Below are 60,381 nucleotides of genomic sequence, written 5' to 3' on the forward strand. Positions count from 1 at the left end.
CCCACAACCCCACTGAGAATTCAAGGCTGTCAGCCAAACCAACCAGGTGGATTTGAACCCACGGGTGCTGCGAAATGTCCGTCGGGCAGCTCTGGGAGTCCCCGTGGACTGGAGCAGCGGGTGGAGCCTGCACTCTCAGAAATCTCACCCTGTGTTTACTTTGCCCTTCCTTATTGCACCGGGCCACGAGCTGCACCTAGCTGCTGGCTGGCTGAGCTCCTCAGGCCTGCAGAACACTGCTTTGGCACAGGTGGCAGAGAAATGCATGGCTACAAATCACAGCCATAAACAGAGACAGGATTTGTATTTAATTTTTTAATAAATACACTTTACATTAAAGAAAAAGGCCTTCAATTTGTAGTTTCCACACAGAGGGCAAGAGGGGGGGGGGGCAGGGGAGGAAAAAAAAAAAAATTAAAAAACTTGAACCACAAAGGTCGGGGGGGAGAAAGAGGGCTCAAACTTCAATCCCAGATCCCCATGTTTTCAGGAATACCAGGCTCTGACTAGCCAAGCCAGGATTTCAGCCTCCCGCTATAGCTGGTATCACAGCGAGAATCTCTGCTTTAAACAGCCTGTACTTTCAGTTACCAAACACCCCCAGGGCTCTTCCCAGGCCCACTAGCAAGTACTAACACCTCTTGCTTTTTTTTTTTTTAAAAATAAAATCATATTTAAAATAAAAATATTCTCACTCCTCAACAATATTAGAAACCATGATCCTCTTATTTCACTTAGTAGTTGCATAAAAATGCCGCCTCTTTTAATTTTAAACAATTTTTCTCCCCCGGACCTACCCCATGGTAACAAGGTACTACAGGAATACAAAGTTCATCCCCTCTTTACTAGAACACCTGCCTTTTTTTTTTTTTCTTTTTTCATTTTATATAAAACTATTTCTGTTCTTTAGGAAAGAACTTTATACAAAGAAAATATATTGTGAAATATCTTCAGAAGTTTCCTTGAAGAGGAGAGTCATCTCAGCCTAAAATAAAAAATAAAAAAAAAGGCAGAGAGAAAAGAGGCCTAATCCCAGGTCTCTTTATTGTAGAGCCTCGGACTTAGCCCCGAGCCTCAAACTGACTCAAACCAACACAGCGGATGGGCTGGAGTTCCTCAGGTTTTCCCAGGAGAAAAAGGGTTGGGGTGCTCAGAATCCGTTTCCAATTTGGTCTCTGGTCTTCTGCTGGGAAGGGAGCGTCTCCTCCTGGCAGTCACTCCTCACTCATTCAGAGACAGGATTATGTCATCCTCCAAGTCAGAGTTATCTGAGCTGTCGGCTGAAAAGGAGACATGTAGGTTACGTTTGGTTTGTGGAAGAACACAGCTGGCAGGGCTACTGGGCAAGGCAGCGCATTCATAGTTACAAGAGAAGGCCACCACCTGCTTGAGACCAGCAACTCCCCAGCAGTGATGGAGGCAGCTAGCACCATTAGTGCATTTCAGATCAATCAAAAGCAGTTAGCAAACCTGAACCTGAGCTTTCCATCCCTGGTTAAAACAGAGGGTCAAGAGGAGAGCAGCTTTAGCAAGTGCAGTTTCTATTAGCTGTCAGTTTTCTCCCCCATGATGAGATGGGGAGGAGGACACCAGCAGTAAGGTACCTGCACATGAGCTGCCTGCACAACCTGCTGTGCACATCTAAGCGCAAGAGCTCGTCATGCTGGGGGCTGGGCAGATCTGGCAGTCATTCCTCACAGCTGTTATTTGAAAGCAAGCTTGACAGTTCCACCAACCTGATGTGGTGAAATATGACCGCTCTACAATGTGCACAGGGCTAATTCATTACACAGTGAGTTAGACCCAGACTTTCTCAGTACGAGGTTCTTACTGTCCCCTCACTCCCCTCTACACAGCACAGCAGGAGACCTCCCTACTGAGGGGAAGGAATCCATACGTTCACAGCTAGAACCTTCCTCTAGCAACCCAAAGGTTTCTGTAATAAATTTAACTACATTGGCACTCTAAGGTGATCTGAAAAATTGTACTTTTCCTAGTTTTCTTCATTGTGATACAGAATAAAGACACGAAAGGATTTGCTAGAAGCAGTCACACACACACTTGCTTTTTATCTTAAAACATAAGATCTCTCCTCCCTCAGTTGTGCAGGAGGGAAGTGGTAGCAGCTCTGGCAGCAAGAGGTCTCCTGCCTTACCTTAAAGGTCACGTTGGCTCTTTTTCTTATGTGAATTCATTGGATGCTGCAGTTAACTAGTGTTAAAAATAGTTTAAAAAAAACAAAACAAAACAAACACCAAGACTTCCTCTTAGCCATCTCTGTTACACAGGATCTCTAAAATGCCTGTCAAGGTAAGCAAGGCCTTCTGGAGGGTTCACCCCTTCTCAGATACTTTCCTTAGGGAAAAAAAAACCAAAACAAAACACAGGCAAGCAGCAGAGGGCACAAACTTTCCCCCAACCCTTCTCCCTGAGGATCAGCCAGCTGCCCTTCCACTGTGATCAGCAAGGGATGCTCCAGTCTCACCATCCATCCTACTGAGCCCAGGCTGAGGGGTCCTCAGTGCTCCCAGCACAGCTACAGCCATGTCAGGGGAATTGCAAAACACCAGCCAGTGCTGCAGCAGCTACACTCATGCAGTAAGAGGGAAAGAAGCACAAGCGACATAACAATCCAGAAACTCTGAAGAAGAGAAGCTGAAAAAGTTGTTGTTGTTGTGTTTGGGTTGTTTTTTTTTTTTAAACACCAGAGGAAAGCTTTGAAAAGGAATCTCCTAACTCTTTATTACCCAGTTCACCACACAACCTTCCAATTTAGAGTTCCACGTGTATAAGTAAGACTGACTGCAGTTAACTGCTTGGTAGAAGTGTGTAGACCTGCCTGGAAGTTGCCACTTTTGATTACAAAAGAAAACAGGAAACAAGTCAGCCATGCTGCTGGTGATATTCCAGATATTTCTTCCACCCTATGTCACATGGGCTTTTCAAAAAGGACACCCCACTGGCCCAGAAACAAGCTCTTGAAAGATCTGCACAACGCATAAACTGCTTTGGACAAGACAAACAGATCTATTTTCCCCAAGGTGGTGACAAAGGAGGAGGAAAACAAATTTATACTTAAAAGTTGCTTCATGGATTATTCCTGAAAAGGAAATAAAGCCTCTTCTAAAGCACCAGGAACAAAAGCCACTCACTCCCCTGTTTCAACTGTTCTTTGAATTATTTTTTGAAGCACGCCCATTGCATGTTACAGAGGTTCCTCCAAAATACAGCAAGAGTCTGCAGTAGGAAGCACTCTGAATACATCACCATGCCTCAGATCTGTACTTTGCAACAGTGTCAGTGCCCTTGCGACTTTTAAATCTGGAACACAGCATAAGAAAAGGAGAGGAAAATTTTAATTGTTCTTGATGGGAGAGAAACAAAAGCAAGACAGATGAAGTCCCAGAGCAGCAGCCACAGAACCCCGCTCATCAAACCCTGTGCAAGGACCATGCATACATCAGCCTGGCAGAGCTGCACTCCCTGCTTTAAGTTCCAAAAAATGCTGCTAAGCAACTTAACTGCCACAGGATGGGCTGGCTGCTGCTCCACAGCAATTCCAGATCAAAGTTCTGATCAAGTGGGTCTGTCCATAAACAGTGTACAGGTGTGGCCATTCCATGATACATAGTGCTCTGCAGAGCACACTGGAAATAACTGTCAAGTAGCACCTAGTTTTGTTACATGAATAGTTATTGAAATGGCCTGAACTTCCCTTCCATTCTGTCCCTTGGACAATTCAAGTTACAACACTCTGGGTGCTCTCTTAATAGCTTCTGGCCCTGCACCCCCTGAGGAAACAGAAGTAGAGCTGTATCAAGAAGGTCCTGCCAGCTACTGGAACAGGCAGCAGTTATCCACAATCTAAAAACGTTGAACTGTAACATGCTATCAATGAATCTGAGCTATGTAAAGTAAAGGTCTATATGGCCATACATTGTATACCTACTACATTCAAGAGAACAGCAGACTGACCCCACAGGGTAACTCTGGCAATCTGACATGGCCACATCCTTAAAAATGACTGAGCTACATTCTAATAGAGAAGAGGGACATGAATGAGCCTGCCAGCCACTTCAGTGCCAACACTGAGGCCTGGCATGCTTAATCTTCCAACACATTGGCAGAGAAGACTGATTCCCACCTCAGCTCTCAATCTCCTATCACTGCAGGACTTCAAACACCTTGCACACTACAATTACTCATCCTTAACAATCTTTTAACTTAAGGTAACTGCATTATCCCTATTTTACAGCTTGGAATTAAAAAGAACTAAGTGGTTTGGTCGCACATACTCAAAAAATTGTGCTGCAAAAAAAGGGAACAGAATCTGGTGTCACAAATCCCAAGCCTGATGCTATCCCACTTGTCTTCTTTCTTGCGAAGCTTTTTCCAAAGGGAATTCCTACATAAAACGTTCAGATCTTTCTTTCTTATACACATACATACACAGAGACACACACTCTGTTAATTTTTCAAATCTCTGCATCTGTGGAATGCCAGAAAAAGAGAACAATTTAAATTTTATCCCAAAACTTATGTTCACATCAGAACAGTCTAAAAAAGGAAGTCAAGTCAGAAATGCCATGTTGGTTTTGCACTTAAGCAATTACAAAAGAGAAAGAATAGTACCAAAGACCAAAGATGCTTCTCTGTCCTTACAGGTGCAAATGAGGCAGAGAAGACAGGTGAGGTAACAATTCAACCAGGGTCCCCTTGGAGGGCAGGACAGGCAAGCAATCAGACAAGGCTTCTTCACGTGGAGTTTCTTGGCCTGCCAAGTTCTCACACATGCACCTGGGAGCACGTGAAAAAAGCAGATACCTTCCTTTCCAGAACTCACAGTTGTTCTTTCAGATATGAGCTGTTTTTACCGACAGATTACTTTGAGAGGCCACAGGTGAACAAGCATGGTGATTCGTGTCTTTCACACCAGCAAGGGGGAAGTCATCTAAGTCATTTCAGAGAAGACTTAGATATTGCATATTTGTCAGGATATTAAACAGAGGACACAGTCACCTGTGGTCACCAAGCTGGGCACACACTTACTGTCTCCAAGAATCAGCTCGACTTCCTCATCTGCATCAGAATCTTCATCTTCACCCTCATCTCCCTCTTCCAGGAGGTTGGCAAGCTCCTCATCATCGGAGGGAGAAAAGTCATTTTCTCCATCCTCACCAGCATTCTCATTGTTCTCATCCTCCTCCAGCTCAGCTTCCAGCAGCTGGTCCGTATCTAGTTCATCAAGGTCATCTGTATCATCATCGTCTTCATCATCATCTTCTTCCTCTTGCTCTTCTTCCTCCTATAAAGACAGCAAAAATAGACCATTGCAGACATTAAAACAAATGTAAAATGCAGTTAAGAATAATTGAAGAAAACATACCTATAAGTTTTCACTTCTCCCCATATCCAGACATCACACATCATAAACACTTCCCCACCACCCATATAAACATTTTTTCTCCACAACTACAGAACACGACACATGTTAGATCATTTGCAGGTCTGCAAAGTCTTATCTGCAAAATGCTGGTGCAACACAGGTACCACTGGCTCAAGCTCCTCTCCAATACATGTCACCACAATGCACTCTTCAGAGGGACATGCAATAAGACCTGTTAATCCATGGCTTTGTTGCTAGTCTTGTACAAACTGCTTTAGTTTCAACTGAACCAAAACCTCTACTTTGCATCAAACAGCATGCATGTTCAGTCTCTCAGTCATTCCTGATTTAGATAAGGTGTAAAATGTAGGGAAAGATACAATTAGCCTAAACCAATCCCTGAATCACTCAGCTTCAGGTGACAGAACTGTTTAAAGCAGCTCAGAGGTCTCATCTTTAGCATTTACCTGCAGATCAAGATCTTTCTCTATCAAACCATAGGAATTTGCATTCAATAAAGCAACTGAATTCCTCACTGTACAGATCAAATCCAGAAATCTGTGTCTAGCAGATAAAACTGAGTGGGAAGAAGCTGTTACAGTCCTATCATTCTTCCAGACAAACGAGAGACCAAAAGTGCCATCATAAACCAAACTCTAGGAAGCCTCCAAGACTCAAAGAAAGGGTTCAATATACCTGCACATCTCCTCAAAGTCACACCCTTTTTCTCTAACAGAATGCTCTCATGTGGCAGGAAGGCAGTTCTCAAGTCATTCAGTCTTAATTGCCCCTTTGTTTCAGGAGGGAACACATTTTGCAAAATTATGAAGCAGTTAAGGTAGACATTTAACAACCCACTTCAAGGGTTAGTTTGGTCCTCAAGCTCTCCACACTCACACTGTGCTATTTAGACTGCTGCATTTTCAGATCTAAAAGGACAGGAAAAAGACCTTACTGTCATCTCTCCAACCCACTTTTTCTTCAGTCAGTGCTATAAAAAAAAAATCCACCACACCCACACAAATCCAGCATCTGCCATAGGCAAAAGAAACAAGGAATGCCAAAAAACCTGGGCAAATTTTATTGTTTCTTCACTTGCAAAAGGCATCCAAGTCTCCTCTACTGGCCGGGAGTGCTGTGTTATTTAAATGGAGATTACAGTATAAAAGCCTTGGTTTGCTACATAGTTTTCTTTCTGAAAGAGCTTATATTAAGTATAAAAGTAAAACAACTTGTATTAAAGCCTATGCTTATTTTAGGCAATTGCAAACTTTACTTTGAGTCAACAAGTCCTCAAATAAATGGGCATTGGTTTTTGAATCGTATACACAGTGGGAGAGGAAGTATCTTGCAGTTCACAGTTTTAAAGTGCAGTATGCAATATTGAGCATAATTCTCCATAAAATATAGTGGAGTATAAAAACTTTTGCCTTAATAACCTTAACTTTTGTTCTATGCAGTATCTGCAGAGAGACCAATGTCTTAAACTTTATTACTCTATTCAATTTTTAGTCGTTTTTTCAGTTCTGAAAAGGCAGGAGAGTTTATTTTCCTTTCTCAGTCTCTAAACAACTCTGAAGCTGGAAAGGAGATCAATTTTAAAAGCTTGGAAGAATTAAGCCAAGTTTTTCAGTGTCTGGAGTTAGAGACACAACTGTAGACCCTAGGGGAAAAGTGTATTGTCTATGGGATTCATTTAGAGTCCGTGTAGCTGAAACCTAAAGGACTCTGAAATGAGTTAGGTACCCTCTTAGTTTCCACATCTGTGGAATTTCTGAAAGCATTTTCTTTCCTAAATATCTAGCCCACAATGACTTAAAAGAAAGTGTCAGAACTACTGAATTTGATTATGTTTCTTATTTAATGTATTTATTGGAAATTGAAATATTATTTTATCAATATTTTCATTCAAGCTTAAGGCAAGGCATATATAGCAACATCATCCTTCAAATATGGAATGAATGAAATATAGTTGCATAAAGCTAAAGATTTTTTTCTGGCTAACAAGAATAAGTGCCAAATTATACAGAAAGGGTGTATATTTAGCTGCAAATTAACTTTGAAGGATTATACCAACCAGTGAGGAAAAAATCCTTTGTGAAAATACAAATAGCAACAGAAGACTAGAGAACTGAAATCAATGTTTCCACCTTTCCACTTTAACTTACTTAATCTGAAGTAGGTGATTAAAATTAGGGCACACATTAAAAAACACCTAAGAACAGTAAGGTGAGATGTAAATTATACCTGCCCTTGGTAAACCAGAAAATAGTGTGAAAACCACGCTACAAGTCACACGTGCATGTGACAGAGAGAGCATGACATACGCACAGTGCACGTCCTTACTGAGCTGAATGAGTGACACAAAACACAGTTCAAGAGGAATGATCTTAAGTAGTGTAAAACCTGTACCTTGTCGTGTTTTAAAGAACACAAACAGCAACCTGGAAAATGCGGTGCTTCTGCTTAAGAAACAGGCAATTTCATTTTGCACCAGCTTCTGAACAATCTCCAAGCACAAACCTTTGCAGGCACATTGCAATACTCTAGTCTAGAAACACAAGGCGAGATATACATGGCGAGATCTGTCTTGGGAAAGCACACTGAGCTTCTGCACCCAGAACCAATCTGTGAGACGTATAGCTGAGAAAGGCTCCACCTGGTATTTCCTCAGCTCTAACACCATCATATGTAAGTGATATCCAGTCTGTTAATGGATATCTAGGCTGTATCCTCATCAGATACCACAACTGTCTCACATAAGGGATCCATATACAGATAAAAATATGGCATGCATTCCCAATGACTCATGCAAGCATACTGAGTAAGAGCAGTGAAAAAAATCCTTGTTCAATGTCACAAGGGAAGACAGGTAGAACAGTTATTCCAAACCATATCTGGATTTGTAAAGGAAAAACCTGCAAAAGCAAGCTCCTACCTACTCATCAGTAGTTCCCAAGAGCTTTGGGCAATGACACAGGTGCTGCTAGAAAAAAGAACCAGCACACACATCTATGCAAAACAAGCATGCACCTGTGCTTATCTTCCTTATTGCAGTAAACTGATCCACAGAACCCATGGACCAAAACACTCCATATGACTTAAATATCAAGGAACTGGTTTAGCCATCATTAAGTCCTTTAGATGCCTATTCTTCTATTTGGGTTGTTCTCTGTAAAAGCTGCTTAGATCAGAACTTGGAACTGTTTATGGAGCCCTCATATTCCTCCTCTGCTTCCTTAGAGAATATTCTCCTCCCTCTCCAACAGAAGCCACTTCACAGCTGCCAGTTACCTTTACAGAAGGCACCAGGGTAGTATGGGTAGTATTCATAGAAACATACAATACCAGGTTGGAAGGGACCATCTGGTCCAACCTTTCCGGCAAAGGCACAGTCTAGACAAGATGGCCCAGCACCCTGTCCAGCTGAATCTTAAAAGTGTGCAATGTTGGGGAATCCACCACTTCCCCAGGGAGATGACAGGCCACCTGACCAGGAAGACCAAGTAGATGAGGCCCTCTATAGACAGACAGGAGCAGCCTCACGTTCACAAGCCCTGGTCCTCACGGGGGACTTCAACCACCCCAATATCTGCTGGAGGCACAATGCAGCAGTGCATAAACAATCCAGGAGGTTCCTGGAATGTGTTGATAAATTTCTTCTCCAAGTGACAGAAGAGCCAACATGGAGAGGTGCTATGCTGGACCTTGTTCTCACCAGCAAGGAGGGGCTGGTGGGGAATGTAAAGCTTAAGGGCAGCCTTGGCTGCAGTGACCATGAATGGTGGAGTTAAAGATCCTTCGGGCAGCAATAAGGGCACACAGCAAGCTCACTACCCTGGACCAGGAGAGAAGAATTTGGACTCTTCAGGGATCTGCTTGGCACAGGATAAAGCACTGGAGGGGAGAGGGGCCCAAGCAAGCTGGTTAATATTCAAGTATCACCTCCTCCAAGCTCAGGAGCAAAGCGTCCCAACAAAGAAGAAGTCAGATAAGAACACCAGGAGGCCTGCATGGATAAACAAGGAGCTCCTGGACAAGCTCAAACACAAAAAGGAAGCCTACAGATGGTAAAATCAAGGAATACAGAGAAACTCTCCAAACAGCCAGGGATCAGGTTAGGAAGGTCAAAGCCCTGATTCACCAGCAAGAGCTCCAGCTACACCATCCAAGACAGAGGCAAAGGCAGGGACTGGGAGAATGAAGAACCGCCCACTGTAGGAGAAGATCAGGTTCATGACCATCTAAGGAACCTGGAAGTGCACAAGTCCATGGGACCTGATGAGATGCATCCATGGGTCCTGAGGGAACTGGTGGATGAAGTGGCTAAGCCACCATCCATCATATTGGAGAAGTCACAGCAGTCTGGTGAAGTTCCCACTGACTGGAAAAGTGGAAACATAACTCCCATTTTTAAAAAGGGAAAAAAGGAAGACCCGGGGAACTACAGGCTAGTCAGTCTCACCTCTGTGCCCAGCAAGATCATGGAGCAGATCCTCCTAGAAACTCTGCTAGGGCACATGGAAAATAAGGAGGTGATTGGTGACAGCCAACGTGGCTTCACTAAGGGCAAATCATGCCTGACAAATTTGGTGGCCTTCTACAACAGGGTTATAGCATTGGTAGAGCTCATCTACCTGGATTTGTGAAAAACATCTGACACTGTCCCACACAACACCATTGTCTCTAAATTGGAGAGATGTGGATTTGATGGATGGACCACTTAGTGGATAAGGAATTGACTGGATAGTCGCAGTCAAAGAGTTGCAGTCAACGGCTCGATGTCCAATTGAAGAGCGGTGACAAGTGATGTTCCTCATGGGTCAGGGTTGGGACTGGCGCTGTTTAACATCTTTGTTGGTGACATGGCCAGTGGGACTGAGCACACCCTCAGCAAGTTCGCCAACGACACCAAGCTGTGTGGTGCGGGCGACACGCTGGAGGGAAGGGATGTGCCATCCAGAGGGACCTGGACAGGCTGGAGACGTGGGACCATGTGAACCTCATGGAGTTCAGCAAGGCCAAGCGCAAGGTCCTGCCCATGGGTCGGGGCAATCCCAAGCACAAATCCAGGCTGGGCGAGGAGTGGATTGAGAGCAGCCATGAGGAGGAGGACTTGGGGGTAATAGTGGATGGAAAACTGACCATGAGCCAGAAATGTGCACTCACAGCCCAGAAAGCCAACCGTGTCCTGGGCTGCATCAAGAGAAATGTGGCCACTCTCATAAGACCTCATCTGCAGTGCTGTGTCCAGCTCCAGGACCCCAGCATAAGAACATAAACTGCCTGAGCGGGTCCAGAGGAAGCCACGAAGATGATCAGGGAGCTGGAGCACCTCCCTTGTGGGGACAGGCTGAGACAGTTGGGCTTGTTCAGCCTGGAGAAGGGAAGGGTCTGGGGAGGGACTCTTTATCAGGGAGTATAGTGATAAGGGGTAACAGTTTTAAACTGAAAGAGGGTAGATTTAGATTAGATATAAGGAAGAAGTTCTTTCCTGTGAGGGTGGTGAGACACTGGCACAGGTTGCCCAGAGCAGCTGTGGCTGCCCCCTCCCTGGAAGGGTTCAAGGCCAGGTTGGACGGGGCTTTGGGCAACCTGGGCTGGTGGAAGGTGTCCCTGCCCATGGCAGGGGGGTGGGACTAGATGAGCTTTAAGGTCCCTTCCAACCCAAACCATTCTATGATTATTCCAGTGGCTGATTTTTCACAATGAGAAGAATTTTCCTCTTGTGTACAACTGGAATCTCCCCAATATCAATCCCTGGGGTACACCACTTGTGACTTGTGTAGAATCAGAAACTGACCATCTCATAACCTTCTCTCTGTAAAACATTTTACCTCACTATCATCACTCTGACTCACTGCCTGATATTTCTGTGTGCCTGCTCTACAGACAGGTGCATTATTATTACAATACAGTCAGACCAAACCTCTATCTTCCTATATAATTCCTGTAAGATTACAAATAATCCCAGCCTGAGGCTATGATGGAGGAAAAAAAGAAAAAAAAAAATCTAATGCTCCCTTTTAAATAGAGTAGGCAACATTCAGAGGGACACAATGGAGCCCAGCTTCTGAATTAAGGATGTCACACTGCTACTCATTTTAGTTACACAGCGATTCAGGTATATTAATTGCTTGTAGATACCTAGATTTAGGATTCATTTAAGGGAGCTTTACCTTGATAGATGCCAAGAATAGAACAGTTTGAAGTAGAGTATCCATTGACCCCTAATGAGACTTAAATTTGTAATTTTATGTTATATAGATATGTATAAATTTTATTATGTAATATATTACAGTGAACACAAATATTAGGGGTTTTCTGTGCTATCTTTGCAATACTGTACCAGTGTTACTTTTCATCTCTGGCATACACAGATGTCACTACATAACAGCTGCAATGCAGATACCATTATAGTATCAACATACTTGGATGACCAACTCTTTCTGCTCTTCAAAAACACAGCATTGCAATTATAATAAAGGAATTTTAATCTAGAAAACACCCACCCTGTTTCATACACAAAATGGCTTCCTGGCCCCAGTTCTCTGCATAAATACTTACAGTGCTGATTCACCCCAGTTAAAGCAACAAGGCTGCAAAAATAAGGCAATGAACAAAGACAAAGCTGACAATTTGAAGTGAATAAGAGAACAAAAAAAAACCCTGGTTATAATTATAAAGGGATAGCAAAGAGGGAGGCTGCAACTTCAGTGTGGAATAGCTATCCACAGATGTAAGTAGGATGTCCACACTGCGACAGGCCCCAATTTAACTTGGAAATTGTCTGACTCACCTAAAGAGTTAATTTGATGCAACTAATACAGGCTGAAAAAGACTATCTATACAAAGGGATTATAACAGTTTAACTCAAAAAGTCTTTAAGAGTTTAAGTCAGTAATGTATAGTATCATCAGTCATACACTTCAGATAATTGTACAGAATGCAGCAACTATCAATTCTTCTAGGATAAGATTGCAAAATGGGACAACTAATTTAAGTGTGCATCTTAGAGAAACCTCCCAGCACTCACTAACTCACCAAAATTCACTAATTCACTTACACAGTAGAATATAAATAGCTTCAACACACAGTCTATGACCCTGAAACTACTTTGAGGATGATTAAGAGAGTTTTCAACATGCCTGCATACAGGCAGATTTACAAAGATGTAGTGGTACTAGAAAAGCTGGACATTAACTTACAGAATCAGAAAAGTTGAGTACATAGCAAAGGATTATCTCAAGATCATCTCAAAGCAAATTACTAGCAACTTAAACTCAACTACCAGTTTGCAATCTTACGTAAAGATTCAGAAAGCCAAGTAGATTCGGTTCAATTAATTTATCATTTATAACTACAAAGGAAAAACTAAACAACATCCCGTACAGGAATGGCATATATAGGGGTGGGAACACTGTAACAAAAGAAATGCTTGACCTAATTCTTCATGTTGCCAGTATTTACAGCCAGTTTAGAGCTTAGTAAATACCCTTTGCTCTTGTTCAAGCGTTTTGCATTTTCTTCCATATTGTTCTTTGATGCATGTTTGTACGCAGTTCATAGACTTTCATCATCAGACTTTCTTACTGTTCCCCTTTACCCATTCATTTTGCACATACAAAATTCACAAAATTTGTCTTTTTGGATAGTACAGGTTATTGATACTTAATATATTCACTGGTGTTCATCTCAAAAAACATTCAAAGGCTCAGGAAAACCCCAGTCTTCAACTTACTCAAACTCTGGTGCGAAATACAAATTAACTAGGCAGAACTTTGATTTTAACATATTTCTGCACTGTATTTTAACATTAAATCACTATATGTACAAAGTGCTTTCAGGAAGTATGGCTTACAGCACTGTAGATCTGCAGTATATAAAAATAATCAGCTTGTTTTATAAGCACTCTTAAGTCTTTTTATAGAGTTTTCTTACATTTCTTGAATCCAAAAATTTTTTATGAACAGATGAACAGAATTTGAGACTTCTCAACTGCAGATTACATAATCTTTCAAATTTACACTAGGCTGGCTGTTAGCTGCCAAGATCCCACAGGTCTTTTTCAATCGTTGATACTAGGTTTGGAAATCTTAACTCAGTTTTGAGATTTACACATCACTGATTTTTTGCTTATTTGACATGATTTCAGCTGTTACAAAAAGCTTCATCGTTTCATCTAACAACCCATTCACTTTTTCTTCCTCTACCAGGAGTTGATTCACAGTCCAAAACAAGTATTTACGTCAATAGTTCTCTGCCCAACTTCCTCTGTTACTGCTCAATGAACTGTTCAGCTGTCATCATCTCACAGCTGCTGCCTCCCCAGCCCCATGCTCACCTCCTATCATCACTTCCAAGTCCACACCTCTCACCTGCAGATGCTTTCCAGCAACAGTCCTTTCCTCTGAAAACACAATCTCTGATACACCTCAGTTTGCATTATGCTATATGGTATTAGTCTACTCTAATTTATTCTTATTTTCATCTTTGAGGCTGCCTTTTCTCTTCCTGCAAAACAGTTGCTCAAACGTCAGTGAAGCTTTTCCCTTTTTCAAATCTTTCGGCTCCTCTTTAATTCACTACTGGCTATTTGTAGCTAAATCTAATCATCTGCTGGTAAGCATCTGCTTCTATAAACAGTTTATTTTCTCTAGCTTTTTTTTTTTTAAAAAAAAAAAAGAAATTCATGTTTCCCAGAGTCTCATTAATTTTGTCAATTTATCTGCTCTTGCAAGAAACCATCTACTAGTTTACTTCTCCCTCTCTTTACCCTTGTCCCACAAGTTTCTCCTAGAGAAAAGCAAGCTCATTTTTAGCAATCTGGTCTCTTCCAAATTATCAGTATTATTTTAATTACTACCTATTTCCAGCATGGGAAGGGGCTTTGCTTTCATAAAAAAAGAACATATGACCAAATACAAGTTCACTGAAGAATGTTTCACCCCAGAGGAGTAAGTCTCTCCTTGTTTTAGTAATTTATCTTTCTCCACAGACAATCCCCTTGTCATATCTTCTGACAATTGTTCTCTTTGCTTCCAAAGCATCTGTGTAGCATATTGGTACTTTCTGATCCTTTGCTATGCAATTCTCAGGAGTGACAAAGCCACAATGTCTGGTTTTCAGTCACTTAAGAGTTTCTATCCAATTCCTCCCCCCACACCCTTCTTAGCACTCCCTGAACAATGGGCAGTGGAAAAAGCTTAAATATAGCCAACAGTCCTTCTAGGGGGTCAAGCATGTAAGGAATTTTACAGCCTAGATTACCTAGTCTCCATCCGTCCCCTCAGCTAGCAAATCCAAATTTACCTCCTATTATCATATTAAATTCATTCTAACTATTCATCTCCTTCACACTACAGGGCTGCACCTACTTTTACCTTCTTGGCTACTTCAGTGTTAGAATTTCTTCTTAACAGCCATTAATGAGGTCACAGAGCTAAAAAAATGTAGAAGCCTGGGAATGCGCAGAAGTTACTAAACGTAACAAGCAAGGAATCTTACCATAGGTTCCTATGCAGGTGTAGGTATGTGCGGATTTAATACAGGAAACAGCACACAGCATACAGTATGTCACAGAGGCAAAACATGGAGTGAAGAAATAAAAAAGCAGTTATTCTCTTAGACTATGTAAAGTAGGTTTAGCTTGTCTAAACTTACCTGTGATGAATGAAAAAGCATCCATGACAGATAAACAAAAGCTTTAAAGTAACTTGGCCTCTGCTGGACTGGCATGTGCAGTTGGGACTCTTTTGACCAATACTCTGGTTTTGCCTATGAAATGTTTTCTTAACGTGACTGTATGTACTTAATAATAATCAATCTAACTCCAAAGTCACTGTCCTCTTTGAGGCATGTGCAAGTCATCATTTCGCAGTTGATATATTCCTTAATGCTGGGGATAAATGTGTTCCAATGTGACTACTACATTTTCTGTGCTATAGGGCTCAGAAATAATATAAGGAGTCCAGAACTAGGTCCAATTTCTGAATCTGCTTCTCTTCCTCTCACTGATTCACACTCTCACAAAAATATGCCCATTACTTAGCTGCATGACAGAAAGCCATAGTGTGTAAAGGAATTTCAAAATTTGGCAGGTAAATGAACTCTCCCTCTATGGATGAGAATTTGTTCCTTTATTTTCTCAAGCTTCTGACTGATATTTCTCATCACAGCTGAGGCAGCTTTTATTTTCTTGGATCCCAACTACTCTGGGAATTCTAGAAAGATGTGTTAGGTGAGAGGAAGTCAATCTTTGATTTCTGTCACTGAACGGGCAGAATATGCTTCTGTCTCTGCTGAAGCTGTTTTACTCCACAATACTAGGTCTGGCCTTCTTAAAACTCCAATTACTTTTCCCTTTCCAAGAATTTCCTCTGTTTGCACTAACTGACAGCTAGTGAAACTAGATTCTGAAACAGCAGAATAGGCTGAAGCAGTCACAGTTATTTGCTACTATCTAAAAATGTGTTAAGTACAGGTACTGGGAAAACATGGGGTTTCTTGTTTTGTTTAAAATACCTGTTTTGGACGATGCCTGTTCAAAAGATGTGTCTGTTAGGTAAACAGGTCTTTGATGGAAACCACTCTTTACTTAGCCTCCCCAGCTGCAACTAAGTTCAAAGATTCCTACTGAGGTGTACAATAAACACATGTATATTATTATCAGCTGAGACATTTGTCTGAAAATACTTGTTCTCAGCTTTATGCTGTAAACCATTTTATCTCAAGCAAGATTTCAAAACCATATCTTCAAATGTTACAGGAACAGCTCCTGAAAAATTAAGTGTCCCTGATGACATACATTATTCTAGGCAGCTTGTAGTGACAAAGCACCACCATAGTCTGATGGTTCTTAAATACAGTGCCAATATGGATTACGGTTTGTGAGTTTTTTCCCCAGCAAATAAGTATCTATGCGAAAACAAACCTGTATCAAACCAACAGCAATAAAGTACAGTGGCATTGCTGTTGCATGCAGATAGGGGAAAGTCCTAAAATAAAAGTAGAAACTGGGATCACAAAGACTACATAGAAAGCTGAGGAAAAACATTCTCCATCCTGGCTAAACCACGTTAGAATAGCGATTGTCTTTCGAGTCTTTATTGCCTTATCTCCAAAGCTTTCATTTCACATCACCTAGAATTTTCTAAACCAATGCAAAAAGACAAATTACACACCTACCATCACCATTTCGATAGCCCAGAAGCACTGCAGGATAATTAACAGTTCTTCAGTTCTGGCAAAAGAAGTAGAACAGACTTTATAGGACAGGGACAGCTAGGTGAAGCAATCTGCTGCTGAAGCCATAAATCTCTCTGAACATGACAATAACTGAGAATACTACTCAAGCCTCACAGATGCAGTATCATCTATATGTATCATAGAGAGAAAAATAGGCCTTAAGGAACTAATATGGAAAGAAAAACTAAAATAAAGAGGTAAAAAAATGCACCGACTGGAAATCCTGTAACACGCTCAGATCATCACGTCATCCAGACTTAAGTTTCACAGTTTTGAGTCTACTCTGTGGTCAGCCAGCTCCCTTGGTTTTAGCCTTTCTGATCACTTCATATTTCTGAAGTCTTCTTTCCTGGCCTGTAGCAACTGCCATGTGCCATTTCTAGATCAGATGAACACGTTCACTTTCCTTTGCACCAATTCCTCTGAAATTCCTGGCCTTCCTCACTACAGAAGACAGCAGATTACTGAGGGAAACAGGATACTAATCAGCCAAGAAAGGGAAATAAATAAGAATTAAGCAAGCTAACGACCAAAAGATGGTCCAGCATCTGTACCAGTGGCTCAGATATCCATCTTGCTAAGTGTAACTCTGAAGGAGTGTATCAAAACAGCGGCAAATACAGGAAGGAGGAGGAGGACCTTGCTGCAGGACTGGAGAACAGGAAACTCTGCTTATTGCCCCACAGACTGAACATAGTTTTGCAAATGCTTGTGAGTGAGACTGTCAGTCACTGATGGACCTGTTTAGATACTCACCCAGCAGTGAAATAATAAACAGAACTCATGGAAGTTCAAGGAGTAAAGCATCCAAAAAAAAAAAGCTCACAAACTGGCTCTTCCTAAGTTACATCTTCACTTTCCCTCAGTTCTCATAGTAAGTACAGGTCACAGAGTGTCAATATCCATTTAGCATTTGCTTTGTTTAACAAGGCTTGATAACTCTGGATTACTGGCCATAACTAAAAAAAGGCAGCTTTCCAGAGATGCTGTATGAAAGTGTAGTATAACAGCCAAGGAAGAACCCAGCTACAGTGGTGCTGTTCTCAAGTATTTAAAACAAAACCATAAACATTTACTGCAGCAGCACCATGCACAAACCTGCTAAGTCAGCCTGATCATTTAATCTGAGGGTAATTTATATAACAGATCAGTTGATTCTACAAGGTTTGGTTTGAGAAAGGGGGAGTAATATAGTTGTCTTGTTTCTTCACTTAAATAAGAGAAGGAATTGAAAGATATCTATAGGCCAAATACCCCTGCTATGTTCATTTTACGGACTCTCAGTCTTTTGCTTTTCAAAAAACTGTCACAGAGCTATCAGTTGACACTTGTCAAAATTGACATCATGAGGTGTCAAATTTTAAAGTAAAAAGTGTCAGGCAGATATTTTTCTCCACAGTTCTTGTCTCAAGCACAATTTTTAAGCAATTTTATTCTGCATCACATGACTTCCAAGCAAAGCTTGCCCATTAAACATGCTTCTATTTGAGTATTTATTACTGTCTGTATAGGCAAAAAACTGTACTCGTGGACCCATGCACATATATACAAAAAAAATATATATATGCATAAAGTCAAGGTGTGGAGATACAGGGCCGAACAGATTAAATATTTGCTCTAAAAATCTTGAACAAAGACATACCAGATTAATGTTGATTCACATGGTTTTCCCCCCCACACCACTTTCATGAAAAAGATCAGAAAGCATTTTTTTAGCCAGAAGGTGTTTTAGAATATCTGTGAGAAGTCCCAACAAGTCTGAAAGTTTATTTCCAATTTTTCAAAGCCTAAATCACAGAAACTAACTAGGCAAGTAGTAAACACCTAGGTATCTGTGAGCGTATGTAGACACAGAAAACTCCTGTTTATCAGGAAACAAATTACTCTTGTTGGCCTTAACAGACAAGTGTGCCAGAGAGATTCTGTCTTTATTCTGGAAAACCTCTACTCCTTCTAGCTCAATGCTGGATGTCTCTATGGAGACAAAAGCTATATTTTGTAAGCCTGAGACTAGAACAAACCCAGAGGAACAGCAATGAACAGCTGCGGGACAGAGCAAGCGGTTTAGTTTATGCTTTGCTAAATATATATAGATTGAATGAATTTGGGTTCATAAGTGTTGTTTATATTAAAACCAAATCTCTCTTACTAAGGCAACTTGACTGTAAACACCCCTAGAAATTAGTGTCTAGGAAACATCTATACACCCCAGAAATGAAGACCATAAAACCCAGCAATCATGCAGTATCAACTAGTCACTCTTGGCTTGCAAATTGATCCCAGAGCAGCTTTGTTTGTAGACCCCAGAAGCTTTACAGAAAAGCTTTTAGCATACTTGAATTCTGCCCACGGCCACATCCCTTTGTAAGACAGGAAGAGTCCCCAGTCATATTTGATGAATGATAGATACCTTATCTCTGCTTGGTACCTAGTGTTACAGCCTGGAACCAACAGCATTCAGACTGCATCCTCTTAAACAAACACAGATCTTCACTTAAGTCAACACTTACAAGCAATATCACAAAAGTGTCTTGATAGCTGCTAGTTAATCATTGTACAATGCAAAATCAGTTTCTGCTACAAACTATTTTTGAGATTTTATAAAGAAAATATGAATAAGCTTACTAAAATACACTGAATGTGAACAAAAACAGTGGAAGCAGAGACAAAAATAGAAACTATGGCCTGAGGCAAGTACTGGGTGGCTTGAAAGTAGAAACACTTTGTAAGGAACAGCAATTCCCGCTCCTCCACCCATTGCTTCCCAGGGAATTCTACTTTTCACCCATCCTAAAAGTTCCTAAACTGAATCCATCCAACCTTGGGACAGAAACAGTGACCAATGATTTCATAAGAATGCCAAGACTTCAACTGCAACTTTGCAGCACATCGAGAGGACAGGACAGCAAACTGGACACAAAACAGAACTACAGCTTCATCTTCAGAATTACAGTGAAATTGCAGCTAATTGTTATTATTACAAAGAAATCTACTCTTTCCTGGGATCTGCGATCCAGTCTTCTGAACTAGAAAGTAAAAGTTTTAACCTCGGAACAGGAAGATTCAGAGATAGAAAGGGTATCAGAAATCTAGCTTTCCACACAGTCTGGGAAAAAACCCACCAAAATATTACCTTCTGGCATTCTTTGGAAAAAGATGAAGTCAGCTTTTCTCACAGGAGATACAAATATATGATTTACTAGAATGCAGACACCAGAGAGCAGAGAATAATGCATTTTAAATCTTTAGGAAATTGAAGCATAAACTCTTTGCCTGTTCAGGAAAAAAAAACCCCACCAACCAAAAACCAAAACCCCACCTGACATCCAAAAAAAGCTACAAGTTTGTTTTTAATTCTCATTGTACTGTAGAAAGTATTCTGTGCTACTCTGTATTCTAGAAACTGCACCCTGAGGAGCACTCAGTGCAGTTCTTAGCTCTTTTGTTGAGCTGCCAGAGATCAAACGGCTTATTTGAGAAAAACCAACACATCCAAATGCAAACCTACAGCTTTCATTAAAATTCTTAAAACATTTTGCTATGTAGAAGTATTGTGCAGTTGCACTGCGTTAGTCAGAAGTTGTGTCTCATTCAGAAACTGGGGACAAGTTACACCCAAATATACTTGGAATTGAAAAAGAGAAAACCTCAAACACTACTGTCTCTACTGGGTGTCAAAATACTTTAAAAAAACCAAGCAGAACTGCAAAGTGTCTGATCAAGATTGAAACACTTAGGGAAATTAATAAACTATAGATTATCATGTCAGTTTACAGTGCACAACGTTACTGTTCACACAGGTTCTGCATAGTCTTAGTTCACACTGACAGTAAAGAGATCTACTTCACATTAGATGAGACCAAATGAGGCATCTGTACTTTATAGATAATAAATGAACACCTGTGGCCTCTCACATGTAGATGGCTAACAGCTACTCCTGAACAACCAGGTTAATGCTATACTTCTCACCTGATCTTCTTCTTCATCCTCTTCATCTTCTGCCAAACGCTGCCTGCCCACTTCATACAGTCTGCAAACTGTATCCATGTTCATGGCATCCATGCTCCCTTGATTCTGAAGAGGAGATGCCCACACAGCAGTTAGCCCCAGCAATCAGCTCAACATTCATATTCAGTGCTGTATCTGATCTCAATCACAGAAACATTACCGAAATCCTTCCCTCCCACTTACTAGCAGCAGTACAATTAGCACTAAAACCAAGTCTTTCTGGTTTCAAGGACCAGCCTAGGGGTGATGTAAAAACATCTACTTTCTGGTTCTGTCATCCACAAGTTACACTCTTACCAGTAGACTTCAGAAAACCTTTACTGGATCCTTAATGTGCTTTGGGTTAGTTCTTACCTAACCACAGACTTTCTTTCAAATTTGCCTCCTTATTATGTCATTGAACCATACGCCTTGGAAGAATGCTAAAAGCTGTCATATAGCAAGAGTTCCAGAAGACAGCAGCCACTGCTGCCACATGCCCTGAAATAACATTTCCAATGACCCCTATAAGAAAATTTTCCTATCTTGGCCTCACAACTTTGACAACTCCAACTTCAGCAGTTAAACATGAAGCTTGCCATACTACAAATTCTTGACACACTTTTTTTGGTCTGTAAGGATCAGTGGTTCAGAGAGTATTAAGTCAACAGGATTTTAAATTAGTCACCACACGTACATAGTCAGGTTCAAGAAACTGGGTACTGACAACATACTATTAGGCAAAGAACTGGACCCGTTAGTTTAATTTTACTTCCCCCTAACAAAGGAGAAGTTTTGCTCAGTAATTTTTGCTTCAAATCCTTAGCTTCTGGGATTTTGCTAGGAAAACAAGTGAAAAAGGAACAGTAAGATCTTTTGGATCTTACTGGAAAAAGGAACAGTAATCTTTTCTGATTCACAGAAAAGCTCCATGGAAAGCCCCAGGGAGATTGCATTTCCTAGTTATTTGATACAATGCAAATTTTAATAGGAAATTATTGCTATAAATAGGAAAAAATGCATTTGTCTGTGCTTATGAGAAGGAAAACCTCTGCACATTTTAAAGGGGGACGTGCTTCAAGAAGAGAAGCAAATGTGTTTGGAAGTTTAAGGAACAGGAGGCAGAAAAACAAGACTGCTGTGGGTGGACAACAAAAAGCTAATAGCATCTTTACCATCATCAGAACACCACCACTGCTTAGGACATGAATTTAACAGTACTCCAGGAACTCCAGAATCATCACTTCCGAAGGTTTTAAAAAAAGAAACAAAAAGCATTGCACTCAAACCACAGCTACAGAGACCAGAGTTTATTCTTAGCTCCTTTACCTCAATGACAGCCAGATAGCAGTCCTTGCTGTCTGTGCACAAGTCAAAGATATTCCGCTTTACGTCTATGGTAGCTGGAAAACATCACAAAACAAACTCAGTGGTTAACTGCATATTAATGCTGGCTGAAAGAAAAGCTGTCTAAAAGCAGATAAAATGTTGGGACAAGAAACAACAGCTGAAATAAAAGCAAAATGAACATTTGTAACTAATTCAACCCGTAATAAAGAACAGAAATGTTGGAGACTATGATAAAAAAAATAGCCAGGTAAGTTCTTAATCTGTTCTTCTCCCTTGATAATACATTTATTGGCCTCTCTAAGCACAGTAAACAAGAGATAATCTTCCAGGATAGGTGGCAACCAAGGGACTGAGCCATGTCTCCTTTCAATAGCAAAAGCCACATCTGTTTACATCCGTAGCAGCAATTAGCTTAGCTCCAGAAGCTTTGCAAGCTGGCAGCCAAACTGACAGGATTTTGAACTACCAGCATGGGGAAATGTTGTTGGAAAAAGTAAAACAAAATTAAAATGGAAGACCAAAAAAAAAAAAAAGCCCCTTCCTGAAATGAGACCAGTGACATCTTGGCCAAATGACCTACTATCTCAGATTATGCCCTACTTGGAAAGAAGAAAGGAAAATAAAGCCAGAACTGCAACGAAGACAATCACACTGAACAGGATATGATGCTTGAACCTATTTCAGCGTTAAACCCAACTCCCGTGCTTCAATCAGAACAGGTTGTAGTACGATTTGTTTTGTTACACATGCAAAGGAGAGGAGGAAGTGAATGTTACTAAGCAGAACTTTCAGTAAACCAAACTAAGCTATTTGCTCCTCATTTACTCTTACCTATAGGTTTATAATCAGTTGCATTAAATGTCCTGAAAGAAGAGCCGAAGGGACTTCTCATTCTCTCCTCCAGAAGGTCATCTTCATCATCTGCCTGCAACATAGCTGATACAAGGAAAGATTATTCCACAAATCCACCTTCCATTCGTCACTATCATTCACCAACTTAAGATCAAATCAGAGTCCGATGTGAATTTTCTTTCTATTTAATAGCTTGGCAAGACCCATTTAATATCTACTCTTCCAGAGATGCCTTTATTAATACTGCAGATCATTGAAACTTAATACAGAGGACAAAATTATTTTTTCAAGCATCATCAGATCTGCCATTATAGACATTTTCTTTTTCAATAGGTTGATTTTTAATCTCACAAATTAGTTGTGATATTGCTGATGTTAGAGAAAACTGTCTTTGTCAGCAATACTCATAGCATAAACATCCTGAAAAAATTCCAGTTCACACAGTAAGGCCTGGAGTTAGACAGTCTCTCTGAAGCTTCCAATTTCACTGAACAAGCATCTACTTATCACAAACCAGAGGTGACCAAGGAGAGTAATATAAGACTGAGAAGTCCTACCTCCATACATAACTGTGCCAGTATAGTTGAAGACCACACGACACTGATCCAGTGCGGGTACTGTGTGTAACAAATGGAAAGTTCGGAGGTCCCACTGAAAAAAATAGAGGCTAAGGAGCAACAAACAATTGAAAGTTTCTATTTCCTTTTTAACACAGTGGCAAACAACGGATTGTGTTCAGGAAAATTCACTGCCACCCTCTTGCAAGTATGACAGAACCATAATCGGATTCTAGCACCACAATCCCTTCCCCACATTCAAAATGAAAAAGCTCTTACTCAAAATGTCATTCCCAGTCATGAGAGTTAACCGCAATAGCTTCGAGGTTGATCTTGGTAAGGGATGGGAAGAGAGCAGAGGTACCACAGCATGTTAGAAAAATCTTTCTTGCTCTCTTTGTGTGTTAAGTATTTCCTCTAGGCCGTATAAGAGGCAGAATCTAGATTTAAATTAGCTATTTGTCTAGCAGTCAGACTTAATTGATTCACAGACAAAACCTGTTGTTACATGTAACACAGCAGGCCATTAATACAACTTCTGCAAACAGCTACCTGTTTATCAATACACATTCTTTAGGTCCCAGCACATCAGTTACCACAGTGGCCAAAGGATACAATTTCTGTATTGACTATGACCTCTAGCCCATTGGGATGGAAAACACCACTGATGGTCATGTTGAATTTGTCAAACTTGTGGATGGCTTGCGCCGATCTGACGTCCCAGAGGACACCATCATTTAGGACAAGGTCATCAGTGGGGTTAAATGTGGCACAGTTCTTCTTGTAGTTGTTGGCAAGATCTGGGTTAAACAGAGTCAATAGCTTGTTGCCAGTCTGAATATCATAGATCTTTTAGATTAAAAAGAAAAAGAAAGATTAGTCACAATTTGTAATATACCTGTGCCTAAGATCACCCCACATTCCCCCTTCTAGATTTGTTTTCAGAATCACCCCGTTTTTCATTTTGCTTTTCCATTTCAAGTGAGAGCATTCCAAAGACAACCCTTCCTATCAGTCCTTTAATAGTTTTTCACAGCTGGAACCAAGTCTCACAACATGTTTCAGCCAGTATTTAGCTTACTGCAGGTTCACTGATATATTTCAATACGATCAGGATTAGTTCCAAAGCAACTAACCCCATTATGAAAAGTGGACTGTGAAGCTGCAGTCACAAGGTACCACTTAGCCAGAAACTGTTTCAGAAATGGAACTGCTTTCAGAACAGATCATATTTGCAAACAAAAACTCCAAAGCACAGTGAGGGGAAAAAAAAAAAAAACAAAACAGAAACCATAAAAAAGGAGTTAAAGTTCCTGGCATTTACACAGGAAGGCAACTTTCTGAGCTTTGCCTCGACAAACTGTTGGAAGATAAAAAGATAAAAAGGGCTTTAACTAGTATGAAGGGTTTATAACTATCTCAGATAAATTTGATCTCTAACATCCCTCAGAGCCTAGCTCTCGTTCAAACTTACAGAGAGGAAAAAATTCTCTAGAACTGGAAAATAAATCTGTTTAACAGATAAACACAATACACAAACTGATATGACTTTCAGATAAATCCAAGTTAAGAACTGGGCAGGAATGGACAGTTTGCTTTAACAAATCAGAGCAGTAAGTAAGATCATAAATAATTTGAATAAGTTATGTTTCATGACAATTTTTAATGCAAATACTCTTTTGAAAGAGTCAGTGCCTATAACGAATGCAAATTAGCACGAGAAGCAGCAGCACTCTGAAACCTGCGTCTGTCAAATTTGCAGGTATTCATATAAAACCCTTCAACAGCATTCTCTCAAAATATATCAGTAAAATTAAGTTACCCAAAACAAGCTGCAAATTTGGGGGGGGGGCAAAAGGAGGACACTTTCAATAGGCCATTTCCCACAGCTGTTGATTGAGCTACTGTTAACTTTTATTATTATTATATTACTGAAAAATAAGGCAAAGGAGGCAACTTCAGGAAGAAAAAAAAGTGTCCTGCATGATCTCTCTCAAATAAACAAAACAAAGCAGATTCTACAATTGCCCAGAATCCTAACCACAGAGGCAACACACTGCACACTGCTTGTGCTACAGTTGGTTTGAAATGGTCAAGTTTATATCCTTAAAACACAGGAAGAAGTTATTTGACACTTTCAAAGCTTTCCTCTAAAGCCTCTTAGCTCATTAGTTACAGGAGCATCACAGAACCCAGATCTGTTAATAAATGTCCTGTGAAGAACTATATTCTTGTCACAGCTTCACAACCATCACCTTTATTGGTACTTACATGGGCAATGTCTCCTTTTGTGCCAATGACCCTATCCTGAGAGTGCTTGCTGAACTCCACATAGTGATCATCAGGGAAGGAATGCCTGTAGATAGAGTTAGTAAAGAAATCAAGGAACTGCAGATTCACACCACCTGTGTGAACCAAACACTACCCCATCACCTCCAGCAGAGGTTTCAACAATGCAGGAAGCAAAAAATATAAAGACAACTTTCCTTCACCATTGACCATGGCATACTACAACGTTAAAATGCTCCACTGTCATTTGCAGGAAAAAAAATCTATTGCAGACAGAGCCTTTACAGCAGACTGGTGAAAAAAACACAAGCAGCAAATTCACAGACTTGTCATTAACAGGGTCTGCCATAAACATAACACTATCTAGAGGAGTGAGCAATGAATGGCTTCACAAACATTCAAACACACATGCAGGACTGAGGCACATTAAACTTTTTATCCAAAGAATGCCCTCTAGCTGACTTAAAACAGGTCACACCAAAACTGTTGCTTACAACTGAGATAGACAACAGTCAAACCTTTTAAAAATTAAGAGCCTTCCACACACATTTTTATGAGAAAGAACAATTGTAAATACTGCAATCAATTTTAAATAACTGTCTCCAGGTCTGAAAATTTCACCATGTAAATCACCATGCTAGTAAAAATCTGTAACTGGCTACAGAAAGACTATCAAGATAATTTACAAACATGAGAACAAAAATACAAACATTTATTTGCCTTCAGGGACAACAGTGATTTTACTGATATATCTTGTATTAAATAGGACTTTAGATAGTTAGAATTTAGCAAAGCTGTCTATAGCAAACAAAATAGGAAGATAACAAATATAAGAAAGGGAGTACATTTTACTTTTTCACAAGAGACATTGTGAGAGCTGTGCTGTACTGTTCTTTCATAGACTTTGTTCTTAGGGTTTCTGCCTATATTGAACTGCAACATATCCCTCAGCTGAATCAGAGTATACCTACTTCATATCAAAGACAGACTTCATGCCCCACAATGCAGACAGAGGTTGGCTCCACGTAGCAGATGTCAGCAATAAAGATCCATCCTGTATTTCCAGATGGGAGTGGAAGAGGAGAAAGGGAAAAGAATACCAGGGAAAACGGAGGTTATCATTATACCTGTACACTTTAACTTACACTTACAAGATGAATTTAGGAACTATAGTAGATTGTTCTGGTTTTGTCTGAGACAGAACTAATTGTTTTGGTTTTTTCCTTCCTTCTTAGTAGCTAGAATAGTGCTGTGTTTTGGATTCAGTATGGGATTTGGTATGTGAAGAATGTTGATAATGCACTGATGTTTTTAGTTGTTGCTAAGAAGGCCTTTACTTCTCATGTCCTGCTAGTGCACAAGAAGCTGGGAGGGAGCACAGCCAAAACAATGGACCCAAATCGGCCAATGGAATATTCCGTATCATATAACATCATGCTCAATATACTGATAAGGGTTCATCGGGAAGCTCTACTTGGGTTTTCGGGATGGTGGTTTTAGGATTCTCTCTGCTCTGGGATCACTAGCCAGGAACGGGCTGGGCATCGGTCAACAGGTGGTGAGCAATCACATTGTGCATTACTCGTTTGTATTTTCTATTATTACTACTACCATTATTATTTTCATTTTATTTCAATTATTAAATTGTTTTTATCTCATCCTACAAGTCTCCTTATCCTTACCCGTCCAACTCTCTCCCCCATTCCCCGGGGATGGGGGAGGGCAAGCGAGCAGCTGCGTGATGTTTGGCTGCTGGCCGGGTTTAAACCACGATACAGATTTTGTGCTTACTAAACTACTCCTATGGGGATAAAGTCTAGGTTTCTAATACCATGTAGAATATAAAAAGCCCTTGGCAGACAAAAAAACCCATTACAGATAACAATAGGAATGATCTATGATGTTAATAGCAGATAAAATCAGATAATCTATGCCTGAATTTTGATGCCCTGTGAGTGGAGTTAATTCTGCTTATAAATCAGTTATCTTTTATTTCTTCCTAGAATCAACCCTCTAAAGATTTCTTTCTCCAACAAAGAGAGGTTATATGAAGTTTTATATCTTATCTCACATTTATCTTACATAGTCAGTTAAAGCATTTTTCCATTTCCAGACATATATATTCATTAGTTATGAGGGCACACAGACACTGTGCATCTTCTCCATTATCTTGGGAAGAAAAAAAATAATTGTAGAACTTACAGAGAGGGAGTATGTAACTATTACAAATACTTTAATAACAAGCATTGCAGGCCAGGTGCATTTCAGATGTACATATCCAGATGGGCCCAAAACATACCAGATCTTAGGCTGTGAGAACTTCTAAAACTCAGATCACTTACCCTAGATGGCTCAAGGTGCGTGATGGCAGAGTTATGGCAGTTGTAACTGGCCTCCTCCTGTCCACTGAATACGTTATAGAGTTTCAACTGCCCTGTGCAAGTACCCAGCATTAAGAATCGTTCTCTTGCAGAAAACGCACAACAGGTAAAGCCACTCTCATCCTCATTTGCTTCCCTGAACACAGAAATGGGACGGAACCTAGAGAAGGTAGAAATACAAGGGTCACCCAAAAGAGAAAAAAAAGCAAAACTGAAACGCTGTGTGACGATATTAAATCCAGTCCTTAAATATCACGTAGATACAAGTTACAGCTTTCTTCTAGGACAAGCGAAGTGTCAATTGTAAGACTAGCACTCAAGTGAGTATGTTACAATAGTGTTTGCAATGTTTTGGGGTTTGTTTTGCATTCTTAAGTACTTCTGTTTAAGCACATCATTAAGTTGAAGCACTTGGGAGTCCATCTTCAAAGTTGGATTGATAGAAAACCTGTAATGCTGTCACCTGGATAAGTACAGACAGCTAGCAAAAAAATTTCTAACAGTTCTGAAACACTCAAGACAAGAAGGCACGGCACAGCAGCCAAATAACCTCCTGTCATCACAGTTTCCCAAGGTGATACTGGTTTCACTGTGAAGATGCTTTCATCTATGTGTCATCTTTATTTTTATAAACTTTACATCATCTTCCAATTCAACCTCAGCAAAGAAAAGCCATGTAAAAAGGCTAGCAACTGGTGGTGCTGCGGAATCAGCTGCAACAGCAAAATATGGATTCTGCTGTCCCGCATCTGTCAGCCAACCCTCCTCCAGGCTATGCTACACTGTCATTTAAAACTGGCATTACATACTTACCTTCCAAAGGAGAATAAAGAGCCATGAGCTTCATTAGTCAATGTTGCTAATGAATTAACATGAACTGAAAATAAAGTGTGCTTTATGTGCTAAGGGTCAGTACTAAGGACAAGAGAAACAGAACGACTTCTAAAAATGCCTTTCAAGGCTCTCCCACTTGTCACTGTTGAATTAAAACACTTTTCTTTCCAAGGATACTCCACTGCGGGACTGCACAGCCTGAATCCAGGTAAGGCTTTTTGGCACAGGGTACATCCTGAGAGGGATCAAGAAACATTTTTCTTCCTTACCTGCTAAATATAAGGTGTCTATCAAAGCAGCCACCATCCACCCCTCCGTATTTCGGAAAGGCTGCCCTGCGGGTCAGCCGTGAGGTAAAGTTAGTTGGCGCTTGGCGCCTCTGTTTTGGCTCAGGACACTGGTGGGGAGTAAAGAGAGAGAAAGGGGGACAGGTGGCAACAGGGTTCTTGCAGCGGGCGTGCTGCTCCCTAAGGTACTCTGTGATTATACTGTCCAGTGTGGGTGGGGAAGGAAGGTGTCTGTCCAGCTGCTTTTTGATAGCTGGGCTCTGGCTGTAGGCGCCATGGTCCGATTTTTGTCGCAACACTCTGATTTTCCTGCCGTTGCAAGGAGACGGCCTCTCCCTGACAAAGCTAATCCTGCCAATCAGAGGAGAGTTGCTGGCATAAGAAGGGCCTGGAAGGGCGAGTGGACCTTGGGATGCAGACGGCCTTGCCTGAGCATGGACAGAGGCGGCAGTGGAACCTACAGAAGCATGGCTACTCAAACGGGCTGAGATGCCATTAGCTATGCGAGGAGTGCGAGGCAGGGTCACAGGAGAGGCAGCAGCCGCGACAGGGGTGAAGGCAGATGAATGAGATGCTGCAGTCATGGGTAGGTCAGCCTCCTTAGTAAGGACAGATGCAGTTTCTCCTAGGCCCTTAGAGATGAGATGGTTCCGAATCAGGAGCAGCAGCTCCTTCTCAGGAAACGTGATCCTTGACTGGGCCACCACATCCGCTTTCTGCAACCGAGCCAGAGAGACATCTGTGCCAATCAGCAACGGCTTCCCCGAGACACGCTCTATCAGCTCAGCAGCGTATTTGCAGAACTTCACATGCTCGCTGCGCTTGTCCTGAAGCACCGGCTCTTTCATCAGCTGCTGAATTTGACAGCTGCTGAAGAGGGGGAGCTTGCTGATAATCTGCCGGACAGTACTGCTGCGCGAGAGCCCCACCAAGGCTTTGCAGGCTAATGCTCGGATCTGATCTGCGTCTGTGATCGGCATCTTTATAGACAGCAACGACAGCAGCACTTTGATGCCGTTATTGGACTGTACCACATTCCACATCTTAGCTAATGTGTGCTCACTGCTCTTGGGGGCCTGAGGCAGCTTTCGCCGAGGAGTTCCAGAGATGAATTTGCCAATACTGGAGATCCGATTATCTGGCCCACATACACAGTTGATGATGATCTGAAGGGCTGATTTCTGAATCTCAGCATCATGGATGAAAAATTCACCTTCAGCAACTCCAAGGATGATACTAATACCTAGCAAGGGAAAGAAATAGTTTCTTTAGTACTCTAATATTTATCTTACGCAGTTTATCAGACAAGTAAGGGAGCCTTCCAAAAATTTTAAGTAAATAGGTAATTCTCTTCATTCTGGGAATTTCTGAAGTTCTGCTAACTAATGCAAGATGTATTCTTCTACCTCACTGACAAAATGTTTTCCTACATTGATGCCCCTCCACTTCAGCATCAGTAAGCAGGGAGTCAAACAATCTTTCAGAGAAGGCGATCAGGCATGGCCCAGGAATGCAAAATCTGAGACACCTCGCACAGAGAAAGATGCACAGGCATGCCTCTGATTCCTGCTGTATAAATATTGCAGTATTGCAGAAATATACAATACTGCAGAAAGCAATATTGTATAAATACTATCAAAGTGGAAACAAGAGAGGAAGGAAGGGGACTGTGTTATGAAGGGAAAAAAATTAATCATATCACAGCTTCCAAATGGAGTCAGACACAAAGAAAAAACTTTGGGGTTTTTCCCCCCCAGAGGTCCTGTTCCATATCCGCTTCAGAAGATCAAAACCTTCACTCAAGAAAGAATTGGTGTTTTGTCTAGAGAAAGGTTTTGTGCAAAGGAAATTGTCTTTTGCCTATATCTAGTACTCTGCCTGCCTTTTACTCTTCTTAAAAAAAAAGTCAGGCCCCAGTTAACGCATAAGCCTTAGATGTGATCCACGCACATCTCACTCATTTTCACAGTGAATCTGTGGGTAGCCAGTTAGAGCATAACTCAAACAGCAATAATTGTTCCTCTCCCATATTCTCAAATGCCATATCCCCAGGAGACCTACATTTCTGAGAAGTTGAGGGAACCTAATAGTCCCATTATGAAAGTAGATTTGCCTCCATCTGTATTTAATGAGCTCTTGAAAACAAGCACAAGTCAAAGACCATGCTTTCAAATTTGTAATCCAACCACAGTGTTAATCATGACACAATTTAAACCACAGTCTACTCTCCCATTTATTTGCATCCTTGATGGTAACTCTAAATACATTAATTATTTTAACCCTTGTCTCACTGGAGGTGAGAAACAGACAGCTAAAAACCATGTAGCAGAAGACAATGGATAAGTCAGTCATCAGGACCATATTCAGCTTACCCACAGTGGAAACAGTAGATCCAGCTTCATCTAACACATCCACAGGTTCTGCCAGCTGCAACTGGATTTTAGGAACCACAGTCAGGATGGCTAGTACATCCAAAGCATATCGTACTGTGTCATTCCTGGAAGACAACAACAGCGGAACTTCTTAGAGGTGTACATATAGAGTTGTTGCAATAACATAAGATAGTATTTAATCTACTCCAACAAAGAGCAGTAAGTCAGTCACATCTGACGTTTTTGATGGTGCCTTTTGCTTTTAGAATGTTCCACTCTTAAAGGGCTAGTCTACACAAAAGGCAGTGCTCACATACACACCACTGTCTGCAGTCTGTCAACATTTAGTCCACGCTGCCCACAGGCTCCTAAAAGCACTCTAATTTTGTATTTATAAAAATAAGAATGTTAAGACTTATCCACAAAAGCATTCTAAATTAAGCTTCTAAATCTAATCTAACTCTCTATCTTAGCTGGGAAACACTGCTGTCTAAAATACCCTGTCACCAGTCAACTAGGAAAGAAGCTTTTCTGAAGGAAAGGGAAACTGCTTAGCAGTAAAACAGACAATTGTGATAGGGAAAAAGGCATCAAGTTAGGCACCAGTTTAAGGGACACAAAGGTGCATGGAAGATGAAAAGGGCTGTTAAGAGGTGAAAGAGCAGAACAGTGCAAGAAAAGGGGGGGGAAGGCTTGCAAGCCTTTATGGAAAGGTAGGAGTTAATCCAGTTAGCAATTAGGAAACAGCTGCAGAGAGTAAGAAACAAGAGAACACAAACTACCCAGGAGAGTGCAACCTTGAGAGAGGGGGGGGGGGTGGGGGGGTGGGAGGCAGGGGATTGCAGAAGCAAAACAGATTTCAAAGGTTTTTAAGTTAAGTTAGGCAAGGAGCTCCTGCAAGCAGCAGAAATAAGGAGGAGTGAGTCCTGGTGACAAGAACATCGCTGATGACAACTAGTTATAGCAGACAGTGACTCACCAGTGAGAGGACTAGTTTCACTCTGGGGAGCAGATGGTCATTAGGATAAACAGAGGCTAGAATCTTGCACCCATCCTCCTTTTGAATTGGGGACGGGATCCTAACGGTATTCTGAGCCTGGTGGCAGTTCCCTTTCTTTCATAACAGTAAGGATGCTGCAGATTTTTCTGGGGTAGGGAGGTATGGGGAAGAGGTGCCACAGAAAGATAACAGAATACCGTAGTGCCCCCACAGCTTGTCTGCAGCCAAGACAACAGAGAAACTTAAAAGTGGCATCATAAGGTGAGCCCCTCTACCAACATGTTGAGTTTAACAACTGGTGGTGTATCACCTAGGGACATGAACCTGAGCAATGCACAGTAACAAACTTCAGTCTTTTTCCTCTCTCAGATGCTGGCTTGTTGCATAGTCACACAACTCCTTTGCACAGTTATACTTGCTCAGTAAATTTCAAATACCAGCAAATCAATCAAGTGATACACAGTATCCTCAAGTCAGCTAAACCTACTACATCAAAACAGACGTTACACCTGTTTCCAGGATTAACATATGTTTTCATTTCATCCTCTACTTTGAAGGTTTTCTAGTTTTTCTCTAACAAAAAGAGGTAAACAGATTTTGAGACAGATAGAAAGCAGCACGGAACTGTGAGTAAACTCTACTATGACACTGATTTCTCAGAAATCAAAGGCCTGAGGCATTTTGGCTCTTCAGAAATCTCATGACATCCCTCTCTCTACCTCAAAATTTTAGTTCCCCCTTCCAAGGTGTTAAGTTTCATAAGCACTATGTAGTCACAGCACAGGCCCTAACAGCACTAACCAGTACATGCTTGTTCTAAATGCTATCAGAGAGGCAGAAAATCTAGAAATGTAATGTCCTGCCCAGGAGTCACAACTTACTGCACTAAAATACATACTACAGCAAACTGCTCACCTTGCATAGTATGTCTTCCAGTTGCACGCTATTGAAATGAGCTGAAGCATGAGTTGGACGCAAGACAATTTGAGAAAAACCTCTGCTGGCTCCCAGTAGAGCTGTGCTGGACCATACTCAATCAGGAACTCCATCATCTCTACAATCTGCTCATGAGTATACGAACAGGCCTGCAGGGAAGTGAGTTGGAACATCACATCAAGTGAATGCAAGAATGCACACCAAGTCTTCCCCTGCTGGGATTTAACTGAAAACTGCATCCACAAAGAGTAGACTACCACTGTCTCTTGCAGATTAAGTATTTACTTTGTTTTATTCCCCAAGTATAGAAGAATACAGCAATTGTCACTATAATATACAATAATAATTTTAAGAATAACATCCTTTAAGTTTCTTTGCAGTCCTAGAAGCCTTAGGCTCTTCTTAAACTTCTTAGTTTAAGAAGAAAAATTACATTAAACTTCTACTTTGTTTTTAAGCTACTAATCTAGCAGTTACTAGACCATCATTCAAAATAAATTTCTGCTGTAATATTAAAAAAGGCTGCAAAAAATATTCAATTACAGTTTCTTAGTTCTGACTACAAAACATAAAGAAAAAATGGAAGTTCCTAACAAGCTTGCCTTTCAATAATTTTTATTTTTTAAATTACACAAGAAGGTGACAGCTTATACACATTTCTTTATTTACTGAAAATAAGTGATTTTTGCAGAAGCAAAAAACCCCTTATGTTTTCTTATTTCAGCTCTTCTAGAATACCATCATAAATTAAACCAGGAATCACAGGTGAATGCTCCCTCAAAACAAGCAGCCATAAAATTCAGTTTAAAAAAAAAAAAAAAAAAAAATCACTTTGCAGGGAGAAAGTAGTTAAAAAAATAATCATGGCCACCACAAGAATCTCACAGGTCATTCCTAAAAACCATGGTGTCCAAAAGACACATTTCTGTTGTCATTATCAAAACAAACTTATTTCCAAGTTTTTCAACATTATGCACTTTTCTATACATACAGATTTTGTCCTTTCAGAGATTAAAAGAATAGAAAAAACCCACAAGTATCAAAAATAACCTGCCTTTAACTTAAGTTTTTGAGATACGGAAAGCGAATCACAGCAGATGAGCAGGAAACTTAATCAAATGTAGTTCAGATGAACCTCAAAGGCTCTTCTGTATTTTTCTATTACTGTCATTCCACAAGGCAGGAAAAAAGTACAAATAAAAAAATTCCTATCCCTACAAATTGCACACTGCCTAGTTATTCCACTGGCTTCAAAGGACATCCACATTTTCCTGCATCTTGGATTTGCTTGAAAAATGCAACAACCATGTTAAAAGCTTGCAACATGCTACTCACCTTGTAGGGGGGCTGCGGATGGACCAGAATGCCACCTTCAGTGCGCTGGAGCGACTGCTTCACCTGTTCAAGTTTGATAGCAAGGTGAGCCTCGAAGTATCTACGCAAAGCCATGCAGGTGTGTTTCCCAGTCTGGCGACTGGCAAAGATCTCATCATCACTCAGAAGGGCTCCTTGGTCTTCCAGGTTTAAGATCTCAAGAGTGCTTATCTTCAGAAAGAGGTTGGGTGGGGGGGGAAAAAAAAAGTTTTATCAGCTTACCCTTCAGGAGAAAAAGGCACCTACAGTTCTCAGCTGCACTTGTACTAAACCCAAACAAACTTACTTTGCTATGCAGGACATACAAGCACACTCTCTGAAAGCTGACAAAAGCTGTCCGAACAGAAAAGGCTATCTGAATGGATAAATAGTAAGTCTTAAAAGAACCATTCCCCCTCCTTATATTACACAACACAAAGCGTGTTTACACCCTGCAGTGCTGATGTCCCCCAGTTAGGTACAACCCAGGCTATTGGGACTGCAGAGCAATATCATGCAGACGTACCAGCTTTTGTACATAAACAGTATAATTTATCCTCATAAGGTACGGTGGTTACCACAGCACAAACACAGCTGTACCTCTCCTGGAACAAGGCTGGATTTATCTGCATCCAAAAGGGTGCACGACAATACCACACATGTATGTGGAATGGCGAGAAACATCTGAACTACCACTAAGCTACCACTGTTTAAATAAGTACTGCTTAACCCAGGAGTTGCACCAAAAAGCTCTCAAAAGGGTAGCAAGTCTCTGGAAAATAAACACAATAAGAAGAAAAATAAAGAGATCCATGTGTATGTTGCTTAGAAAACTCATGTCATCTCTCCATCTCTTGGGAGCTGAGGAGGAAAAAAAAACAAGCAAAACCAAAGAAAGAACAGAACTCTCCATGGTTGCACTGTAAAGGGTGCAAAACCTGACACTAAAACCCAGTTCACCACATAAAACTACAAGCCTTACCAGGTTAACCAGACGTCGAAGGCCATCATGCCTGTCAAAGAGCTCCAGGACAGCACGGAAGGAGAAGCAAATGGAGAAGAACATGGTAGCATGGCAGCAGCCCGAGGCATGGGAGCACTCCATTAGCCATAAGGTGTAGTTTACTACATCTGAAAGTACATTGTGGGGGTGCATGCACACCTAGAAAGCAAAAGAACATTCTTGAGAAGGACTTCAAACAGATTGCTAAGGAGAATTTGTCCAAGGAGAATGAGAGTTCTGAGGGGCAAACAGACAAACATCAGTTACTCCCACAGCTTGACTTGGGACATCAGAGACAGGAAATAAGAAGTCCCATTTCCAGAGGAGTAAAAGAAAGCCCCTGTGAGACTAATAAAGACTATGATGTGGCAATGGAGGACTAGCAAATGGTCCATTCCCAGACCTAAACACAATAAATACAGCAGTCTTAGTGTAGTATAATTCCACAAAGTCCTTCTCCATACCACTTCAAGCTATCCAAAGAATGCTTCACTAGAGGCAGAGAAGGAAGGGAAGTTTCCACTAAAGAAACAAAAATTCTTCTCAGTGTAACAGTATCATATGCTATGTTGAAGTTCTGGCAAACCCCAGTAGCACTGAAGTCTAGGGGAATTGCAAGGATCATCAAATGCAAATCTAAACCTTGACCTTCTCTGGAAATAGACAACTGAGCTGGTCTTTTTCTTCACCCAGACCCCACCTCTGAGATGTGCAGACCATGTGCTCAGAACTGCACTCATGCATACATTTGTCAGCTTCCAATGATGAGGAACTCAGAACCCTCTGCCAGGGTCAGCGCTGAGAGGAACAGCGGAGTGCTATATGCCAGCTGCTATATGCCAAGTCAGCAGATTCGTCCCTTCTCTGCTGGTGTTGGACATACTCAGAGAACACAGCACTACCAGCTCCAGCCTTGCTTCCACCCCAAACCCTGAGGCTTGGCATGGACTAAGTGACAAGGGGCTGCCCCTTGAAACTGGCTTCCTCTGAAATCCAAAGACAAGAGGAGTGTACCACAGAAACCTGTCTACCTGGTACCTGTAGATATTGGGGTAACATCTGGCAGATGGGACAATGTCACCACAAAACAGCAGCATGGTTTTATCACATGGCCCAAGAATATCAAGCAGAAGGAATGGAATGCTCACGCAGCACCCTGCCACAGCTTTTGGTTTTCCTTTTAAACTACTGTGCAAGCAGCAAGAGGAATCAGAGAAAAAAAGAAGGAAAAAAAAAGGAGCATAAAGAGTTTTCTCATTACAAAGTTCAGAGAAACACGAAAGCAGGTCATATGCAGCCAAGGGCCATCTTTCTGACATAATGGGCAAAAAGAAGTGGAGGGAACATTATTCCCATTTCACCTTTCTTGCCCTCATAAGGGAGATGTAATACAGGATACAGACAGCCCTGATCAACCATGATTACCAAAAGGTTTTTGAACTCACTCATACAAATGCCTGCAGAACACAAATGCCAGCAGAATCCTTACAGATACGGCCTTAAACAACCATTACCAGTCCAGCCTCTACGTGCTCAGGAGTGTTAAGCATGTTAAAATCACAACACACATTCAGACAGCATCAAAAACTAGAAATAAAGTAAGCAGAAATGTACAGTTGCAAGTTTAACTGCTTCCATTTTCAGCTGACAAAAACCCCACAATACTAGACAATGCCAGGGACAGGCTAGGAATCGAAAGCCATCACTTAAAGCAGAGCAGAGTTGGAAGGCTTAAGGCTACAACTTTGCAGTTACTTTGAATGAATCTTAGAGCAGGATGCTCCCATATGCCAGTACTAATGCTCACAAGCTGAAAGTTGTTGTTTTGGTTTTTTTTTTCTTGGCATGGTAGCAACTTTAGAATAAGTTGGATCAGTTCGTAGGTCTGGCTCAGCATGCACGTGCTGCTGCTAGTACAAAAAATAAAAAGGGAAATAGAATCACTGTTTAAAGCAGTTGGAAAATTGAAGCTTAATGATAGACAGCTGTATCAACCTGTCTGAAGGGATGCTTGCTGGAGGAATGTTACTGAACTGAGAGGAGGATTTCTTTTAAGAATTTTTTTCTATGTTAAAATATGAGGTGAGGAACTTTACCTTCATTATCACCTGTTTTAACAGGTGTAAGCTCAGGCCACAGATAACCCTTAGTGTCATTTAATTTGATGTTCTGAACGATGCAGACCAGATCTGCATCGGTCTTCTGCTGCACTCTTAACATCACCACAGAAGGGGTGTTGCTGTCTGGAATCTGACTGAGGTACTGTGTAACACAGAAGCTGCCCACACGGGGACTGAGCATAGAAGAAACAACCTCAGGTATAAGAGTCCATTGGAACAGGCAGGAGAGGAAAGACAAATGAGAATAGAGGAGTTTTTACTACTTTTTTTTTTTTTTTTTGAGGAAAGAGGAAAGAATAGGATGAAGAAGGTGATGAAAGTATTGAGACAATGCCCACAAGACAGAGGTCTTCAGTTAATTCCCTAGGAACAGAAATCCACACCCTTGAAATAAAACACTCAAAACACACCATTATTTATATGCTTCCTATTGCCTCTGCACATACCAGAGCCTTCTACATAAATTTGCTTTTTAGCTTAGGAAATGTTTATTCACTGTTTGAACACATGTAGAAACACCAAGAAACAATGGGAATCACTGCAGTTACAGTAGAAGAATGCCTCTTACCCTCTCCATTGCATCTTGATTGTAAGACAAATAATATAAGCACATGGAGACCCCTGTTGCTGCCATGGAAGGACGAGGAATCTCCAGTAACTTTTGCACTCCTCCATGAGCAACAAACTCTGTTGCAAACTTGTTGTGCAGCAGCAATGATGCCAAATGCTAAGGAAGGATAAAAGCAGATTAGACTGGAATTCTTCAAACTGTCATCAGTTCCATCCCCCGCCCCATAGAAAAACAGATGGCAGAAAAAACAAGCGCTCCGTGCTTTGTCCACTTACTTCCTCCTCCCATTATATTTAACTGCAGAATGTAGTATTTATCCCAATGACAAAAGCAAAAAAAGGCACTATCACTTTGTTTAACACATCTTGCAAAAGAAAAACAAGAAAAGCAGAGCAACTCAGAAATTATCCAATAGGCCATCTTAAGTCTTCCTATTCTTTTCATATTAAATCACTTTCTATTATCACTAAGAAATATTTAAATTTGCATTCACACTTTGTATATACCATATTGCTGGCAAGAAGAATTTTACAAAATGAAGTTTAAAGGCTATTGTTAAAACGGAAGGCTGCAGCTGCACTGAGGTTTACTACACACTACTTTTGTGTATTATCAACACCTTAAGAGGAAACAGTAAGAACCATTGTAAACCTCACTCCACTCCCAACTGAGGTAACCTACACCTTTTGTAGGAACACTGCTGCTTGGAAATAAATTCTCAGACAATGAAAATGAAACGGAGAGAAAGATGACACTGGAGGATCAGAGGCAGAGAAGTTACTGTCAAAGAGGGAAAGAATGCACACAAAAATATAGCTTGTACTGCTGCACTGCAGGTTATTTTGTGTGGTTTTGTACGTCAGGGAGGTAACCTTAAAGACTACTCACACAAAACTATTGTATTTCAAACATTAAGCTCAGAGATGTCATGCTGGGGCTTCTGGGAGTAAGATGTTTATGCTTCTTAACCCTTACAAATGTCCCTTGAGATGACAGGCAGTGAAACAACTCAGGAATGCCATCTAAGGACAGCAGGAACACAAGCATTTAACAGAAAAAGGAATTTTTATCATCTTCAGATAGGCAAATGGCGGGTCAAATTAATGGCACTTGCTGCTCAATTAAGATTTTTTTTATCCACTCCCCCCTTTCTTGTTATTTTAAATACTTGAGAGTTATATAAACAAAACTGCAATGCATTCAGGTTGCATGAAAGACAATTCCAATCCCAGGGAATGCTGCAAGATACACAGGCCTAAAGAAGGTGAGCACTTGCCTTTGACGCACGAGGCAGACACATATTCAATGTTTTTACAATGTTTATGGTACATTTCATGCATTATGAAAGTAATTTACCTTAAGGGCCTCAAAAGTGAGCAGCACATCGTTGGTTCGCTTCAAATCGATGTAGTACATCATCAGTTCCCTTGATCCCAGTTGCATAAAGATGGGCAGTAGCTGAGAAAAATAAAATTGGGAGACTAGCTGAATGTTTCATGGGAAATACAAAGTCTGTTTTGGTTTTTACTCTCTCAAACCCCCAGTTTTCCCCTATTAGCAGATACCTGTTATGAGAGGTCAGTGGTAACCAGCTCCATCCATAGGAAGCAATAAAGGTTAACAGACCTCTTGTAATACATCTGCTGACTGCAGCAAGGTGCATGACAGCTGCCACACGGAAATCTTAAGACTCTCCTTCAAGTGCGGCTATGGCAAGTCCACACAGATACCACCCTGGCGATAGGTTCCACTTTCCATCTGTGCAAAGACAACTACCCAACAACTGAACAGAAAAAACAGGAGAGCAGGGCAACAAACCAAAACCCTTTGCATAATTCTTTGTGTAACTGCTTTATAGTATTAATTCCCATTTTTATATCCTATTATTGCTGGCATATGAAGTGATCCAGTCAGCATGCAGCGTATTAGAGGGATAATGGTTTCTTTGGCTCTCACAGAAGCAAGGCACACACGTGCAGACACACAACGTATATCACAAAGCAAAACTGTGTTGCTTTGTTCTACTTCAAATTAAGTTAAACCACCTTAAAAAAAAGATTAGACAGAGATAAAGGTGGCCTGCAGACCTGTGCCAACTTGAGTTTTATGGTTAAAAAAAGGAAAAAAGAAACACACTTTGGTAAGTCTGACCCTGCCCAACTACTTTGTCCATGTAAGTAACAACAGCTCTCAAAAGCATTGCATAACATGGGCACTGCCATTTCTCATCAGAACTACTGCAGAGGTTACACAAACCACTTCATTTAGAATTTCAAGTTCATTATTTCCTCAGACTTTTATTTGCAGGAGTCTGTCACATCCCCCAGAGGAAAGAGGAAAAACATCTGTATTTCAAAACAAAGTGACTTGCCCTGTGTCATGTAAACAATCACCAAATTTAACAGAAACCAGGAATGAAATTGCTAGTGCCATGCTCCAACTGCTAGACCACACACCTGTTAGGTTCAGGTTTGAGTATTACCTATCAAGTAATACTCAAACTATGACTTCATCGATTTGAAAGTCATCAACAACTCAGGAAAGGTTACCGATCTCTATCACATCAGGAAACATCAGAGCGATGTAACAGTTCTGCAAATTTTTCCCCACAATACCACTCACAGTTTTGTCAGGAAAATTCAAGCACAGAGTGCTTCCTCCCACCTTCATATGCTCACCTCTTGGTATTCCCCTAAGGGAGTCAGGTACTGAAGAATTAGCCTCTGCTCTATGGCAGGAGTCAAAGGGTAAAGTGTATAATTAGTGCCAATCACCCACGGGGACATTTCTGACCAGCTGCTGTTGGACAGTTCAACAAACATCCGCTCTGATTCTGAAGCAGAGAAGCCCAGCTTCTGCTTGGCCTTCCGGAAGCCATCTCTTTCATGCTGTTTCCCTGATTTGCTTTTTCTCAGTCCCCCATCATCTAGCTTTGTAGCAGAGTTTACTCTGCTGCTGGTCTTGTGACTTGAATCAAGATGAAAGGAGATGTCCATATCACCAGAAACTTCCTCTTGCTCTCCATCTACTGCCATCTCCCCATAATCCATGTCCACAGCCTCTTCATCTAGAGGCAGCAGAGGATCTGATGGCACTTTCCGAGGACTGGGACGCTTGTTTTCTTGTTTTGTAGTCATTTCAGTAACCTGTAACTCCCGTAGCCGTCGAAGCACCAAAGCCACCTGTTTCAGAGAAGAAGCATGCATGAGAACACACTTCGTGCTTTGATATGCCACTCACATTGGCCATATTTTTTGTTCTTATCATACAAACAACTCCACAGCATAAAGCGTCAAGTATGCTGTGGTGTACATTTGCCCAGAAAAACAATGACTTCAAAGTGAATAAGAAACTCCAATCCTTTATGCTACAGCTACTTTCATTCTAAAATTTCAGCACCTACTCTCCTGCACAAGAAGGAAGTGGCTTGAAAGCCCTCAAGAGCAGATGAGCTATATTGGTGCTAACAGAATCACATACCAGGTTGCACCATCATCTCTGCCTAGCCTAGAGTAAAGGCAACATTCCCTTTTGAAGCAGCAGCTTTGATAAACTGCAGTTCCACAAAACCTAAGGTCACACTTTTAAAGGCCTGAGCTGTGCAAGAATTAGAATGCACCTATGCTTCAACACAAAGTTGCCTATCCTGCCTTCTTCCAAAAGTCATCTTGATTGCTGATAAACATCATACAGAATCAACACTAAACCAGCAAAAGGTTTGGAAGAGATGTGAATGCAATTTCATATTAAGTTGTCCCCATGTTGATTTACCTTTCATTTTAAAATCCCTGTCTGATACGTAAATCACAACATGCGATAGTTACAGATGTAAAGCTTCTGAAAATTTTTCTTTAAGGAAGGTATAAGTGCCATTAAGAAGTATAGTATTGGCCTTCTTAGGTTTCCATTGGCATTTTTAACACAATTAGTATGACAGAATAATCAGGCCACATGCCCCAGTCTTAGCAAATGCATGGTCAGGAAAGGATGGAAAGTATGAGCTACTGACTCTTACAGATATTATTACAACCACTGTAAGACCCATATATTAACTCATGAATGTGAGCTCCCCACAAATAAAAAAAAAAGGTACCTGCCCTCTAAAAAAGGAAAGTGATCAAGAGATCATTACCAATTGTGAGTTCTCGTCCCTATAATTTGCAGCAATATCTTGGTTTTCCATGGCTCCTCCTAATAGCCCCGTTGCATATGTCCTTAGCGGCTGATCAGCCTCTCGCGCCCACTTAAAGAGATTTTCAACTATGCCTTCCTAGAAGGAAACAAATAAAAAAGCAATTCCAATAATTATATGTAATTTTTAACTTATCAGTCCCAGTGAAAGCATCTGTTAGTAACAATTCTCCTTATCTCTAGTAAAGACCAGGCTAGATTTCCTACCAATCATGTAATGAATCAAAAATATCTGGAACCAAAAAGGAAAGAAATCTGACATTTTAAGCTGCATAAAACTATTCCCAGGCATCAGATACTTCGAATCAGGATTTGCACCCTTGCAAAAATCTTCTGAAGTGGCCAGTCAAGCTACTGCCTAGGAAGCAGAAAAACACTACAGGTATAAATCAATTAGTCGAAATAAACGAGCCCAAAGGTTCTGTCAGTCTCACTGATATAAATCTCCAGCAATTTATCAGATTTCAAAGAAACCATGTTGAACTTACAGCAAGTAGAATGGAATTTGGATAAATTTCTTACATTTCACTAGAAGTTCACTAGGGCTAAATTAAAAGTCACTTAAATAAGCAAGCTATCTGGTGCCACAGGAACTCTTCACACTAATGACTACTCACCAATCAAAACAATTTTCAACATAGTCAGAAATCCATAATGTTTGCAGAAGAGAGAAATGCATGCAAGTATACCAATCTGTACATACGTAAATATTAATGTTAAATATGGTTAGTATTTTCAATAGAAACAGTATCAGCAGTGTTCAAACACATTCTGCCAGCCAACTTTTCTTAACAAGGCTGTTAATTAAAAATTAAAACAGTCAATTAAAGAGACAATGGTTAAGAATTAAAGATTCCATTTTTTCCTGTAAATCACTACCGGACTTTGAAACATCATACACCACCACATCATTATTGTGCACACAATTCGAATCATAGGTACCATACACTAAAAGCTCAGTTAAAAGTAATAATGAATAGACATACATTTCAATGAGAACTCTCATCTTACAGATTTTGAAGAGTAGCCTGTCATATATTTAAAGAACAATGCATTCTTCAAATGCTCTGACGTCATTAAACCCCCAGCCGAAGCCGCTGCGCCGCCCCGGGGCGAGCAGGCAGGACCCCCCCCCCCCCCCCCCCCATCCCCCCCCCCCGAGCCACCGCGGGAGCAGGAGGCAGCCACAAGTCAACAGCAAGCAAGCCCTGCAGCACAAAAATTAACTTAAAAATTGAATTTCAATTTACAGAGAGATCTAGTCTCTGAAAAGAGCTACATCCTGCACAAATAGGGAACTATGGATCCAAAAAAATTCAAAGCAAAACAGTCTCACATTGGACAGATCACAAAAATCTGAAATTAAATTCAATCCTTCACAAAGGGAGAACATTATTCTTTCCTTCTACCATGCTTTAGAGTTCATATCCATATTTCCAACACTAAAGAAATGAATTTAGAACTTTTATATAAAGCACTAGCTGATTTCCAAACTTCAGAAAAACATTACAGTCATTTTTACAGATGAGGAAACTGTGGCTCAGGAGTGAAATCAACTTTCTCCTTCCTCACTTTCAACTCTCTGTGCATTCCTTCTGAAAACCGCACTTGCCAACATACAGAAGTCTGATTCAGCTGCCCATCACAGTTCCAGATAATCCCCACAAAGCATGTGGATTTTAGACTGCTTAGTTCAAGTATGACTTGCTTATCACTTGGCCCTAATAATGCTATTGCTTTGCTGTAGCTGGGGATTACTGGGCAAGACTCCTACAGCAAGTCTTCAGGTTCTACACAGCCTGCTCCATTCACAGGCTTATAAAGTAACAATTCAAATTATAACATTTCCCAAAACATTACATTAAGTTCCAGCTCCTCTGTTTGAATCAGACCTGTTACACCTTAAAAGCTGCGAAATACCCGAGATTTGATCAGCTGAATGAGCCAAGATTGAATAGACTGTCTCTGAGAGCCAGGATTTCAACATGGCTCTTTACTGGTTTCTCCAATGGGAAGAACTGTTGGAGTACATAATACACCAAGCTTAAAAACCAAGCCTTAGTACAGATGATACCTTTTCCTGAAAGACAACGGCTGTCTCCAGTCCCGGCATGATATCCAGAAGAAGTCGGCAGGCGGCAGTGTTTAATGGAGGTTCTCTGCTTGTCATCACATAAGCATTCACTAGCTAGAGAAGACCAGGAACAGCATTTGTTTGAAATTCAACTCTGACCAAAACCAGTGCAGTGAAAGCCTTACAACTCCCACAACAGCAAAATGATAAAGTAAGAAATGTCAGTACATAAGCTCTGGATCTCAAGATGACTAGCCTTTAACCGGCTCCCTCCACTGCCTCCAAAGTTGAAATTACTTCTCAGAGAAACAGCATTCCCCTCTGATCTGCTGTTCACTGACCAAATGCCTATCTTGAACTGATTTGTAAAGACAAATGCCTAAAAAAAAAATGCAGTTTAGTAACAGTGTAAACATGAAAAGGTAATACCTAAAAAAAAAAAAAAATTGCACATTTTTAATGGCATCTATGTTGGCTTGTTGCTTACAGTTTAAGACAGAAAGCTACACGCAAGCAATCTGTTAGAATCCTTATAGCAATGTGTACTGATACAGGTGCTTGCTGGGAAGTAAGGGTAACAAAAATTCTAGCTATTAACTCATGTTTGACTATAGCAACGCAAGAGAAAAGCCAGATTTGCCTCCTAATTCTCTGCCTGAGTCTTCTAGAGCTGACATACCCCTCTGCTCCTACGGGCAGTCCAGCATTTGCAAGCATTCAGAGACAAGGCACTGGAATTAGTGGTACTAATTTCCATTATAGAAATAAAAGAAAATGTAGCTCCTCTAATACAAGTTTAAAAACATAATTAAAGGGACTGATAAACCTTGAGAAGTACTAATTCAGTTGTTGCTACACATATTCCAGCAATCCCAAACAGCTCATGAACTCCCTTTTCCTTGAGTCACTTTAACAGTGGCAAATGAGTTGCACTTAAACCCATTTTAAAACCACTGCTATGGAAGAGATAGTCCCAACACCAGTGAAATAAATATTAAACAAGTACTGAGGTCAACCAGCACAGAGTAAACAAAAACCACAAGAAGGTGTCAGGAATTGGAAGATACAGTTCCCAGAGCAAACCTACCGCATTCATGAAATCATCATTCTTGAAAAGTATCCTCAGTAAGTGACCAAGCATGCACTCTGGGTCTGCTCGACCTGTGGGAGAAACAGGAAAAAAGACTTACCCACCTACCTCAAGATGTCAAGATTAATACTGAACTGCTATCTTCAATTGATTGTGGAGTACTTTAGTTAGCAGGACCTTTCTCAGAAGGAAAATTACAAGAGAAATCATGTGAATTATTCACCGATTTAACATTTTTTCTAGCAGGCATTACCTCCCTTGAACACCTACTAGTCAAAACACAAGACATTTTAGAGGTTCAATAGTACTGAACCATCATCTTTGTAGACAGTGAAGACGTAGATGCCCGTTGAACTGTTCCAGTAACCTGAAAATAAGTCATCTCAAAAAAAAAAAAAACGTAAGGATAACAAGATAAAAAGCATCAGTGGCTGTGACTAGTCTAAAGCACGGCACTGACTCAACAGCAAATTCAAGATCATCTGAGACAGACTGTCTTCTCTGTCCACCTAACACCTAGTACCTCACATTAACTACAACTTGTTAACATGACCACACCCTGATGTCATAAACTAGCCTCTGAAACACTCTTCCCAAACTCTACCCAGGGCCTCAAAATCTTGCATCAAAACTGCCAGATATCAGCACTACAGAGCACAATTACCCAGTGCAGAAGCGGTATTAGACCTCGATCAGCAGTGAGCACACTCAGGCTAAAAATTGCTTACTCTTAAATATGAATTACCAGGTATCCATTGTGACAGAGTTGGTGCTGCCAAAACCATTCAGGACATCTTACCTGGGTGTCGGTCATCAAACGGGTCTGGATCCCCTTTGCGGTACTCTTCAGTCTCCTTCTCAATCAGCTCGGACATTCTGCAGAAAGAACAACATCAGATGAGTAGAATTCACACTTGGTCTTCTCTTAGTGCAGAGCTCCTCACAACAGCCTATCTGTCAAAGTACTATAAAACCACTCATCAACTTTCACTTGAACAGTGTGCAGTGCCACCAGAGGATTTCAGACTGTTCACAAAAGAGGGCTGAGAAAAGAGACTTGCCTCTAATACCTCACCCCCCCACACTGTGCTCCAAAACATGCTGAATCCATATCAACATCCCAGTGATGCGCAAACATGACACTTGGGAGGAGCCAACACCTTTTATTTACTCATGTTAGAGTCCTGGTGATGTTCTACAACACATACTGTAGAGAAATAGAGTAAATAAAGGACTTGAGTTGTACTTCTCACCTTCACATAGTCTTTCTTTTGCAGTAGAGTAAGTCCTGAACACATGCCCTAGTCATCCATCCTATTCAGCAGGGGAAGCTGCTCAAACTGCCTACACAATTTTTTGTTATTTTTGCATATTAAATTTTAATAATATTGTGTAATAAAAGTATTTAATATTTAATAAAATGCTGTGTAATCTCTGTTCAGTTTATCCCTTCAACTTTTTAGCATGTGTCAGTTACTGCAATGGAGAAGACAAGGAGAAACTCAGCCAGCTCCCTATTCATAGACCTTCAAAATACATTAAATGCTCCTTCATATCTGAAAAAAAAATGAAGGCTGTTTTGAAGCTATGCCTTCTCCTAAACTGAGAAGCAGCCTCAGCAGACACAAGAAATCCTATGCTCCAATTCATTTAGAATGAGTAGTAAGGGAATTAATTATTATTTTTATTTAAACAAAACCAAGAGGGAGATTATCTCATGGTCAAGCAATAAATAATTCCATAATCATCCACTGTCTTTCTCCATGAAGTGTTACAGCAGAAATATATGCAGTTTGAGGTAAAATAAAGAGCAGTATTCAAAAAAGTTAGGAAATTAAATCTTATTTCCTTGGTATAAAACCTCATTCCCTTCCCTCTACTGAGGTCAAGAGTGCAGAGCAGAATCTATGTGCAGCACAGCATTTTAAAATAAGGTCTTAATACCTCAGGGTAGCGATAGGCAGAGATTATTATAGGGGAGGGAAAACTGCTGGAAGGCTGCAGTAATCCCTGGAAAAATATTTGTCTTTCGCAGGAGATTTCCCTTACAGAATGCCACTAACTTCTACTCCATTCCTGTTACTTTCCAGAAAATATCCTGTGGTCCCAGAGACAATTAGAGGCAAAAATGTACTCAGTCCTGCCTCTGTGAACTACGCTGACTTGCCAGTATGACAGAGGATAATGTTATGAAACCTGCCCAGATTGTAGGAACAGCAAATTAGCTAATCAGAAATGAGCAGAGAACTTTCCTGCTTGTCTCTGATCTGACAATTATCTTTCAGCAAACTGTTTATCCTGTGGGGTTCTAATATTTACTTTTAGTAAGCCTGAATGTGAAGAGATGCAAATTGTGTCCCTTGCTAACAGGTGGCACAGCTTGAGCTCTCATGAATTTCTGGCACAAGCGAGTTACTTAAATACTCCACTGCCAGCTCCTCTTTTTTTTCCCCTGAGAACTAATAGCTTGAGGGGTGCCTGCTGACAGACAACTGGGACAAATGGGGAGTTGAGAAGCTGCACCCTCGACTTGTCAGGTCTTTTTAGGTGATAATCAGCATTTTGATCATGTGCCAGAAAGGACAGACAAGCAGCACAGAAAACGAGCATAACATGCTCATCAGTCCACCCTGTTTAGGTAGGCAGCCAAACAGCATGCCCACTGAAGCTGCCGAGTGGTTTCAGCGCAACAACATTATCACAGCCTAGATGAAACAGGCACATGAATCACCGATTATGGGGTTTTTGAGACAATTAGTCACAATTGTTTGACCAAAATAAAAAAAGCACTGCCTCTTTAAAATTGACTTTCAACAAGAAAAAAAAAAAATCAAGCTTGCTTACAATACCCTTCTTTTAACTAACACATACAAAGGTGGTTTGTGAAGTGACTTGGATGAATCTATCTAGATCAACAGCTTTGTCAATCCTCAGTTGAAACCACAGGAGAGTCAAATAACTAACAAAGCTCGTTCCTGCCTCATAACATAGGCATGTGGTACACAGGGCTTTAACAAAAACCAATTCACAAAAAACACTGAACTTCTATTCAGGTTTCAGGATTTCCTTCGTTCACTTGGCATTATATTGGTTCTCTAGCCACTTCAGAGTTTGCAGACAAGATCTAGGTTTTACATGGGGGGAGGGGTTCTTTCCCCTCACTTCTAATTTTTTTTCTCTTTACAACTGTCTTTGCAATCATCTATGGAAAGTTAGTCAGATCCTCACCTTCACTTGCCACAAACTGAGCTCACCTTGGGGGTGGGAAAAGAAGGGGCAGTAGTATACATAAAAGTATGTCAATTCTGCAAGACCCCCAGTGATCTAGATGGCATAATATAAAGCCACCCTAATATTGCTCTATGCCATCATCTGGCATTAATGACCAACCTGAGCCTTTACAACAGCATAAGATGCTCTAGGATCCCATATCACAACACGCTCAGTTTGTGGAGACTGAAGTATGGTGTTAAGCTGCTGAATTACTCCCTTTACAAAAGGGGCTCTTGGGATGCAGTGAAGGACCTGACTTCCAGGATTGGCCAGAACAATTGAACATCACTTGCATCCAGACTATGAACTAGTGCTCTTGCAGGATCATTTCAATTTACAATATTTTTGGAAACCATATATATTAAATATCTGTTGTTTGCTGACACACTTTCCAAGCAATTTCTTCAATTCAATACCTTCAGACACTCCAGAGTTTGTAAATCCAGAAAACTAGCTTATTTGGAAGTGACAATTCAGCTGTGGCCCATAAGCCACACCATTGCTGTTCTTGTCCTATTACTGTGGAAACACTCACTACTGCACTCTCACATACGCTGCCTCAGCATCACATTTAACGGACCCCCATCCACACGGGGAACTTTTCTTCCACTTAGCTCAGAAGGCGGAAGGAAGTAGAAAAACATCACTCACCAGCAAGCATGACCACAGCTTCCTCTGCCTTAAGGCTAAAACAACATGCAAGGGCATTACTCTGCCTCAGGACATCAGCTAACACAAGCTCCAGTTGGTGAGGATTCCTAGCATCTCTTCCAGCAAATTCTTTTAAACCTATGCTGTATCTAAAACCCTCTACTCCAAACCAACATATGGCTTTCATTGACACCTGGAACACCGTACATCTAACTTCTGCCAGAGCCAGTAAATTCCCTTGATATCTACCTTAAATAAACCTGTATTATCTCCACTAAAGCCAAAATACCCAAGCTTTCACCATCCGTAACCACTCTGACTTTTGGAGAACCAAAGGAGAGTTATCAGACTTGTCTGGGCATAAGTAGTGAAAGGAACTCAAGGAGCTGAGGGGGAGCAAGAAGTGCCAGACATATATAAATACAAGAAAATACACGTTTAGTTCAAATGTCTTTAGATTTTTTAGAATATAGTCAATTTCTACTGTTTATGCCTTCAAAAAAAAGCCATGAAATAGCACATATGGTTCCTTCAAGACACAAATCACACAACACACAAAGATACACCAAAACACATCTCTTTCAAGAGACCTACTCATTCTCAAGTTTAGGATCAGCTTTCTGCTGCTCATCTCCCTCTTCTGAGCTGCTATGTTTAAAACGTAGTAAGAACAGCAAAAAAGTTGTACCCACTAGGTGAGGCATTGGCACAGTTCTGTGCCAAGAAGCTCCACCAGATTCCTGTTACTTCCACCCAGTGCCAGCTCAGAATCTGTGCGCTGACTTGTCTAACCAAACAACACAGAGCAGTGCAGTACAGAAACCTGGACTGCTCTTAATGTACAAGTGCAGTTGAGTCCTCCTGCATGTGCTAGGCAGGCCACAGGTCTGTCAGCAGAGGCGCAAGGAGGAATTGGGTGGAATTTCTGTGAATCTCTTGTTAAAGCAAAAGTAGTATCAGTTTACCTGAGAGAGGCCTGGTTTGGGAAACCACAAATGCAATTGATAATTCAAATGTTTCTCTTGTAATAGAAGATGTCTTATAATTAATGGTGTTACTAGCACCTACACATCTCCTAAAAGTAATTTATTGGTCCAGGGAATATTTTCCTTACACATACAATACAATGTCAGTCAATCAACATCCAGTTTAAAAAAAATTAATCAAGTTTTTAAATTTTGCTTTAAATATTCCCTATGAGTGTCAATAAAATCTTCTCAATATAATCCCCTTGATTCATCCAAGGAGTTGCTCTTATCCTTTCATTTATTGTGACTAATATTACTACAATCACAAACTCCACACCACCACTCTGATTGAACAACAGTCTCATAGCTTTTGATCTTGATCAACATTTTACAAGCTTCAGGTGAAGATACCAAAGTTATTTCAACTATTTAATGATTTCCCTGACTTCTATTATTTCAGATAATTAAATTCATGTTTTAGAGACAGTCTGTGTAAGATCTTTGCCATATAAACTTCTTACCAAGAACTGTATTTAAATATCACACTTATAGTTCAACTTCCAGACCAAGAAAATTAATTACCAACAGGTAATCAGGTATGTAAAAATCTCAAGCAAAAGCTTGGTAAAAGCCGCTGTCAAGGAACTTCAGATGTTCAGATTTAGGAGTTTATTTAATAGATCTTACCTGGTGAGAATAGGGACCATGTCTTGCCCGCTGCCATGTTCTTTCTCCCATTGCTCAAGCAAAGCAGTGAGCTCAGCCTTGGAGTCCACATGCCCAGATCCTGAAGTCATGGCTTAGCCTAAGGCAGAGGTAACAAGAACAAAAAAAAAAAAAAAGGAAAAAAAATGAGCAAGAAATCCCACGCAGTTTTGCTATATTCATTGAAATAATCTAAATCAAAGATTACAAGTCATTTGGAAGAGGCAAGTAAATACTCAGCAACAAGGAGGGAGAAAGAAAAAAAGTGAGAATACTGCTGAACTTCACTTTCCAAGTTAGAAGTTTCCTTTTGGTCCTTTGCCTGAAGAATAAAGAACATGCGCACACTTGGAACACAAGTCTTAACTGGTGTATGACTGCCCTGACCATGACGGGAAGTATGCACACCTAACCACAAGTGTGTTCAGTACTGAAGCTTTTCAAAACTCTACCTGAGTTCCATGGGCAGACCTGAGTTGGTCCTATGCTGTTGCTCAGGGATTTACTCAGGAAACAACAAAGCTAGGGCAGAAGATTATGATCAGTGTCATTATTCCAGTTTAACACCCTCCAGACAGCAGTGAAAGTGCCAAGAATCATATTAGCTTCACACTGCCAAGGAGGCAGAAGGCAGCGGCACTGAGCAGCTGCGGGCAGCGGAAGGAGCACCAGAAGAGAGGTACTTGGGAAACAGAGCAGGTCGCACATCACTACTTGTTCAAGGTTTCCAAGAAGTCAGTGGCTCTAGTAAGAAGGAAGAATGATCACAGGAGGGAGCACTGGAGCAATTACTTCAAGTTTATCAGCCTTTACTTGCAAGACAGCAGCTGACAGATTTATCTTCCCATCCTCAAAAGCAAGATCCCCCTGCAGTACTGAGTGATTTAATGGAGGGAACGATCACTCTAGAGTCTGCTTAAGCCTCTAAATTTCCATGTGTCAATTTTTGTCAGTCTGATAAAAATCTACTAGAAATATTAACAGACCAAACTAGAAAACAATCTGTCCGAAACACTGCCATGCCCTTAGTTTCCAATCTGACAGACTGTGATTGCTGTGAAGAGCTGTAACTTCTAGAGGAAGGCAATCCCAGTTTGTAAATTGGCCTTGTATAGGAGATGCATGTAGGAATCAAAGCAAATGAAATTCCTTCATGCCCAAAATCACAAAATTTTTCAGCACTTCATTAGCCATAACATGGCCAATATCCATCTGCCATGAGATTAAATATTCATTTGTCATAACTGACCCAGAGAAGGAACATCCAAAGCAATGTTAAGTGCAGGTATGCTTAAGACAGCGACATACACATGAACTCCTGAAATACTTACTCAAGAATCAGTCAAATGACAGACTATAAAGGGAGTCATAGGTCAACACAGATTACATAAGCATTTATAGCACAAGTTCATTCTGAAAAACATTGCCATGTTTAACTGAGTGTTGGATACCTCTAATTGGTTTAAAGCCTTTTCTCACTCAGGGAATGGATGAACAACCCTACAGCTCTACCTCCTGTCTCATAGGTGCTTCTGAATTTAATGTACTGTGACTGGTTAGTTAAACAGGAGACAAGAAGTGAAGATCACCTGGCTATGATGGAACTGGCAGAATCCACACAAAAATCATCACCCAAAGACTACAGAAAAAGAAACCTGTGACTATAAGATACCCAGTGTGAAGAACATCATTTTGATAAGTACTATATGAAGTGAGCATATGCTAACAAAAAACTTACCTAAGCATAAAGATGATGTTTTCTAAATGACAAGTAATTATGATTTTATCTAGAGCATTCATTATTCATTCATCACAGAACTAGACTGGGAAACTTGATGCAAATGTACAAATCGCTTTGGAAAAAACCACTACCTAAATGCAGGCAACAAAACATAATGAGATTGTACACACACCCCCTGAAACACCTTTGAAAAGGAAAACTACTCCAAGCTCATAAAGATCCATTCCCTTCTTCATTAAGTGAACAACACTTGCCAGCAGCACTTCTGAGCTTTTAAATATCACAGATAAACATTCAGACAAATCTACTCCAAGCCTCAGAATGCAAGTGCTGTAACGGCATCTGCATTCAACCATTTCAGACATCTCCCCCTTCATTCTATACCCAAGGGATACAGAAAAAAGAGCCTGTACAGGCTCTCCTGCAATCTGAAGAATAGTTTGCTTCCCCTAACACCCCTTCATTATTCCAGCTAGAAAATAAGAAAGGTCCAGCAATACCTGCAACAGGTCAAAGTTCCAGTCAGGAAGACCAGAGGAACTGCTCACACAGCCCTCTGGGACACCCAGTGCTATACCACAACCAAGTGAAAATAGAAAAATCCCAGCTGTCCCTAAAACCTGGAGTATTCCCTCACTTAAAGAACATAATGGGTCTAAATAACTGGTGCTGACACAACTATCCTCCTGTAAAAAAATTAAAACATACAAGCACCACCCTTTCTATAGGTACACAGCAATGAATGTAAATGCCTCCCCAAGGCACCTCATCTATTCCAAAGGCTTATCCCTCCCAACCTATTCAAATAAATTTGATTATTCTAGATAGCACTGCAAAGAGCAACAACAAGAACTACCTCAGAAGCATCTACTTCCACAGTTCTCATATTAATGCACGTTAGCAGTAAAATATATATGGATGGAATATTATGGCAGGTGAATGACTTTTTAAATATCGGAACCAAAGCAATTCCTACTGCGCTCACTTTTTTCAAGAATTCCATCTTAAATCAAAGTGAAGAATTCTGCAGAAAGGACAAAATCATAACCAGTATGAACTAAACTGTAACTGCCAGAAATATACCCAGCCTGTTGGAGAGGGAGGCCTGTGAGAGCAACTCTGACTTTCACTGTTTCCCTTGGACAAGCTGGCGAACAAATTCAATCTCAAATCACTCTTCCAGGAACTAGCAGAACAGAGAGTGGGTATCTCATTGTGGATTTAAATCCACATGCGTTTTTAATTTTTTAATAAGTTTTGAAAGTCATGGTCTACCACAGATTTCAATTAGAATATCTAATAAACTAAGGAATGGAAATTTTTTTTCCCCAAACACCACTGTTGTCAAAATATCATACTTAGAATCAATAGAACTGATATTAACAAAACATAAAGCACTTAAAGGACTTGACTTTGAAAGACAAATATTTACAACCTTAACTATCACTGTGAACGCTCCCACCAAAAATCCACTTAATGCGTGTTTCAGCACACAGTGGTGCACACAGTATTGCTTTAACATTAAATACTACTTAGTATTCCAATATCACAGCAAAGGTTTTATAAGCATTTGACTCTTCTAAACTCAGATGTAAAAATTTGACAGAAAAGGGAAACCGAAAGAAGCATTCAGACACAGAGACCTGGAAGTACTCACATGTTTTTGAAAGCTCAGACACCTTAGTGCTTGAGTCACCTTCGTCAGACACCTCTGAACAAAGAAATACAAGTCCCACTGACCTCCAACTGCAAACCTTGATAAGCACGCGATACCATTCAAGCAGTTCAGCTTCACCCTTTTGTTCCTCCACGTACTTGAGCGTCACACTGACTGCAACACTACTACAGGTCATTCACTTATTGATTTTGTGTTGTGTTTATGAAAGGGTTATGAGGTTCCGAACACACTCACTTCAATACAGATACACATTTCAAAGTATGAAATCTCTTTGGTGAAAATAAATCTATTTGCAAAATCCGAAAACCAACAATATGGTCACTTGGGAAACAAGCACAAAATCCATACCTTAGAAATTTAAATGGAAAATGGAAGAGCCACATAACAAAAATCATACCTTAGGGGGAAAAAAAATAATTTAATCAACTTCGTAGGAAGACTGCACATTGAAATTCATATGTGGACAAAAATTACGAGAGGATTGGTACATCCACATGTATAGGGCCAACTCCAATTTCTAACTGCACTTTGACCTACCTTAAATAATCAAGTTTCATATTGTTGTTAAACATGATTCTAACCATGGCTGAGGACACAATGTTGATGAGAAGTCTAACATAATAATAAAACACCATAAGGGAAAATTAAGAACTCTGAGTTGAAATCTAGTTAGATACATAGCAAGCTGAGCAGTATATCTGTATGTTTTTCCATATTTATGTTTTAACACAAAGAATTCCTTAATTTAAAAAAAAACCTCCCTCTCATCACAATTGTTCTCAAACAGATGAGATACCAGACAGCTATTTGCCTAAACCTGTTGAGTCTGAAATCACCATGCCAAAGTTAATGCTGAAGCATAATGAACTGTAAACACTGAAGTTCACTTGTGGAAGAAAGCATGCCACAAACTAACAAAACCTTCACGATCTACAGAGAATAAAATCGTGTTTTGGTATCATACATAACTGAAGCTCTGAGGGAAGTCCTCGTTTGTTCAACTTCCCACTTTAACCACTAACAGAACGCCAATTCAGCTGTTACTACAGAACATATTCCTAATGTTGCTTTAAATATTTGTTTAAAAATTCATCCTTTTTTACAGTTAGAATATTTTTAAGGTCAGGGAAAACCACAAAGTTATTTAGTTTCCTGGAATTTCTGCTTTTACACAACAAACCTGGATTTATGTGCTGATCTGCCAGGACAAGCACAAAAAACAGGAACAAACTTCTGCTGTCTGCGAAGGAAGGTAAAAAAACCCCACAACGCTCCGTTTCAACATCAATTCCTCTTTACGCGGCTGGAAAGAACAACCAGAGGACCCCACCTCCCCGGAGGAGCGCCGCGACTCCTCGAGCACGGGAAGCGTGCGGCTGATGACAGCTCTGGCAGGGTCTAACACGGCAGGCACCACGCCGCCAGCGGGCAGGCGCTCGCCGCCGCGCGCCTTGCAGGAGCAGACTGTCCGCCGGGACGCAACCGGAGGAACCGCCGGCGCTGCCCGTTGAACCGACGGTTTAACGGTTAGCAAAGGGGGGTGGGGGGACCCACAAGCCAGAGAGCCCCCCCGCCCCCTTCCCGAGCAGGCCCGGCGAAGCGGCGCCTCCGCAGGCCCCGGCGCAGGAGGAAGGGCCCCGCCGGAGGGGGCGGGCCGGCCGCCGGAGGACCGGGGCGGGCGGGGCCGGCGCGGCGCAGGCCCGCCCCCCCGCCGGGAGGCTGACAGGCCGCGGGGGGAACGAGGCGCAGCGCCCCGCCGGGCCTCCGCCGCCCCTCGCCCCACTCGCGCTTCGGAGGGCGCCCCCTAGCGCGGGGGCGGGGCGCGCAGGCCAACCCGCCCCCAACCGGCGGGTCCCTCACGGCCTGAGGCGACCCCCTCCCCCTGCCCGGCGCCGAGGCCGCCAACCGGCCCGGCCTGGCCCGGCCCGGGGGAACCGCGGCGGCGGCGCGGCGCGGCCCGCCCCGCCCGGCGCCCCGTACCTGCCCGATGCCCCGCTGGGTCGCCGCCGCTGCCCCCGGCCCCTGCGCTCGGCCCCGCACACCCCGCGGCGGCCGCGATTGCTATGGCGGGCACACACTTTGCGCGTCACCACGCTGGGGGCCGCGTCACGGCGCGCGAGGCGGCGTTGCGAACGGCGGCGAGGGAGGGGGCCGAGGCGGCAACGGCCGCGCGCTCGGCCTGCCGGGAAACGGAGTTCGCGCGTGGTGAGGCCTCTGCGCGTGCGCTCGCGAGAAGCCGCGCCGCGGAGGACGCTGGGAGTCGTAGTTCCCGGCGGGCGCCGCCATTGCGCCCCCTCGGCCCAGCCCAGAGCCCCGCGGCTGCGTCGGCTCGTAGGCGAAGGGGCGTTTTCCTGGGAGCGAGGCGAGGCTATTTACTCTGCTTTTTCCAGGCTGGCACTGAGGAGACACTGAGCAGCAGCGGCCGGCCCCGATACCTGGGTGTCTGCCCTGGTACTGGCATAGCAACAGGCACACCACCCTCCAGCCCCAAGGGGCATGACAGGGACCCCACCAGCTGTGTCCTTTTCTTCCTTTCTCACGTCAAGGCTGAGTGTTCACTTGTGCGTTGCTCACCTGCTTAATGTTAATTCCAGATAGCCAGCAGGGTGTTCTGGTGAGAGGGCTGCTTGAAGATGAGTGGTTTCTCCTCTTCTTATCTGAGAGACAGGGACATCATCCTATTTGTTCCCAGATAAACAGGGACCGTTCTTGGCAGTGGAAGCCAAACCCCGCAGTGGTGCTGAACACCCACCTCCACCTCTGCTCTTCACCATGCCCAACAACAGGAAGCAGAGACTGGACTGAAGCATTTCACAGGCTCTCTAGGGCAAGCTCCTCTTCCCACATCCCCACCCTTCCTCCCGGCTGCAAGAGTTCATCCTCTCACCAGTCCATTCCTCTAACACACCCCAGGAGAAGCTATGCGCATGCATGCAAAGAGAGTCCGTGGGCAAAGAAACCCTTCAGCATTGCGTAGCCCCATCCCTGTTTGCTTTCTACATGCAAAGTCTTCCATTCCTCTGGGATTTTTTTCCTTGTCTGTTGGCTCCCTGATGGGAGTTGCCCAGCTCTTTGGGCAGCACCTTGTGCTTTTACAGTGGTAATGTCCGTTATTCTGCACTGTCCCTTGCCTCTGGCATATTAAGTTACCTATGGAGAAGATCTATGCACTCTCAGCAAAGTTGCCATTTCCGAAGGGGAGGAAGACCTCGAAGGGTACACTTCTCACCCACGCTCTCGTGGCTGGTTGGAGGATCAAAGGTATCAGATCTGCCTGCAGCATTATTATCCAGGGAAGAGCAGCACATCCACAGCCACACCTTCTTCTCCCCCTACAAGGCACCTGGCAGCCTCTAGGCCAGCTACAGAGCTGTTCAGGAGGAGGCTGCAGAGGTTAGCACTCCCCTCTCCTCATCACCTAAGTTGAAAGGGCTAAGGGCAAAATTAAGTTTTCCAGTTCCTGCCACATCTGTGTTACACTGGAGATAGGGTTGCTTCTCAGAGAAGGTGGGGTTCAGTCCCCAGGCTCACCTGAGCAGGTAAGGAGACTTGGAGCCTGCTGCTTCGTTGCAGGAGCCTGGTACATTGTCGGAATAGGACAGCTTGCAGCTACCCCTGGCAGCTCTGCTGCAGCCCCTATACAAGCTGCCTGAAGTGCTCAGGCCTCCAGCACCTGCATGTCCAGGCCTCAGAAGATATTTGGGAAGGACTCAGTCCAACACCCTTGTTCCCCACAGGGCAGATGAGAGTCTGGCTGGCTCACTTTGCAGGGCCAAGAAAATATGAGCTCTTCTTTAATTTGTCTTCCTTTAAAAGCAATGAAACCCCGGCTTGTGCTGCAGTCCTCTAGTAGTTGCCCAGGCACTGGCAGAAGCTCATCTCTGAAAAGAATAAATAAGAGTAAAAAATTAGTAAATAAGAGGAAGCAGGGCGCTCCCTGCTTCATAAGCTCAGGGAAAGGCTTCATAAGCGCTGGCACCATTCCCAGCTGAGGTGCTTCCTGCTCCGCAGTGTCCACATTAACACCCTTTCTTACACTGCAACTGTATAAACCCCTGCCCCAGGCAGTGTTTGGACAGACAGGTAGAGATTCTGCTACCACACTTACAATATTTGACTGTGAAGTCTTGATTAGCTACAGGATAATGACTGCAGCAATGAGAATCCTGCAGCAGAAATCCCCCCGAGCACTGGATGTGGTGAGTGAGCCTCCGTCCTCACACCACTTTGCTTTAATAGTGTGAAGACAAAAAAGAAAACCAAAACATTGCTGTGGATTGCAGAGCCATAAAAACAAGAGACCAGCAGTAAGCTTGCACCTCTTATTCTGTGGGATCTTGTGGCTGAGAGATTGCAAAGAGTGGAGGCCTGTGGTGTGCAAGGAGAGGAAGGTTATCTCTGCATGTCCACTTCCATGGGCTGCCCAGCCAGAAAGACAACATACTGGCATAGGATGATCAACTGAGAGTAACGATGACTTAAGGCTGAATCAAACCTTGAGCTCCCTTAAACAAAATAATCACTTCTCTTTTCCCCATTGATGTCATATCCCAGATCACCTTGCATCACCACAGTCAGATCAGCAGTTTATAAGGAGAGGATAACCCCACTTCACTGAGTTCTAATAAGCTTCCAGACTTAAGGACAATTAATTGTGGAGTCAGAGGAGGAATGGCACTGGTAAGAGAAGCTAGGAAGACACAAACTGTGCTTCCAGATGATGCCTCAAGTACAGCTGAGCATGGAAGTATGCGGCTGGGATGCCTCATCTGCTCACAGCTGCTGACAAAGGCAGAGAGCCCCAAACCCAGCCTCCAGGCTTCACCTTCCTGCCTGAACAGACCTTTGCTGTGAGAATGAGAAAAAAGTTTGTGATCAGGAAGCTCGCAACATTCAGAGAGACTCCTCACTGTGGCTGCTTTACAAGGAGAGAAAGGACTCTTTAAGCTTTCAGGAGAGTGAATTGCTTACCTTGACCTCCAACACAGGTCTGCGTTGATAAAGTTTACTGACTTCCTACACTTCACCTTTCATTAAATGCCCCATCTACTTGTGGCAGTCAGTTTGCTCATCACTGTTTCTACTTGCAATTGAGTTTCTGTTGCAGGGTAGCTGAGACAGTAGTTACTGACTTAGCAGCTACTAACGTCTGCAGCATAATTTTGCTGCATGACTCATAGCAGGTGTGTAGTAAGTCCAGTAATAGAGTTCAGTCCCTTCTCAGCACTTGTGTGTATCACACTGCTGCTGCAACTACACACAACACCCAGCTGGGTTCCCTGGCAGCATCTGGGGAAGGGTACGATGCCAGGAACTGAACCCTTGGGAGGGTTTCAACCTGCCCTGCTAAGACGCTTGTAAACTGAAGGTTGTTTCTTTACAACTCCCATGCCCCAGGGGACTGCAGAAACCAGGCGGGAGGTCAGACGTCTGGGGAGCTGCACCTGGGAACAGAGGACATCCTCCTGGAGTACCGTGGAGGTCA

At 41.7% G+C, this 60,381-nt stretch overlaps 1 protein-coding gene across 14 annotated transcripts; it reads right to left on the reverse strand.

Annotated features, from left to right (window-relative positions):
• Positions 1-295: 295 nt before the first annotated feature.
• Positions 296-57,054, reverse strand: DCAF1 (DDB1 and CUL4 associated factor 1). 14 transcript variants are annotated; one of them, XM_074879593.1, is made up of 26 exons: positions 56,877-57,053; positions 51,460-51,577; positions 46,680-46,756; positions 45,878-45,951; positions 44,791-44,904; positions 42,658-42,795; positions 41,204-41,707; positions 39,882-39,983; positions 38,523-38,681; positions 35,814-35,993; positions 34,814-35,023; positions 33,458-33,627; positions 31,543-31,667; positions 29,153-30,413; positions 28,011-28,209; positions 26,640-26,722; positions 25,651-25,735; positions 23,995-24,228; positions 23,380-23,473; positions 22,802-22,906; positions 21,950-22,023; positions 20,603-20,707; positions 5,050-5,305; positions 4,663-4,797; positions 2,156-2,211; positions 296-1,280 (listed from the first exon to the last, which is right to left on the reverse strand). In XM_074879593.1, the coding sequence occupies exons 2-25, from the start codon at positions 51,567-51,569 to the stop codon at positions 2,192-2,194; spliced, it is 4,614 nt and encodes a 1,537-aa protein (XP_074735694.1). In that variant the 5' UTR covers positions 51,570-51,577; positions 56,877-57,053; the 3' UTR covers positions 296-1,280; positions 2,156-2,191. The 14 variants fall into 14 exon arrangements, 12 of the variants coding, with proteins under 12 accessions (XP_074735694.1, XP_074735699.1, XP_074735693.1 ...); XR_012630302.1 differs by having other exon boundaries at positions 2,156-4,797; XM_074879598.1 differs by lacking the exon at positions 4,663-4,797.
• Positions 57,055-60,381: the final 3,327 nt, after the last annotated feature.

Source organism: Strix uralensis, chromosome 10, assembly GCF_047716275.1.
Source record: "Strix uralensis isolate ZFMK-TIS-50842 chromosome 10, bStrUra1, whole genome shotgun sequence".
Classification (NCBI taxonomy): Eukaryota; Metazoa; Chordata; class Aves; order Strigiformes; family Strigidae; genus Strix; species Strix uralensis.

What these genes read in the sequence shown, in the direction of transcription:
- DCAF1 (XM_074879588.1), bottom strand. Translation starts at nt 51,569, where the DNA reads ATGACTTCAGGATCTGGGCATGTGGACTCCAAGGCTGAGCTCACTGCT. An exon ending in GCTATCTGGCTGTCATTGAG is followed by an intron (nt 20,708 to 21,949) that starts GTAAAGGAGCTA and finishes TCTCCTCTTCAG; the next exon opens with AATCAAGGGAGCATGGATGC. An exon ending in AGGATGAAGAAGAAGATCAG is followed by an intron (nt 5,306 to 20,602) that starts GTGAGAAGTATA and finishes CTGTCTTTATAG; the next exon opens with GAGGAAGAAGAGCAAGAGGA.